The sequence below is a fragment of the Maniola hyperantus genome, chromosome 10, assembly GCF_902806685.2.
Source record: "Maniola hyperantus chromosome 10, iAphHyp1.2, whole genome shotgun sequence".
Classification (NCBI taxonomy): Eukaryota; Metazoa; Arthropoda; class Insecta; order Lepidoptera; family Nymphalidae; genus Maniola; species Maniola hyperantus.
This window is the reverse complement of record NC_048545.1, coordinates 3,084,397-3,156,485: the sequence shown is the minus strand read 5'-3', so window position 1 is coordinate 3,156,485 and position 72,089 is coordinate 3,084,397. Positions and strand designations below refer to the sequence as shown.

General features: G+C 36.0%; 4 protein-coding genes and 2 long non-coding RNA genes across 6 annotated transcripts; all 6 read left to right on the top strand.

Moving 5' to 3' along the window:
- Window positions 1-17,401: 17,401 nt before the first annotated feature.
- Window positions 17,402-20,072, top strand: LOC138402920 (uncharacterized). Its single transcript, XM_069501456.1, has 2 exons — window positions 17,402-19,036; window positions 20,058-20,072. Exons 1-2 carry the CDS (start codon window positions 17,402-17,404, stop codon window positions 20,070-20,072), a joined length of 1,650 nt encoding a protein of 549 aa, XP_069357557.1.
- A 1,305-nt stretch (window positions 20,073-21,377) lies between these two features.
- On the top strand, window positions 21,378-23,051 carry LOC138402841 (uncharacterized). Its single transcript, XR_011237184.1, has 2 exons — window positions 21,378-22,442; window positions 22,727-23,051. It is a non-coding gene; the product is annotated as an uncharacterized lncRNA (long non-coding RNA).
- Window positions 23,052-24,108: 1,057 nt separating this feature from the next.
- On the top strand, window positions 24,109-29,084 carry LOC138402919 (probable inactive protein kinase DDB_G0270444). Its single transcript, XM_069501455.1, has 4 exons — window positions 24,109-24,112; window positions 24,882-25,184; window positions 27,417-27,485; window positions 27,592-29,084. The coding sequence occupies exons 1-4, from the start codon at window positions 24,109-24,111 to the stop codon at window positions 28,200-28,202; spliced, it is 987 nt and encodes a 328-aa protein (XP_069357556.1). The 3' UTR covers window positions 28,203-29,084.
- On the top strand, window positions 28,930-30,767 carry LOC138402918 (glutamic acid-rich protein-like). Its single transcript, XM_069501454.1, has 3 exons — window positions 28,930-28,963; window positions 29,428-29,496; window positions 29,602-30,767. The coding sequence occupies exons 1-3, from the start codon at window positions 28,930-28,932 to the stop codon at window positions 30,213-30,215; spliced, it is 717 nt and encodes a 238-aa protein (XP_069357555.1). The 3' UTR covers window positions 30,216-30,767.
- Window positions 30,768-47,072: 16,305 nt separating this feature from the next.
- On the top strand, window positions 47,073-49,368 carry LOC138402885 (uncharacterized). Its single transcript, XM_069501427.1, has 2 exons — window positions 47,073-47,209; window positions 47,717-49,368. The coding sequence occupies exon 2, from the start codon at window positions 47,743-47,745 to the stop codon at window positions 48,679-48,681; it is 939 nt and encodes a 312-aa protein (XP_069357528.1). The 5' UTR covers window positions 47,073-47,209; window positions 47,717-47,742; the 3' UTR covers window positions 48,682-49,368.
- Window positions 49,369-61,855: 12,487 nt separating this feature from the next.
- Window positions 61,856-67,175, top strand: LOC138402876 (uncharacterized). Its single transcript, XR_011237208.1, has 2 exons — window positions 61,856-62,641; window positions 63,696-67,175. It is a non-coding gene; the product is annotated as an uncharacterized lncRNA (long non-coding RNA).
- Window positions 67,176-72,089: the final 4,914 nt, after the last annotated feature.

Here is a 72,089-nt window from a genome sequence, read left to right as displayed (position 1 = left end):
TCCAAAACTAGATGGAGTTGTTCAACCCATTCTAACAAGGGGTGTAATGCGATTGTTCATACCGTCGACGGAGAGATTGTTAAACTTAAAAATGATCATAACCATATTATGTCTGAAACATCTTATTTTTTATTATAACTTATTATGGTCGAATGAAATGGAAAATGTTGTCAATTGGTATCACTACCTATTATAATATTTTTGAGTATTGTATTTAAACTAAGGTGCTTTTAACAAAATGTTGCCCAAATAAGTGCTAAAAAGAAATGTTTATTAAAGTTGTTAATTTTATAACGTGCGTTTTTGTAAATATTTGACATTCTAAACTTTACAATATTTATTTTATATTTTACAAAAAATGGAAAATGTTATAATTACATAAAATCAAAAATTAGGGGACGCTTTGCAGGTTCTGATTACTACATATACCTTACGGTATTACCGATACCGTTTCATTTACAGGTTTTGTAGAATAAAGTAAATAAATTCTATGTATTTTTTTCTATTTTCAGTAAAATATGTGAGATCAATTCGCGGTAACATACTTTTGAGCATAGATGGTTTTACGTTTTACTCTAAAGTTGTATTGGGATCCAAAACTAGATGGAGTTGTTCAACCCATCATTACAAGGGGTGCAAGGCGCTTGCTCACACCATCGACGGAGAGATTGTTAAACTTAGAAATGATCATAACCATATGCCTGAACCGTAAAAAAATATTTCCCGCCATATGGTCAATTTATGGTCGAATAAAATAGAAAATATTATAAGTTGATATTGCTACCTATAGTAACATTTTTGAGTACTGTATTAAAACTAAGGTGGTTCAAATAAAATGTTGCCCATTTAAGTATTAAAAACAAATATAAGTTGTTAATTTTAGAACAATGTGTTTACATTCAGCTTTCTTAATTTTACAATATTTATTTTACATATAACAAATATATGAAGTGTAAAACTAATGGAATTAAGGAGGTGCTTACACTCAGTAAAATATGAGCGATCGCTTCGCAGTTTTAAAGATTTGCGTATCAGGGGCACGGCAGTGCCCCCGCCAAGACGTAGAATTTACGTTTTACGCTAGATTTATATCATAAAATAAATGAATTCTGAGTATTTTCTCAATATTATACATCACATTTTCCTTCTTACAATAAAATATGTAAGATCGCTTTGAAACTACATAGTTTTGAGTAAGTGTATATGGTTTTATGTTTACTTTTAAAGTTGTATTGGGATCCAAAACTAGCTGTAAATGTTTAACTTAACATGACATAGGGTGCAATGCATATATTTATAATATAATCTATGTAATCTACACTAATATTATAAAGAATTAAAAGTTTGGATGTAGGAGAAAATCTCTGAAACTACTTATCTGATTTTAAATAATCTTTCATATATAAATAGCTACATTATTACATGTACGTGTAGCGACACAGGCTACGTTAATATTGGCGCAGGGTTTACGTGCCTTTTGATATCTTCGAATATGCTTCAAATGATGGCAACTCGTTACCAGGGTTGCATTAGGTACTCTTTAAATTAACTTAATATTTTTTTTAACAGTGAAATATGTGACATCGGTTCGTGGCAAACGGCTGCTGTGCATACATGGTTTTACGTTTTATGCGAAAACGACTAAGGGAGATAAAATTCGATGGATTTGTTCAACACATAACTCGAAGGGGTGCAGAGCGCTTGTGCACACTGTCCTCGGTCAAATTGTCAAAATTAGAAATGAACATAACCATGGTTTCGAGTTGAAACTAATCTGAATAAAATGATTGAGATACTTCTCTAACATAAAATGCATTTTTATAGTTTGTAAATATATTAGAAAATTGTTAACTATAAAATTTATGTTTTTTTATTGTAAAAGAAAGTCATGTATATATTTTAAATAAAATATAATATTAATGACAGGTATGTGAAAGATACCGATCTCTTATTTTACTCGAATTAAGTAAAAAATAATTACCCTTATTGTAAATAAAAGTGTTTTTGTTCACTTTTTTTTTAAATGTCGCTTTTATTTTCAGTAAAATATGTGACATCGCGTCGCGGAAAGCAACTTTTGAGCATTAACGGCTATACATTCTGTGCTCAAAGCGTATCCGGGCTCAAAACCAGATGGATTTGTTCAACACATAACACCAAGGGTTGTCACGCACTTGCTCATACCTACGACGATGAAATTGTTAAACTTAGAAATGATCATAACCATAGACAGGACCGAGATAAGTTTTGATTTTTTTATGTTTGATAATATATGAATTTTTGAAATGATGATAGGTAATGATTTATGTGAAATTGTAACCATTTACATTACCTACGTAATAACAAATTGAAGTCGGTTTCTTGTTTTATTTTATTTAGATTGTCATATTAAGTATTTTACCTAGGTAATTAAATTGTTCTCTTTGAATCTGGTGTATTTTCATTTACGCAACACTCCTACGCAAGTTCTTAAGCCAGAAGATCCGTCTTAGTTCCATGTCCCTGTATCCTGCCTTGGAGAATAAAACTGAGGCAGAGAATTTAAATAAGGCAGTCCAACCGCCGACGATTATCGCCAACGAACACGAGATGTAATAACTTCGTTGTTCTGAGACAGAGCAGGTCAGGAGCGATATGAACTTTTCTTAACAATATTTTCTGTTTTCAATTTTTTTATTTCAAAACGGGTTTTCAATATAATGGTTGAAATGGATAGTATTCACTTAGCCATGGCTTTAAAACCACGAAGATTTGACCGTGTATATGTCCACACCAATATTATAAATGCGAATGTGTGTTTGACTGTCTGTCTGTTTACTAGCTTTTCACGACTGGTTAACCGATTTTGATGAAATTTAGTACAGAGTTAGCTTACATCCCAAAGAAGGACATAGGCTACTTTTTATCCCGGAAAATCAAAGAATTCCCAAGGGGTTTTTTTTAAAAACCTAAATCCACGCGGACGAAGTCCCGGTCATTATCTAGTGCAGTATAAAAATGCTCATAGTGAACAAAGCACATGCCTGGCCCGTCTGTAGTTTTAAAATATCTTCGATATAGTGTGATAAAAATTGGTAATTTTTGTTCCAGTGCAATATGTGACATCACAACGTGGGAAACAACTTCTGTACATAAACGGCTTTACATTCTGCGTGCGGGGCCACAGTGTGTCCGGGCTTAAGACTAGATGGATTTGTTCTACACATAACAACAGGGGTTGCCACGCGCTCGTGCATACCGTTAACGACACAGTTGTCAAAATAAGAAATGAACACAACCACTGACAGAAAGAAGTCAGGCTTTGAATTGAGTCCGTGAAAATATAGTCATTGTTCATATCATTAATCGGTTGGAAGCGTAATAATTCTTTATGTTGCGTGTGGAGCTATAGTGAGTCCGAGCTTAAAACTAGATGGATTTGTTCGACTCACAACCATAAGGGTTGCCATGCACTTGTGCATACCGTTGATGACACAGTTATCAAAATAAGAAATGAACACAACCACTGACAAAAAAATCAGGATTTATATTGAACTCTTAAAACTATAGTTCTCATTTGTATCTGAAATCGGTTCGAAGCGTAATAATTATTCATGTTGCGTGTGGGGCCACAGTGTGTCCGAGCTTAAAACTAGATAGATTTGTCGACACATAACAACAAGGGTTGCCACGCACTGGTGTATACCGGTAACCACACAGTTGTCCAAATAAGAAATGAACAAAAATTCAAATTGACAGAAAAAGAATGTTAGGCTTTGTATTAAGACGAGTTTATTCATAAGGCGCACCAAAAAGGCTCTCATTTGAATGTTAACCAGTCAAACTCAATGACATGTTGTATATACGCCCTAGGAGTAGGTAGGTTACGAGTTTCAATGTTACAAGGGCTCAAGGATTTACATGAAAATCTTCGAAGCCAAAACTAGATCATTTCACGAAAATCTGGCAATCAACAGACGCATATTAGTTTCTAGAACGCGTCAAAAAAGTTATCGAGTTTGAATGCTAAATATTCAAATTAGAACCAAGCCGCCCCTGAAAATTGCACACATTATTTTTTGTAAAATACCTAAATAAATAAAATAAACAACTGTATAATTTTATTGTTCAGCAAATCATTTAGAAATATTGAGTTATACGTATCGCTATCGTGAAAACATTTTGGAATAAAATTGATTTAGGTACCCACTTACTAAAAAAACAAAATTTAAATTGCTATCGTAAATTTTTAGTCTTACCTAATACTAAGATTACAACGATAGCGATTTTAATTTGTAAAATTTTGTTTCATTTTGCAAATTTTTTAAAAGATTTTTTTTTACAGTAAAGTATGTGACATCGCGTCGCGGCACACAACTTTTGAGCATAGATGGATTTACATTTTGTGTTAAAACAGTGACGGTCAACAACAAAATCATATGGAAGTGCTCAACACATAACTACAAGTCGTGTCGGGCTAACGTACATACTCACGAGGGAACCATACTGAAGATTAAAAATAACCATAACCACCCACCTGCAACCACAAAAATCTACATGGAAAGAATGAATACTTGAATAGGCATCTTCTAGGCAAGCGCGCTCCAGCCTAGACCTCATCATTGCTTTTTATTAAGCACTAGCTTATGCTCGCGACTTTTTCCGCGTAGACTACACAATTTTCAAACCCCGATTTCAAATATCAAAATTATTTCTTAGCGGTTGCTTACGTCATAATAGCATATAACTGCATACCAAATTTCAGCCCGATACGTCTAGTAGTTTGAGCTGGGTGTTGATAGATCAGTCAGTCCGTCAGTGAGTCACCTTTTCCTTTTATATATTACTAGCTTATGCTCGCGACTTCGTCCGCGTGGACTACACAAACTTCAAACCCCGATTTCACCCCCCTAGGGGTTGAATTTTCAAAAATCCTTTCTTAGCGGATGCTTACGTCATAATAACTATATGCATGCCAAATTTCAGCCCGATACGTCCAGTAGTTTGAGCTGTACGTTGATAGATCAGTCAGTCAGTCAGTCACCTTTTTCTTTTACATGTTTAGAAGATGATAGGCTAGTTGACACTTTTTTTAAGTTGGTCTTAAATGGTTAATATTTGTCCTATTAGATCAAAAAAATTAACACTATATTTTTTGCGCCCTAAAAACCGTAAAACTTTAATTTAAAAATATATTTTTCTTAGACAGGTGAAAACACTGTCGGCCATGTTTGGCCGATAGATTATCTGTGCTCTGACGTCATGCATTTGTAAACAACAGCATAACCTCCCAAAGTGTAATAAACATGACTTCTATACTAGTTTACATGAAAAATATAGTAATTATCGTTATTGTATCATCCGAGAATGTAAAAACGCATCGATAAAGACCACAGGAAAGTTGTGGATTAGAGTGCCCAGTGAAATAAATATACGTAACACGCGAAGACTTGCTTAAAGGGATCCTATATGACTAACGACTTCAACCCAAATTTATTTTTGCAAAGATCACTTTGTTGTAAGTCTTACTTTATAACTTATTCAATTTATAAAGAGAAAACGATATTTTTTTACGTTTACTATGAGTTTTTAGAAATATATAAAAACTAGCTTATGCTCGTGACTTCGCCCGCGTGGACTTCATAAATTTCAAACCCCCATTAACCCACTGAGGGGTGGAATTTCAAAAAATCCTTTCCTAGTGGATACCTTCTCTTTACCTACAAAGAACACACCCACCAAATTTCATGTATCTAGGACCAGCTGTTTAGATGTTTAGGCTGTGCGTTGATATATAAGTTAGTCAGGACTTTAAATTTTATATATATGGATACTACGTTAGTCCACGCGTGACATAGGGATGACATTTCTTTGTTTACATATTTAATGACGTCACATCATGGCTGACAGCGTTTTCTGCATTTCAAATAAAAATAAAAACTGTATTTTTAAAATTGGATTTATATATCCATCCTGCGTTTTTAATAATTGTTATTGATATATTTCGTTGTCTTAAGCAAAATACTATAATAAATAATCATTTATTGGACGAAATTAGATATGAGTCAAGTAGCCTATTGTCGCTAACCCTATCTTGCATTAAAAAAATTACCCCATTATCAATACATTTCAAACATCTCATTAAGTACCTTATGTCGATAGCACTAGTGTATCGTAAGACTTAAATTTTATGTTTTCACCAGACCCAATAAAACCTGTACGTAAATTGTTTTTTTTGTAATATAAAAAATAACTAAGAAGGTATCTCATTTTATTGTTCAGCAAATCAAAAAATATCGCTATCGTGAAACATTATCTAATATTGATATATATACTCATAAAAAATTACTATAGCGATTCTAATTTTACAATTTGTAAAATTTCGTTTCATCCTGCCAATTTTGTAAAAGTGTTATTTTTACAGTAAAATATGTGACATCGCGTCGCGGAAAGCAACTTTTAAGCATAGGCGGTTTTACATTTTGTGCTCAAAGTGTGTCGAGCCACAAAACCAGATGGACTTGCTCAACGCACAACCACAAGCAATGTCGGGCTGTGGTACACACTCATCAGGGATACATATTGAGGATTAATAATAACCACAACCATACACATCGAGGGATTTATGCGTCTTTTGGTAACTCAAGTTGAAGACTAAAGAAGAATTTAATATTATTATTTTATAATTAACATAATATTGTGTTTATACGTTATGTAATCTCACTGGCGTGAATTCCGATGTTGTTCCCTAAAATAAATTAAGAGTATCTGCATCTTTTTCTTTTTAATATTACTAAAAAACCGGCCAAGTGCGAGTCATCTCGCGCACCGAGTCCGTACTCGGGTTTTTTTTTACATTTTGCACGTTAAATCAAAAAGTATTATGCATAAAAATAAATAAAAATCTGTTTTACAGAAGAACATTTTTAAGCAAGTTTAAAGCTCGATGGATTTGCGCCACTCCCGTTTTGATTTCATTAACTGTTTGTTTTATTTTACAGTTGTGTGCGAGTTTGTCGAGTCGAAACGCACCGGGCGGGTAATGATTAGAGCTGATGGGTACCTCTTCAGCCGAAGGACATGTTTGAACAAGTTCAAAGCACGGTGGATTTGCGCCACACACGTTTTCAGGGGGTGCAAGGCCTGCATATACACGATTGATAACGAAATCGTTAATATAAATAATAATCATAATCACTAGTTTTTATTCATATTGAACTTTATACGTAATTAAAAAACACGACTGCCGGCCCTACCGAAAAAAACCGGGCAAGTGCGAGTCAGGCTCGCGCAATGAGGGTTCCGTACTACAGTCGTATTTTTTCGACATTTTGCACGATAATTCAAAAACTATGATGCATAAAAATAAATAAAAATCTGTTTTAGAATGTACAGGTGAAGACCTTTCATATGATACCCCACTTGATATAGTCACTCACTTCGAAAGTTGAAAATACTAATTATTAGTTCATGATCACAATTAAATTTTTTTTTGTGTGATCTAACCCTAATTTCACGGTTTTCAGATTTTTCCCCAAATGTCAGCTATAAGATCTACCTACCTGCCAAATTTCATGATTCTAGGTCAACGGGAAGTACCCTGTTGGTTTCTTGACAGACAGACAGACAGACAACAAAGTGATCCTATAAGGGTTCCGTTTTTCCTTTTGAGCTACGGAACCCTAAAAACAAAAAAAAAAAATGCAGCCGTTATATTGATTTTTTTTTCAAACAATTTATAGCCAATATTACTCGGTGATGTGAGGGTTCAAATCAGTTCAGCAATTTTGAAGTTATTATAGAATAGAAAATCACATAAGTACATGTACAATGTACATACATAAACTCCTTTTTTTTGGCAGTCGTATAGTACGCGTGAGAAAATAATGTACTTCGGCCTTTAGAATGTCATTTCGGCTTTGTAGAGCGTTGTCTTTGTTACTCATACCTATATGACGTTTTGACGGTTTCAACGACAGAGACAATGCTCTACAAATCCGATAGCTCCTTCTAAAGGTCGATGTACATTATTTTCTGCCATGTACTGTATATAGTATAGTCGTGTATTAAGATAGTTTTCTTGGATACCTGGTAAAGTACCTGAAAGAAACTGTTGTTATAAATGTTATGGTAATTATATGGTATATACATATTGTAATAATTATATAATTTTCATAGTACTTACCATAAGTTCTATAAAAAACTTTGTTATTATAGTTTTAAATTGATCTCAACTACGAATAAGTTTGCATGTTCTTTATAATTTTGTTAGTATTGTCACTGCGCCACAATCTATTTACCTATAAACAAAAAAAAATCTTTCAGAATTATATTTTACTATAAAGTTAGTAAGTTAAAATATATTGTAAAACATAAATTTTAAAATAAAATAAGAATCAAAGAAAAACAGTTTTATTCAGTTTCTTAATCGACATAGTTTACTTAATGAGGTACGAAATACACTTAAATAAACAAAAATGAATATATAGTAAGAAAATATAAAACCACAAAATGTATTTTCAGATTTTAAAAAAATCCGAAATATTGAAATATTTTGTCAGAAACCCGTATACATTAGGACTAGGTGTACCAAGTTATAATTTATGTATGTATAAATTTATTCAAATTAAAAGTTAATTAATTAATAATTTAAACTAAAACTAAAACCTTAAAAAATATAATATTATAACTAAAATATATTATTAAAAGGAGTCCCTTTAGGCAAGGTTCCGAAGATACTGGCAGCGTTCCCCCTTTGTATAGCTAGGCTAATTCTTTGCCCGAGGTAGCTGCCAGCTCTTCGGTCTCCTGTGATGTCGACTAACCTTTTTGCTATTTCCTTAAAAAGTCTTATAGCGCTAGGACCCCACGGACATAGGGTCTTGACACCGAATGGGACAAATTCATATTCGGAGCCTAGACCCCTGTATTTGCACGTATTTGTATGTATAATGTATGTGTTAATATAGATAATATTCATATAGGTACCTACCTAAACGTGATTTATGAACACATGATTATTTATACCTACATAATTTTTAAGAAAGATTATTAATAGGTTTATATTTTTCTTGGTTTTTCAGTCACTTTAATAAAGACGAAAAAAGGTAATATAAATATAAAAGTTGGGGAACACACTTTCTATCTAAAGCCTGGATACTACAGATCTGCCAAGAAAAGGTGGTGTTGTACTCAGAACAAGTACTGCAGAGCTTGCTTACACATTGTTGATAATAGAATAGTTGCTATTTTTAATGAACATAATCACGAGAAGAAATAATTCTAAAACAGTATTGATTGTACTTAATTAATTAATTATTTGGATTACAAAATACAACGGACACAGCGTATTTTCTTCTTCCTCTAACTCTACATGCAGAAAGAGAGAGCGTTCTTTAATACTTCACTACCTCACTTCACCACTTCACACTAACAGATATGCAGGCCCAGTGGTGAGCGCTATGGTCTTATTAGTGGGAGGTCCCGGGCTTGGTACCTGGCAGGGGAAATTTGGGACTTTATAATTTCCAAACTTTCTCTGGCAGGTCTGTTGGGAGGCTTCAGCCGTGGCTAGTTACCATCCTATCGGCAAAGCCATGCCTCCAAGCGATATAGCGTTCCGGTACGATGCCGTGTAGAAACCAAAGGGGTATGGGTTTAATAAAAACTGCCATACCCCTTCCAGGTTAGCCCGCTTCCATCTTAGACTGCATCATCACTTACCACCTGGTGATATTGCAGTCAAGGGCTTACTTGTATCTGAATAAAAAATTAAAGGTGTAGGAACCACCGTAGACTGCTCCAATCTAGCTGTCTCCTAAATCGGCCCTGCCGCAATGTCGTGAGTAGATTGTTTTATGATTTGAGTTTGTCTGTTATAGCAATACTCTTCACAAGCGAGCGAGGCAAAAAATACATATACTACGAAGGTTTCAAGTTCACCAAGAGATCGTATGTACCAAAAAAGAACACGATCCGATGGGAGTGCTCTAAATACTGCAACATACGATGCCAAGGCAAAGTGCATACTATAGAAGATAAAATTGTTCTATTGGACAATACACACACACACGGCCCTGTTATGACCAGAAGTGTGTGTGGCCAGCCCTTACAGATGATATTAGGACAGGATAATCAGGATGATGTACACACAATCTAAATGAGCCTCAATAGCTCAACAGGTAAAGGAGTGGACTGAAAACCGAAAGGTCGACGGTTCAAACCCCGCCCGTTGCACTATTGTCGTACCTACTCCTAGCACAAGCTTTACGCTTAGTTGGAGGGGAAAGGGGAATATTAGGCATTTAACATGGCTAATATTCTTTTAAAAAAAAAAATATATATATATAAAAGGAAAAAGTGACTGATTGACTGACCGACTCACTGACTAATCTATCAACGCTCAGCTCAAACTATTGGACAGATCAAGCTGAAATTTGGCATGCAGGTAGCTATTATGACGTAGGCATCCGCTAAGGGTTTTTGAAAATTCAACCCCTAAGGGGGTGAAATAGGGGTATGAAATTTGTATAGTCCACGCAGATGAAGTCGCGAGCATAAGCTAGTTGTCCATGTGGCTTGTCAGATTTCCACAGATATTCATTTGAAGATCGTGTCTACAAACTTTTTTGAGTTGCTTCATATTCAAATAGTAATTAAACTCCATTTTGAACTTTGAAGTTTAAATTATATACCGTACTGCTGTAGATTTGAGTATTGGGTGCCAAACGGGCACTGCGTTGCCGCTTCGGCAGAGAGTATGGCGTTGCACCGTACCACTCCTCCCCGCCTCTTCTCTCTGTTCTCAAGTCCGTTGCGCGTGCGGTGCGACGCCGCACGACATCGTAACGCATCGTGTGGCATGGTACAGCGATTTCTATGTAGCATGACGCAGCGGCACCGCTCAGGCGCCGTACCGCCAACGCAATGCTTCGTGTGATGGTGTGGCTCTCTTACGGCGGTTACGCACTCATCCGATCCGAGTCCGTGAAAATACGTTCCTTTTCGTTTTGTATGGGAGCTTATGACATGTCGTAGATAATCGCTAATATTCTCACTGATGACGGATAGAACTCGGATGACGGAAGTGCAGTTCGTAATCGCCGTTAGTAGTATTCTTTGTAAAAATAGATAAGGTAGCTAAATTTAATTGTGATTTCAGTGAAATTCCTCACGTCAAGAAGGGGTAACACTCTTTTAAGTATAGGTGGGTACAGATTTCGGCATATCAAGGATAGAAGACGACCTGGTGCCAAGATGAGATGGGGGTGTTGCAATCGTACATACAAGTGTAAAGCGAGGCTACAAACTATTGAAGATAAGATAATACTGTTCGAGAACAACCATAACCATCCCGCTGTAGATGACGATGCGACGGATAGTGTTGATTAAGGTCTGTACGCACCTGAGCTGCGCTGCGCTGCGCTTCACCGCGCATCGCTGCGCGTCGCGGCTTAAGAGAATATTGTGAAGCGCAGCGCATCGACGCGCAGTGCAGCAACGCTAGTGCGACATACCCAGCGACGCGGCACGTCGCTTCAGTATGCGTACGTCGTCGCTCGGATAAGATACACGCGCATCGTGTTAAGTATTTAATATACCGGCATAATAGACCTCAAAATAAATAACGTAGTTTTAGTTTTTGGCACGTAACGTGTTCCTTATGCTCTTGGAAGTATATCTTCAAAAGTCCCAACTCTTAGGATGTCGGCTTCCCACCTTCCCCTCTTCTCTGTCGCTCATCTTGCGACGTTGTTGCTCGTACGCGAACGAGTGGTACGCGCTAGCTCTGACAGCGAACACGCACTCATGCGAATCAGTGAAAATACGGATATAAAAAATATTTACGACGTATGTCATAAGCTACCATGCAAAACAAAAAGGAATGTATTTTCACCGAGTCGGATCGGATGAGTGCGTAACCGCCGCGCCGTAAGAGTAATAATAATTGTGATTTCAGTGAAATTCGTCACGTCAAGACGGGGTAACACTCTGATATGTATAGACGGGTACAATTTCCGGCATATCAAGGATAGAAGAAGACCTAGCGCCAAGCTGAGATGGTGTTGTTGCAACCGTGTAAAATACAAGTGTAAAGCCAGATTACAGACTCTGGAAGACCAGATAATACTTTTGGAGGACAACCATAACCATCCGGTTATAGATAACGCTGCAACGGACAGCGTCGATTAGGCACAATAGGTAAAAATGTGCCGCCAAGTGATTTAGGGCGTTTTTGCACTCATCCGTGATTTTACTGATCCGTGAAAAAAATACGAATCGAATGTACGTATTTGTATGATGGCCGCGAAGAATCACGGATACGAACCGAATACGGATGAGTGTACAAACGCCCTTACAGTGGATAGTCCGTACAAAATCACTTCTCACGCCCATTTTGAACTCTATGGGTCAACTGTCAAGTCAAAAGTACGGTTCACCTTTAAAATAAGAACTAAAAACGTACTTTTGACATGACAATTTGACACATAAAGTTTGTTATAATAGCGCATAATACAGAGTCCGAATCGCACTTTTTATTTTTGCACTATTGTAACATGTTTAGCACCGGCTTGTAGTGAATTAGTGAATTAAAGGTAGCCCACGGGTTTTAATGATTATTTGGCTTTTGAAAATGTATGATAAATAATATATCATAACTAATTATTATTGTTTATTTATTTATTTACTTGAGGCGCCTATGGAGCGGAGCATAAGAGCAAGAAATACGAAGAAATTCGGTCGTATTACGTCACTATCCCATTTATGATTCTGACGTAAACTACGAGGGCAAAAGCATAAGTCATTTTCAAGTTACATCTATTAAAATTGGTATTTGAGCTTTTGGGTAAAATTGTGGAAGTATAAAACCCGCAAATTGCTATTGCGCTGGAACCATGTCTTATTAACATCGAAATGACAGCATTTTGACGTCATTCAGCCAAAATTTTTTTTTTTTTTTTTTATTGATCACGTAAATTTCAAAAATACATTTTAAAATAAACAGTTCGCCATCCTCTAGAAACTGTTAAAGTTTATGTGAGGATGGCGAGTTCGCGTTATACAAATTTAATAAAATCTAGGTAACAAACTTATAAAAATTAAAAGCTGTAAATTAGTGCATATTTGTACATATAAAAAATCGTTACATGAAGCACTTCCTAGACCTAGACATCCAAAGAGGCACCTAGATCCAGGAAGTGCCTCTTACAATTTCTTATAAAAATCGCTCTTTTACTGTAGGTATTTTGCAAATATAAATATACCATCAGCTCGAAACTTCAGTCTAGTGCTAACGTCACTAAAATTGCGGCTGCGCGCATTAGCAATCTGCGGGACTGATAGGTAAGCGTTATAAGATTTTTGGAAATTCTACCCGATTTTCAAAAATCGTGCAAAGCGATCCAGCTAGAACTATTTATAGTACTTAATCTTTTCCAGCTATATTCGTCAGTTCGCAGAGAGGTAGAACAATGATCAGTTTAGGAGGCTACACGTTTTACAACAAGAAAACCCATCAAGGGATTGATATAAAGAAACGCTGGGTTTGCTCTACCCACTTCTGTAGGGGTTGCCGTGCAGTCATATACACCGTAGATGATACTATAGTTAGCGTAAAAAATGAGCATAGCCACCAACCTACATCTAGTCAATATAAAACGTATCAGATGTAAGGAAATGAGACAATAGCAACGTTAGATAAGGAAATAAGGATATTAAAACTTACAGTATTTGGCCTTTTGTGCACTCATCCGTAAAAATACGGATTCCATAAAACTACGAATCAAATGAGTACGTATTAAGGCGTTTGTGCACTCATCCGTGATTTTACGGATCCGTAAAAAAATACTAATCGAATGTACGTATTTGTATGACATAAAAAATCACGGATACGAACTGAATACTGATTGAGTGCACAAACGCCCTAAGGCAGGAAATATTTCACATTTCATTCAGAAGTTTAGAAAGAGAGCGTTGTCTTTATCGTTGAGACCAACGAAACGTCACATGAGTGACAAAGGCGACGCTCTGCGAAGCAGAAATCTCTTTCTGTTGTTTAAAATTTTTAAATTATATAATATATTTTAAACAGTATGGACTGTGTTGAGTTTGTGATTTTTATGACTTCATTATAAATCAATGTTTTTATGCTACAACAGTAAGTTAAATTTTTTCTAAACTTTTGACACATTAAATTGTGTTTTCATATAACAATACACGAAGCCAAATTAAAGATTTGTTTAAATGTATTTTCTTCCTTTTTTAGAGTACCGAAGTATTTTTAAATGAGTCTTGTTTATTTTAGACGTTTTTTTTTAAATAAACGCTATTGCGTATGAATTGCAATACCTAACGTTTATAAAATATCTCTCACCCGGCTATGCTCACGTGTTTAGTTGACGTTAGCCCGACTAGTTTCGAACCCATCCGGGGTCCATTCGAAAATAGTCGGACTAACGTCGACTAAACACGTGAGCATAGCCGGGTGAGAGATATTTTATATAATGGCAATCACTCACGATAGTTTAATTTAAATATAACGTTTATTTAAAAAATACCGGTTAAAGTCAAAGTCAAAGTCAAGTGATTTATTCAAAATAGGTAATAAATTACTCTTATTGATGGTCTGGTATGGCGTTAGATTTGTAAGATATAGTGGTGATAATTATAACGCAAACTTAAAACTAAAGCTACGAGGGTTCCAAACGCGCCCAGGTCTGAGAAGAGCCCACAACAAACTCATACTATTACACAAACAACAAACACACAACAAACATACAACAAACAACAAACATAACGTTATACTGTTACTAATCTTAATTTACTACGGTATCTTCTTTTATTTTCCAGCAACGTTCATAAGGTCTAGAAGAGGCAGGGCCTTGATCATGTTGGGAGGGTATACATTCTACCACAAGAAGGACACCGCCGGTAAGATAAAGAAAAGATGGCTCTGTTCAACGAACTTCCGGTGGGGATGCAAAGCGGTAGTGTACACAGTGGAGGATATCATTGTTTTTGTGAAGAATGAACACAACCACGAACCGAAGAGCTATCCTTTAATGTAATTGAGCACTTATTACACTGAAGAACGACACATACATGGTTATTATTCGTATTTGAAATTGTAACATCCGCCCTTATTCTACTACGAGAAGGACACCGCCGGTAAGATAAAGAAAAGATGGCTCTGTTCAACAAACTTCCGGTGGGGATGCAAAGCGTGTTTACGGAATACTTAAAAAAAAAAAAAAAAAGAGCACTCCTAAAATTAATGTCACATGTCACTTATGTAACCTATAAAACGTTTTGTTAAATAGATTGGTTTTAAAAATTCACTAGTTTTATTTGTGTGATAACTATCAAATTAGCCGTATTCATCACCAATCATTTGGTCCAATCGAACCTTGGATGAAGAACTATACATTTCATTCGTACGACCTCGTGGATATACAAGATGGAGCATGAATTGCAAGTACAGTGCGATATCTACAAACAGATACAGAAATTGGGAAGTAACTTTAAGAAAACCCCCAAAGACCGGCTTACGGTGAGTTATATCGAGACTAGGCTTGAAATGCTACAAAGCTATTGGCAAGATTACAGTACTACGCATAAAAACTTGCTGACAATTCCCGCCGATCAAAGAAAGACATTGTCTTATTTTAATAATGAAGATTACGACGCGTGTCTAAGTACCTACCTGGAAATTAAGACCAAAATGCGCGAATTGTTAAAACCAAAAGAAACAAACTCGGATTTACCGATTGTCAAATCAAAATTGCCCCCCATACAAATCCCTAGTTTCAATGGCAATTATGGAGATTGGTTGTCATTCCGTGATTTATTTAAATCACTCGTTCATGATAATCCAAACATTACCCAAGTAAACAAATGTCAGTACTTAAAATCTAGTCTCACCGGGGATGCTGAAAGCTTGGTTAAACAAATACAAGTATCTGAGGATAATTATGATATTATATGGGATATGCTTAATAGAAGATATAATAACAAACGTAGCATAGTTAACACATTTTTCTCAAAATTGCTTAATCAAAAAAAATTAACAACAGAATCTGCAAAAGGTATTAGAGAATTATTGGACGTCACAACAGAATGCCTAGCTACATTAAAAGGATTGAATTTACCATCAGACAGCTGGGGTGACTTAATTGTTTACATCATCATACAAAAGCTAGATCCTGAATCTCACAAGTTATTCGAACAACGAATTGATTCTAATGCTGTTTTACCTACATGGAAGGATTTGTCTGATTTTCTAGAATATCGATTCCGTACCTTAGAGACTATTAACACTAATATCAAATCTAAAGATACCTCCAGATCTACCAATCTTAAAACTTTTCAGTCTACTGTGACGCAGTCCCAATTCTGCTTATATTGCAACGGCACCCATTTTATTTATCACTGTAAGGAATTTTGCAAACTTGATTTAAGTAAACGGAAGGATTTTGTTTTAAAGAACAATATTTGCTTCAATTGCATGAAGAAAAACCATTCGTCAAAGCAGTGCTTACAGTCCACTACTTGTAGAAAGTGTTCAAGGAAACACCACACACTTCTTCATGGATATAGTCCTAATCCTTCTAGTGAAAATACATCAGCTCCAGATCAATCACCTTCACATTCAACGAATGATGAGAATCCACAAACATCAGTACATACAACACAAACAATTGCTCTTACCAATTGTGCAGAGAGTTCTGTTACAGAAGTTCCAGTTATACTAGCTACAGCATTGGTTGATGTGCCATGTCCAAATGGCAGCGTACACACTCTACGGGCCCTGGTTGATCAAGGGTCCCAGGCATGTCTTATCACGGAGTCAGCATGCCAAGCTCTGGGTATTAAACGAACAGGTATTCAAGCATCTATTACAGGGGTTGGGTCATCCACAGCACTTTCAACCTCCATGATACAGTTCAACATTGAGTCTAGAAACAACCCAGGGATATCAGTCAAAGTCACTGCATTCACACTTAGTTCTTTAACTTCATACATACCTCTACGGTCACATGCAATTGATTGGCCACTACTGAATAAGATTCCATTAGCTGACCCCACTTTTAACAGAGCAGGGAAGATAGATCTCATCCTTGGAGCAGATATCTATGCAGAGATTTTACAAGACGGAGTAATTACACACAAAACTGAGAGTTCTACTCTAGTCGCTCAGAGAACTACATTGGGATGGCTAATTTCGGGGAGACATACAGCCAACAATTTGTACAACCAAGTCACGGTACATCACGTCAAGATGGAATTGAACTCCATTCTTGAACGCTTTTGGGAAATAGAACAGTCAAATGACACTCGAATAATGACAAACGATGAGCTTAAATGTGAACGTTTTTATGAAGCCACACACCAAAGATTAGAGAATGGGCGATATCAAGTAAGAATGCCATTCACAACCCATCCTCCTGATCTTGGTGAATCACTTACACTAGCCACAAAAAGGTTAGCCTCCTTAGAGAAGAAATTTGACAAGGATTCAGTCCTACATGAGAAATACAATGAGTTTATGCTTGATTATTTACAGCAAGGTCATATGGAGCCTGTGCCTTTACCAGAGATACAAAAATCAAACCAATTATGTTATATACCACATCATCCTGTAATAAATGAACAACATCTGACCACAAAGCTCCGTGTCGTGTATGACAGTTCAGCCAAGACTAGCAATCATAAGTCACTTAATGACAATCTTATGGTCGGTCCAGCTTTACAAAATGACTTAAGAGATGTTACCTTGAGATGGAGACGACACCGCATAGCATTAGTTGGAGATATCCGTCAAATGTACAGGATGATAAGTAAAGATAAGAGAGATAGAAACTATCTACGAATACTATGGAGATTTAATGTGAATGATCCTATACAGCACTATCGCCTAACAACTGTCACCTATGGCACTTCTTGTGCACCCTATTTGGCAATAAAAACACTCAAACAGCTGGCAGAAGATGAAAGATCTAACTTCAATGATGAGGTGGCGGATAGAGTTCTTCAAGATTTCTATATTGATGACCTTCTGACAGGCGACAATACTCTAAATAAGGTCATAGACCTTAAAGAAGACATCACAAAGCTTTTGCAAAAGGGAGGTTTCACACTACACAAGTGGGCATCAAACAGTCCTGATATAGAAGAGGCTGAACAATCTACACGCAAAATACTAGGCATCATTTGGAATGGTCATACCGATAAATTTGAAGCAAAGATAGAGCTCCCTCCAATCAAGGAACCTGTCACAAAGAGAACCATTCTACGTGATATTGCTATGATTTACGATCCTTCCGGCTGGTTGGCACCTGTTGTTATAGTAGCAAAGACCATGTTACAGAAACTTTGGATGGAAAAAATAGATTGGGATGATTCCCTACCTCAGCCTCTGTTGCAAGAATGGACAAAGTTTAGACAGGAACTCACAGACATGCCACCCACTGAGATTGATAGATGGCTGGGTATCACTGAAGACATTCACAGTATACAACTGCATGGATTTTCGGATGCATCATCTATAGCATATTCTTCAGTAGTCTATTTGCGAGTAATCACAACCCATAGAGTGATAGTCACACTATTGGAGTCTAGAACAAGAGTTGCACCAGTTAAGCAAATATCACTACCCAGACTTGAGTTGTGCGGGTCTGTCATGTTGGCAAAGTTACTACATAGAGTTCAAAAGGCCTTAAGCATTTCCATACACTCTGTGTATGCATGGACAGATGCCACGATCGTCTTGGCTTGGTTACAGCGTCCATCAAGCAATTGGACTATATTTGTTGCAAATCGTGTCACTGAAATCACTAACATCATAGACAAGGAACGATGGCACCATGTTTCATCGCAAGATAATCCAGCAGATGTTGCCTCAAGAGGCATCTCACCTAAAGATCTACCAGGTCATGAGCTGTGGTGGCGAGGTCCTGCTTGGCTCACTGAGATGGGCGACCCACCATGTCACTGTCCTGATTCGTGTCTAACAACAGAACTAGAGAAAAAAGTGTCTGTGAAAGTGCAAAGTGGTGTTGTGAGTGATAAAGGCAATAATAGTGATGATACAAATCTTAAACAGTGCTTCGAACTTGACATTCTGGGTAAATATTCTAGTCTAAGCAAATTAATTCGTATTGTGTCTTATATGTTGAGATTTTATGCCTGTTGTAAGCATAAAACTAACACAAAACAAATCTTGACACAACCTAGCTATCTTACATCCAATGAATTACATTATGCATTAACAGTTTTAATAAAGTTGTCTCAAAATTACAATTTAAAGTCTGAACTTGATATTATAAAACAGAAAATGAATGGAAAAGATAAATTCAAAGCTTTAAAAAGATTAGAACATGGCATTAAGATAGCAAAGTTGGATCCATTTGTTGATGAAAATGGTTTGTTGCGTGTTGGTGGCAGAATTCATAATTCTGAGCTAAATACTAATATGAAACATCCTGTTATACTTACCAAAGATTGTAAACTCTCTCTTTTGATAGTTCAAGATGCTCATTACAAAACTTTACATGGGGGAGTTCAGTTGATGTTAAATGTAATCAGGTCTAAATATCATATCATTGGGGTTAGATATATTGTTAAAAAAGTCCATCGGGCATGCTCAAGCTGTTGCAGACAGGCACGAAGGTTAAATACTCAATTAATGGGAAATCTACCAAAAGATAGAGTTACTCCGCAGAGACCATTTTATATTAGTGGTGTAGATTTTGCTGGCCCAGTTGTTCTCAAACTTTTTAGTGGTCGTGGATCTAACAAAACTGTCAAGGCCTACATTGCTATATTTGTATGTACTGCAGTAAAGGCTATACATTTAGAATTAGTGACAAGCTTAACCGGCGAAGGGTTTCTGGCTGCATTCCGCCGTTTTACAAGTAGACGTGGCCATTGCCTTAAGCTCATAAGTGATTGTGGTTCGAACTTCATTCGAGCCTCTAAAGATCTCAAAGAAAGCTTTGCCGACTGCACCAGAGGTTTGCCTAAAGAAATTTCTGACTTGTTAGCCCGTGATGGAACTACATGGCATTTTAACCCTGCAGGGGCTGCCCACATGAACGGTTTAAGTGAATCTGCAGTGAAATCGACAAAGTTTCACTTGAATCGTGTGTTAAGCGATACAAAATTAACTTATGAGGAATATTCTACTCTTTTGTGTCAAATAGAGTCATGCTTGAACTCTCGTCCATTAGTGCCGTTAAATGAAGATAGTGAAGGGACATCTGCACTCACTCCTGGACATTTTTTAATCGGTGAAATTCCTATTGTTGTCCCAGACCGAGATTTAGAAACAGTCAAAGTACCTTATGTACAAAGATGGGTGTATTTACAGCAAAAATTACAATCTTTTTGGAGAAAATGGAGTCAAGAGTATTTAATAAATTTACAAAAACGTCACAAATGGACTAGTGTTCAAGATAATATTAAAATAGGAGATGTTGTCTTAATAAGGGATGAAAGATTGCCACCCTCGAAATGGCTCATGGGTTTAGTAATTTCTACCTATCCAGGAGCTGATGGTTTAGTCCGGGTGGTTAGTATCAAATGTAAGGATACTGTCATTAAAAGACCTATTCATAAACTTTGCTTATTGCCCACACAAGATAACTGATTAAAGTCATAAATAAGTTTCTTATAAACTAAGAAAGAAAACTCATAGTTTGTTGTTTAAACAATGTTTAATAATTAGTAATTCATGTTGTTTATATTTGATTATACCTACTTATATCTTTGTTAAATTACCACTTTATTAGTTATGTAACTTCAACTTGCCACTATTTTGATCTGTACATCAACAATACCTACATTGTTAAACAAAGGTTTTAGTCTTAAAGTACTATGTAACTTAAAGCTAACTAGTCTTAATAAATTCACTTTATTATGTATTCAGTACAAGAGCTAAGTTCACTTTCATAAGTTAAATTCCAGATGTTTTGCCACAAAATATTTGCTAATTTTACTATAGTAGTTCACATTTTGTTTGTTTACTTTCATAATGTAAGGTTAAGTACATCTTGACACAATAACAGTATGCATTTGATGTTGCCATATTATTGTTATTAAATACCTTACTGTCTTTGTGTCATGTAGGTACCATAGAGTAATTAGTGTTGGTGTTTTGTTTCGCCTATTCAGAATATTAGGATTTTTTTCTTTCACATAAAAGGACAGTCGTCCTTTGGGAGGCGAAATGTTTACGGAATACTTAAAAAAAAAAAAAAAAAGAGCACTCCTAAAATTAATGTCACATGTCACTTATGTAACCTATAAAACGTTTTGTTAAATAGATTGGTTTTAAAAATTCACTAGTTTTATTTGTGTGATAACTATCAAATTAGCCGTATTCATCACCAATCAAAGCGGTAGTGTACACAGTGGAGGATATCATTGTTTTTGTGAAGAATGAACACAACCACGAACCGAAGAGCTATCCTTTAATGTAATTGAGCACTTATTACACTGAAGAACGACACATACATGGTTATTATTCGTATTTGAAATTGTAACATCCGCCCTTATTCTACTACGAGAAGGACACCGCCGGTAAGATAAAGAAAAGATGGCTCTGTTCAACGAACTTCCGGTGGGGATGCAAAGCGGTAGTGTACACAGTGGAGGATATCATTGTTTTTGTGAAGAATGAACACAACCACGAACCGAAGAGCTATCCTTTAATGTAATTGAGCACTTATTACACTGAAGAACGACACATACATGGTTATTATTCGTATTTGAAATTGTAACATCCGCCCTTATTCTACTACGAGAAGGACACCGCCGGTAAGATAAAGAAAAGATGGCTCTGTTCAACGAACTTCCGGTGGGGATGCAAAGCGGTAGTGTACACAGTGGAGGATATCATTGTTTTTGTGAAGAATGAACACAACCACGAACCGAAGAGCTATCCTTTAATGTAATTGAGCACTTATTACACTGAAGAACGACACATACATGGTTATTATTCGTATTTGAAACTGTATCATCCGCCCTTATTCTACTACGAGAAGAATACTGCCAGTAAGATAAAGAAAAGATGGCTCTGTTCAACGAACTTCCGGTGGGGATGCAAAGCCGTGGTGTACACAGTGAAGGATATCATTGTTTTTGTGAAGAATGAACACAGCCATGAACCGAAGAGTCATTTTATGTAACTGAGCACTTATTACACTGAAGAACGACACATATTTTGTGTTTAATCTGACTCATGGTTATTATTCGTAATTTGAATTGTAAGTAACACCCGCCTAAATACTACCACGAGAAGGATACTGCCATTAAGATAAAAAAAGATGGCTCTGTTTAACAAACTTCCGGTGGGGATGCAAAGCCGTGGAGAAGAGCTATCATTTTATGTAACTGAGCACTTATTATACTGAGGAGCGTCACATTGGTATACAATCCACTTTCGTTTTTAATCTGCATCATAGGTATGAGTTTTATTTTTTAATATAAAATGTAAATAATACGCGCCTATATTTTATTATCATTATCATGATCATCATTATTATCCACATCCACTGCTAGGCATAGGTAGATAGGTGCTCTTGTAGGGATTTCCACACGCCGCTGTCTTGCGTCGCCGAATTCAGCGGCTCCCTGCGACTCATTTGATATCACCTACCCACCGTCAGTCATTTTTAAAGTGTTGTTAAGTAATATAGCATATATATTTAAGTAGATATATTTAGCATTTCTTATATGCTTGTTTCAGCCGTATTCGTAACATCTAATAGAGGCAACACAATGATCAGAATAGGTGGTTATACGTTTTCATACAAAAAGGACTCCAGGAGAAACGTAGAGGAAAAAAAGCGGTGGGTGTGTTCCTCCCACTTCTGCTTAGGGTGCAAAGCTGTTGTCTACACTGTGGAGGATACGATAGTTAGCGTCAAAAATATACACTCTCACGAACCTAAGCGGAGGCCTTATCCTGATTACAATTATTGAGTTATTATATAATAATATATAAAATATAATGCGAAACAGGTAAAAAGGAATATATTATAATGTAAAGAATAAAGTATATTTTTGGTTAACTATGTTTTTTTTTGCTACTTTCCTGCACCTGATCTCCTTCTTTAATTCGTTTTAATACAAAAGAGACTCCAGGAGAAATGTAGAGGAAAAAAGCGGTGGGTGTGTTCCTCCCACTTCTGCTTAGGGTGCAAAGCTGTTGTCTACACTGTGGAAGATACGATCGGCAACGTCAAAAATACACATTCTCACGAAGCTAAGCGGAGGCCTTATGCTGATTACAATTATTGAATTATTAGATAATAATATAGAAAATATAATGCATAACAGGTAAAAGAAATATATTATAATATAAAGAATAAAGTATACTTTTGGTTAACTATCTGTCCTGCATCTGGTGTCCTTCTTAAATTTGTTTTCATACAAAGGGGATTCCAGAAGAATGTAGAGGAAAAAAGCGGTGGGTGTGTTGATCCCACTTCTGCTTTGGTCGTCTTGGCCGAAATTCAGTCAGGAGAACATTATTTAAAAATAAACTTCCACTTTCAGAAAAATACCCATATATGATCGAGACTTCAGTTAGAGGGTATCCTATAATAACAATAGGAGGGTTTCGGTATTCCAAAAGATATGTATCAAGAGACAGTTCCCCACCAAGGGTTCGATGGCGATGTTCTACGCACCACAGCCTGAAATGCAAAGCCTCTATCATCACTGTCAATAGTATAATAATTGTCCTGGATGATGATCATAATCATAAACCGGTTGTATAAAATTGTGACTGAATGCCCAATGTACCTGTAATATTATATTATGATCTCTTTTCTAATCAACCTGAGAATAATCATTAAGTACTAGATGATGCCCGCGATTTTTTACAGCGTTACATATAATATTATTTTTACATTTAAGACTTAACAAGGCCAAATATGATTACAATTTTACAATTTTGCTTAATAGTTAATAATTTGATTACAATATTATAAAATATTATAAATACCTAGTAGATGATTCACAGCATGCGTGTGTGTGTGTTCATGTGTGTGTGTGTGTGTGTGTGTGTTTATGTGTGTGTGAGTCTGTAAGAGAGAGAGAGAGAGAGAGATTGCGTGTGAGTGTATGCGTGAGTGTGTGTTTATGCGTTATGATATACGTTTAATTTATGTACTACTATAGATATTAATATAATTATTATTAGTTACTTATTATTAATTTTCCGATGCAGTTTAATTATTTATATAATGTTATTTTGAAAAGGTAATAGTTTTTTGTTTCTAAAGTTAATCAAGTCTGTGTTTTGTCTCACCTTCTTCATTTCACATCCTCATCGGTTTAGAAAACTCTATAACATCCCACTACAAGTAATTTTATTCTTAACTATATACTTTACAATTTTCTAAATTATACGATGTCATTATTTTTGTTGTACATAATCTCTATAAAATTGTGAAAATGATATCACTATATTTAGATCTGTCAATTTAGTTTAGTTTTGAGATTGTGTACAACCGAATCAGGTATAAGCCATGACAATTCTGATTACACCTAAATTTTAGAGTATTCGCATCCTCTTCTTACTAATGTAATATAAAAAGGACTGGCACAGTTTGACAGTTTTAAATTTAATTTAGACCTGTTAAACCTTGTGACTTTAGCGAGAGTCTATTGTTTAAATTATTAGCGTGAACTAAACTGTCTTTAAATGTAAAATTCATGTTCTGTCTTTTTTAGCAATATTAAAAAGAAAAAGATGCAGATACTCTATATTTAGTTTAGAGAAAGACAACAGAATCGGCGCTAATGTAGCTAAAGTAGTATTAGTAATATAGATTATTATTGTCAAAAAAAACTGTATACAGATTCATTAATTTTAAAAATCCATGCGCTTTCAGAGAAAGTTGATAATCAAGAACCTTTGGAGCTACATAAAGATGTACCAATGGAAAATCAAGACAATGACACTACCAAAGAACTAACGGAGTCAGCTTCACATAAAGTGCAACTAGAAGGTCTAGAAGCTGTAAAGATGGAGAAAAGCAATAAACAAGAGGAAGCTAAGAAGCAAGTTAAATATATAATTTTAGGGGAGAAAACTTGTAAATATGTACCTTCAGCGGAGAAATCTGGTAAGCAAGTTCTTTTAGAAGTCGTCGCTAATAGAATAGTACAAACGAAAGAAGCTGGTATTCAAGCAGGTATTGAGGCAGATGTTGTAGTTAATGTAGATAATGTAGTTGCAGAGAGAGCTACCGGTAAAAATAAAACATGTTTCCACACTTTGAAAAAAGTTAACAAGCTTCAAAACTGCATAGATTGTTTGACTGAGCTTAGAAATTTCATGTCCCACAAGGCGGCACTAAAGAGAGTAAAAAAAACAAATACTTTCTGCGTTGAATGTGACAGATTGATGTGTACCTATTGTTTTAATACAACGCACCCAATCGAGAAAAACATTTAACGTCTAAAGCCTTATAAACATAAGGCGTTTTCATTTTAAGTTTCTTAACATGTTTTTATTTTCGTTAAGATTAAATTGTAGGAAGTATAAAGCAATTTTGCAAGTGCCAGATATGGACTAAGAGCCAGACGTTCATTATTTTCAAACAGCTGAAAGTTAAGTTTCTCTAATTATTGTCCCCAACACTAGAAGGAACGTTTGCTTGGATGTTTGTTTGGATAATGGTGGATTTAAGAGATAACAGGTAATAAAGGTGTTGGGAGGAGAGTTTGGAGTAGAGAGCCTCATAAGCACAATGCTGGAAGAGAAAAAGAAGTGGCAGATAGTTCAGAAATACATGGAAGGTATAATGAAAAGTAAGGAGAAAGACGAAAGAGGAGGAAGTTGAGTTAGTCCGCGGCAGTAATAGTAGGCCAACAAGGCGGGAACATTACTGCTTAGAAAAAGGAGGGATTTTTAGTCGGTAGGAGTCCGGCACTATGTCCATGAGGATTTTCCCCTCCTAAGCAAAATAAAAAGGTAATAAAGGTATAAAAAATCTTACGTCAAAGTATAAAGTCAATTTTTTTGAAAAGTATTAGAAATCACGTCATGCATGCATTGCCAGACACTTAGTGTCCTGGCGACCCCCTGCTAGACATCCTTAAACTTTTATCTTTAAGGGTGTCTGGCAGGGAATTGCACAAAGCCACCACGATCCAAAAATCATCCAAACAAACGTTCTTCCCAGAATTGGGGACAATACGCAGAGAAACTCTCAGCTTTTATAAAATAACGAAGGTCTGGCACGCACTGGCTCTCTCTCTAATACGCACGGACTTATTAAGTAGGTTCGTTGAAAAAAGGTGTGCATTTTTTTTGGAAATTACACAAAAACTATTTTTTTTTAAATATTATTGCCTAAAAATAGTAATAAGTAAGTATCTACCTCATATTTAAAAAAAATCGGATTCCTTTTGTCCCCACTTAGTTTTTGTCTTCTTGCTAGAAAGTTTTGCTATGTAATAAATATATTCTAAAACGTAGCCACCTCTAGGTAGATTAAGTTTTTGTTTTGTTTGAAGAGCTACCGCCGAGTTTCTTGCTGGTTCTTCTCGGCTGGAAAAGCGTTCCGAACCAATGGTAAAGCCAAGTTTTATTTCCTGTATTTTTCTTCGTTTTATACTACTAAGTAAAAATTTAATTGATTAACAGAATTAGAGATTAAGTTTAATTAGAAATATTATTATAAGTACATACATGTAATATTTTAATATAATAAAATATTAGATTAGGAAAGCGTTATTTCTTTTTCTCGCTATAATATAATAAGCTAGAAGCATACAGAATGCTACGAACCTATTATTACTTTGTTTGTAATGTTTTGCTTAAATTACCAAGCTTCATTCGTTTTTTTAAATACATGTCATGTCAAGAATGATTAACTCTCCATTCTTAAGATTTCCTTAAGGTATATTCAATAATATCTTCGCTTCTTTTTATAATATTAAAGAAAATACATTGATATTGTATAGTTTGTAGTCTTAATTTTCGTCGTATAAGAATGGTAGGTATACATAATTAAAAGAAGCATAAACAATTTATGTTTAAAAAGTAATTAAAGATTTTGGTTTGTGTTGCGTTCTTTATTTTACAACCTCATGTTTACAATTTAGTTATAAGTATAGTACGCTCCGCACACCCGCACAGCCCCCGCGTTAACCCAGTGCGGATGAGTGCGGATGACGTGTAGGTCTGCGTGGCGTCCCACCGCCGCATACCCCGATTGCCATCATTATGTCATCATTATGGTTGTAAAGGATTGAAAAAACAATTTATAGTCCGTGACATTTCGCGGACTATAAATTGTATTTTCAATCCTTTACAACATCCAAACGCTTACAATGTACTTATGTTAAGTAGGTATAGGTTAGTCTAGTTAGAAATACAAATTGTTAACATTTTCATTAACATTGGTATGTGCTTTCAGAGAAAGTTGAAATACAAGAACCTTCGAAGCCAGTTAAAGATGTTCCAATGAAAGATGTTAACCCAGAAGGTAACCATTAAAATATCTCAAGTATTACAATGCATATTTATTATTCAAAGCTTTTACAGAATTTCTTGACAGTTTTGTTAATTCAGATTATAATATTCTGTTGCAGAGAAAGTTAACAATCAAGAACCTTCGGAGCCAGCGAAAGATATTAATCAGGAAACTAAAACCGAAACTATTAAAGGACCATGCAAACCAGTTGCAGATGAATTACAAGTGCAAGGCAAAGATGCTGAAAATAAAAATAGTGAAGTCACAGATAAAGTACACGTGGAAGAGTTCAGCCAAGAAGCTGGTAAAAAGGACGAACGTAAAATTAAGGAGGAAGCTAAGAAGCAAGTTAAGTACATCGTTTTAGGCGAGAAAACTAGACAGCAAGTATCTTCAGGGAAAGGTGCTGGTAAACAACTTCTTTTAGAAGTTGTCGCTAATAAGATAGTTCAAACGAAGGAAGCTGGCATTCAAGCAGTTTTGGAGGCAGAGGATGTTGGCAAAGTACTCGGGGAGCGAGCTACTTTACAAAATAAAACACACTTCCACACTTTGAAAGTGGGTCCAAAATTTAAGAACTGCACTGAATGTTACAAGGAGCTCCGCAATTTAATGTCCAGTCGAGCCGCGGAGAAGAGAGTCAAAAGGACCCCGACTATCTGCGTTGATTGCAACAGAGTTATGTGCACTTATTGTTTTAATACAACGCATCCGATCGAGAAAAACTAAGATTATAAGGCGTTTTCATTCTAAGTTTTTAACATATTTTTTTTTGTTATGTTTCGTTAAGATTATATTGTAGGAAGAATAAAGTAATCTTGCATTTGCCAGATATAGACTAAGAGCCAGCGCGTGCCAGACCTTCCTTATTTTATAACAGCTAAAAGTTAAGTTTCTCTGCTTATAGTCCCCAACACTGGAAGGAACGTTTGTTTGGATAAAACAATTTTTTTTAAATATTATTGCCTAAAAATAGTAAAAGGTCTATACCTCATATTTAAAAAAAATCGGATTACTTTTGTCCCCACTTAGTTTTTGTCTTCTTGCTAGAAAGTTTTGCTATGTAATAAATATATTCTAAAACGTAGCCACCTCTAGGTAAATTAAGTTTTTGTTTTGTTTGAAGAGCTTCCGCCGAGTTTCTTGCTGGTTCTTCTCGGCTGGAAAAGCGTTCCGAACCAGTGGTAAAGCCAAGTTTTATTTCCTGTATTTTTCTTCGTTTTATACTTGATTAACAGAATTAGAGATTAAGTTTAATTAGAAATATTATTATAAGTAGATGTAATATTTTAATATAATAAAATATTAGGTAAGGAAAGCGTTATTTCCTTTTCTCGCTATAATATAATAAGCTCGAAGCATCCAGAATGCTACGAACCTATTATTATTTTGTTTGTAATGTTTTGCTTAAATTACCAAGCTTCATTCGTTTTTTTAAATACATGTCATGTCAAGAATGATTAACTCTCCATTCTTAAGATTTCCTTTAGGTATATTCAATAATATCTTCGCTTAATCGCTTATCGTCTTAATTTTCGTCGTATAAGAATGTTATACATAATTAAAAGAAGCATAAACAATTTATGTTTAAAAAGTAATTAAAGATTTTGGTCTGTGTTGCGTTCTTTATTTTACGACCTCATTGTTTACAATTTAGTTATAAGTATAGTACGCGACATGTCGAAATAGCAATCAGGAAGAGAACGCCCCGCACACCCGCACAGCCTCGGCGCATACCCGGTGCGGGCAAGCGCGGGTGACGTGCAGGTCTGCGGGGCGTCCCCCCGCCGCATACCTCGATTGCCATATCGACCTGTCGCGGACTATAAATTATATTTTCAATCCTTTACAACTTCCAAACGCTTACAATGTACTTATGTTAAGTAGGTATGGGTTATTCTAGTTAGAAATACAAATTGTTAACATTTTCATTAACATTGGTATGTGCTTTCAGAGAAAGTTGAAAATCAAGAACCTTCGGAGCTAGTTAAAGATGTTCCAATGAAAAACGTTAATCAAGAAGGTAACCATTAAAATATCTCAAGTATTACAATGCATATTTTTTTATTTAAAGCTTTTACAGAATTCCTTGACAATTTTGTTAATTCATGATTATATTCTGTTGCAGACAAAGTTAACAATCAAGAACCTTCGGAGTCAGCAAAAGATATTAATCAAGAAACCCTAACCGAAACTAATAAAGGACTATGCAAACCAGTTGCAGATGAATTACAAGTGCAAGGCAAAGATGCTGAAAATAAAAAGAATGAATTCACGGATAAAGTACATGTCGAAGAGTTCAGCCAAGAAGCTGGTAAAAAGGACGAAGGTAAAATTAAGGAGGAAGCTAAGAAGCAAGTTAAGTACATTGTTTTAGGTGAGAAAACTAGACAGCAAGTATCTTCAGGGAAAGATGCTGGTAAACATGTTCTTTTAGAAGTTGTCGCTAATAAGATAGTTCTTACGAAGGAAGCTGGCATTCAAGCAGTTTTGGAGGCAGAAGATGTTGGAAAAATACTCGGGGAGCGAGCTACTTTAGAAAATAAAACGTGGTTCCACACTTTGAAAGTGGCTCCAAAATGGAAGAACTGCACTGAATGTTACAAGGAGCTCCGCAATTTAATGTCAAGTCGAGCCGCGGATAAGAGAGTCAAAAGGACCCCGACTATCTGCGTTGATTGCAACAGAGTTATGTGCACTTATTGTTTTAATACAACGCATCCGATCGAGAAAAACATTTAAGATTATAAGGCTTTTCATTCTAAATTTCTTAACATGTTTTCTTTTTCGTTAAGGTCCGTTAAGATTATATTGTAGGAAGTAGCTTAGAGCCTCAATAGCTCAACCGGTGTAGGAGTGGACTGAAAACCGAAAGGTCGACGGTTCAAACCCCGCCCGTTGCACTATTGTCGTACCTACTCCTAGCACAAGCCTGACGCTTAATTTGAGAGGAAAGGGGAATATTAGTCATTTAATATGGCTAATATTCTTTAAAAAAAAAAAAGCCAGCGTGTGCCAGACCTTCCTTATTTTATAACACCTAAAAGTTAAGTTTCTACGAACCTATTATTACTTTTTTTGTAATGTTTTGCTTAAATTACCAAGCTAATAGCATACCGCTTCATTCGTTTTTTTAAAGACATGTCAAGAATTATTACCTACATTCTTAAGATTTATTTTAGGTAAATAATATCTTTGCTTCGTTTTATAATATTCATATTAAATAAAGTACATTGATATGTTATTGTTTGTAGTCTTAATTTTCGTTGTATAAGAATGTTATACATAATTAAAAGAAGCATTTAAACAATTTATGTTTAAAAAGTAATTAAAGATTTTGGTCTGTGTTGCGTTCTTTATTTTACGACCTCATTGTTTACAATTTAGTTATAAGTATAGTACGCGACAGGTCGAAATAGCAATCAGGGAGAGAACGCCCCGCACACCCGCACAGCCTCGGCGATAACCCGGTGCGGGCGAGCGCGGCTGACGTGCAGGTCTGTGGGGCGTCCCCCCGCCGCATACCCCGATTGCCATATCGAGTATCGACCTGTCGGGGACTATAAATTTTATGTTTTCAATATACAATGTACTTATGTTAAGTAGGTATAGGTTATTCTAGTTAGAAATACAAATTGTTAACATTTTCATTAACATTGGTATGTGCTTTCAGTGAAAGTTGACAATCAAAAACCTTCGGAGCGGTTCACCCAAGAAGCTGGTAAAAAGGACGAACGTAAAATTAAGGAGGAAGCTAAGAAGCAAGTTAAGTACATTGTTTTAGGCGAGAAAACTAGACAGCAAGTATCTTTAGGGAAAGGTGCTGGTAAACATGTTCTTTTAGAAGTTGTTGCTAATAAGATATTAGCTACGAAGGAAGTTGGCATTCAAGCAGTTTTAGAGGCAGAGGGTGTTGGCAAAGTACTCGGGGAGCGAGCTACTAAACAAAATAAAACATGGTTCCACACTTTGAAAGTGGGTCCAAAATGGAAGAACTGCTCTGAATGTTACAAGGAGCTCCGCAATTCAATGTCAAGTCGATCAGCGGTTAGGAGAGTCAAAAGGACCCCGACTCTCTGCGTTGAATGCAACAAAGTTATGTGCACTTATTGTTTTCAAATAACGCATCCTATTATTAAACCAACCCCTTAATTATTAATAATGTTATTATGTATAATAATTTCACTCCTCACGCCCCATTTTAAGTTTTTGTGTCAAATTTAATGTCAAAAGTATGATTTTAGTCCTAGTCCTTATTTTAAAGGTGTACAGCACTTTTGCCAAGACAGTTGACCTATAGAGTTAAAATGGCGGATGAGGAGTCATTTGTACGGACTATATATTAGGAATTTTTAAAACGCACTCGCCATAATATTTGCTCAATGTGTCAACTGTTATCTCAAAAGTACGTTTTATGCCAAATCTAAGGGTAAACCGTAATTTCACGTTGACAGTTGACACAGAGAAAATATGGCGAGTACGTTCTTAAAATGTATGTATTAAATATGGTCTTAGTTTATTTTTATTTTTTTGATGAGGGCCAGTAGAGCTAGCGCGCACCACGGTAAACCGTATGTTTTTCCCGCGCAAATCTGTGAACTATACATAGAAGTGTGCGCACTGCGGAATTATTTCCTCATCGGATTTTGATAGACTAAAATTAAAATTTGCGGATTTTAAAACGCACCGCAACTCATCGCACCGTAGTGCGCGCTAGCTCTAACTGTCTATGGCATTGAAATTGTTACTATGTGCTTTTGTGACAACTCTTGATACAATAATTATTAAATTATGTAATTAAATAAAAATAATACAATAATTGTTAAGTTTAACGTCACAAATTGCAGTTTTTGAGTTTTTGCAAGTAGGTACTAAAAACTAGTAGCTTTGTCAAAAACAGAGGAATTTTGAAAAATAGATTTTCTGACAAAAAGTATACTACGTTCGACTAGGTTTTTAGTTTGTTTGTACGTAAGGAGATATCTGCTCGCTAGAAAGTTTTGCTATATAATAAATATTATTATAAAAACATATTCTCCTCTAGGTAGATATTAAGTTTATTTGTCTCGTTTGAAGAGCTGCCGCCGAGTTTCTTGCTGGTTCTTCTCGGCTGGAAAAGCGTTCTGAACCAGTGGTAGAGTCAAGTTTTATTTCCTGTTTTATTCTTCGTGTATCTAGTTTATTGTTAGTATAGAAATATTTGTAATATTAATTTATCTGTTTTAAAATGGTAATTAAAGCTTAGTTCGTGGTCAATATCGCCTGTTTTCTAAACCTTTGCTCTAAGCCCATAATGGTAAGCGCTTACTGGGGTAATTTCTCGGTCCATTTTCCTGCAGAATTTTGTGGCATATGGAAACTGTATGAAGTCGCAAACACTTAAACATATTATTAAGTCACAAAATTCTGCAGGAAAATCGCACGGTGAAATTTTGCAGTGCGAAATTACTCTAAAGCTGTTCTCAAACTATCAAAAGAGCCGCAACAAATTTCCCACTTTTGAAAATTTGAATAATATGAATGGTCGTTCGCTTCGGAAGCGTTGAAGAAATGCAGATCATCATTCATCACCTTTATCAACCGTTGGATATCCACTGCTGGACATTTATGTCTCTTGTAGGGACTTCCTTGCGCCACACGCCAAATACGCATGATTATAATGAATCACTGGCTTATTCCCGCGACTTCGTCCGCGTGGATTACACAAAGTTCAATCCTCTATTTTACCTTCTTAGGGGTTGAATTTTCAAACATCCTTTCTTAGCGATATATAAGTCATATTAATAGGTATCTGCATGCCAAATTTCAGCCCGATCCGTTCAGTAGTTTGAGTTGTGCGTTGATAGATCAGTCAGTCATTCAGTCAGCTTTTCATTTTTTAGACTTTAATTTTGCACCACGGAGACACCGAGTTCGATTCTCTACAGGAGCCCTTTGGTAATAAATCACTAATCATACCATAACTACGAAAGTGTGTTTGTTTGTTAGTTTGTCCTTAAATCATATCGCAACGGAGCATCTGATTGACATGATTTTTTGCATGGGCGTAATTAAAGGCTACTTTTTATCCCACTATAAGAGTTCCCACGGGATTTTTAAAGACTTAAAAGACAGGTTTAGTCTGGTATTTATATTTTTTTTATAATTACAGATGCATTATTTTATCATTCAAAAACAGGCAGCCAAAGAATACGGATTGGCGCCTACGATTTCAGACCACAGCCTCCAAGAAGGGAGAACCAGATCAAGAAGCGGTGGTTGTGCGCTACACACAGCTGGGGCAGATGCAAAGCGTTGCTTATTACTATTGATGATGAAATAGTGGTGATGAGAAATGAACATAACCATTAAGAGGGTGTAGACTGCTCCAAACTAATATTAGGCTCTCATTTAAATACAGTGGACCCCCGGTAATCCAGCCCCTGTCTAATCCGGCACCCCTTATAATCCGACATGGAAATCTTCGCTAATGCATGATTGAACAAGTTATAACTTGTACGCACCATCACTATTGTGCTCGATGCGTAGAGTCTTGATTCTGATTGCTAAGTTTGAATTTGAAGTTTGAAGAATATAGCCGTGCGGTCTAGCGTGAGTTCATTGTTTTCTGTTTATTCATTATGTATTACGTATTCGTACCTAGTAATGTCATCACAAACTCAGAAGCGAAAGCACAAAACACTGATAATTAAAGCAAAATGTGATATTTTAGACCGCCAAAATCGTAATTTGTCGGATTACAAGATAGTCTTTTGTAAAAAAAAAACCGGACTATAGGGGGTCTTAGGCAGTACTCTATTGTCCGACATATTAGATAGTCCGACACTGCCCTGCAAAATATTTGTCGGATTACCGAGGGTCTACTGTACTTTGGATAGTACAGTAGACCCTCGGTCACCAGTCAAACTCAGTTCACAGTGACAAGGTCGTATAGGGCCGCGTATAATGCAACTTTTATGAATTTCAGCAAGAAGCTACTTGTTTACTTGTTACGTCAGTTAAGGAAAAATATATTATAATTTATAATATTTATTTCTATTTTAAAGAAATATTAATATTTATTCATAAGACATTGTTTTCACTGTTAAAATATGTTTAGTGTTATATTTTGGTTCTTGTAGGCTCAGTTTTTTGTTATTGACATATGTATTTGTTTTTTTCCACATTTGTTGAAAATGTGGCCCAGTATAGTCCGTACAAAGTGACTCCTCACGCGCCATTTTAACTCTGGTCAACTGTCATGTCAAAAGTAGGTACGGTTCACCTTTAAAACAAGGACTAAAAGCGTACCTTTGACATGAAATTTGACACAAATAGTCAAAATGGCGCGGGAGGAATAAAATTTTACGCGTTATGTTCATATTTTTGTAAAAATAGAGTCCAAATATTGTCTTTGCATTTTTTTATATAAGGTAATGGCACCTTCGTAGGTAATTTTATAGTAATTTTAATGTTCTAAATGTGTTTTTTTATGTTACAGGTATTAACTGACTGATTGCCGTATCAGTAAGTAAGAAATATAATGCGTATACCTACTTACAAAATGAGATCTCACTCACCATTTTTTTAACTCTATGTGTCAATTACTGTTACGTCATAATTATGGTTCACCTTTGAAATAAGGACTAAAATCGTACTTTTGACATGGCAGGTGACACAGAGTTAAAATGGCGAGTGAGTTCTCATTTTGTACGGACTATATTTTAAGTTTAGTTGTACTCTTTTTGCTTGAAGGGATAAAATGTTATTGGTTTATTTAATTTTTTTCTTATGTAATTGTCAGAAATTAAAGAAGGTGTTGATTGCATAAACGTGATAATAATATATTATAAAAAGTCTTTGTGTAATTCAATTATCCCCAGTATCTCTATTTGGACTTAAATTATTGATTTATAATAGTTATCAACTAATGCTACTAGGGGTTTTCTTGGGATAATAATAACCTAACCCAGGCTATTAACTGATCGATGGAAAGCAGCCGACGAGAAATACGAAACACGACTAACTTACCTATATTTCTTCAGCTAAACCCAAATTCATAATGTCAGACCACGATCCTGTTATCCAAATTAATAAAAAAATAACGATTTTTTTTCGAATATGTTAAAGACGCCATATTTTTTTCAGATCAACCTCAATTCATAACGTCGAACCGCGGTCACCCTTTGATCCTTCTATCCGGGTACAGATACAACGTGAAAGCCAGCATTATGGTAGGAGAGCATAGCAAGAGGAGGTGGCATTGCTCCACTCACAAAGACAGAGGATGCCGAGCTCTCATCACCACTATTGACGATGTTATCATTAAGATAAACCATGTGCATAACCATTTACCACCATAATTAATATAAATTCTCCCGGCTGTACTCACATAGTTAGTCGACCGACGTGAGCCCGACTAGTTTCGAACCCATCCGGGGTCCTTTTTCACAGGGACTCAGCTCGCAACGTGTCGTGGTTGAGACTACGTGCTGCTCGCGCCTTTACCACCACCTTGAAAAGAGCAACCGCCGAGTTTCTTGCTGGTCTTGCTGGCTTTTCTCGGTAGGAACGGCATTTCAAACTACATTTCGACGACTCAAAAGCACTTGTAAAAGTTTAGTTGAATAAAAATATATTCTATTCTATTCCCTGGAAGCTCCTCTTTAAACAAAATAAAAAATTCCTAAGGATATGATAGATTATTTTTCTATTAGATATCTGCTGCATATGTAACAACAAAAAATAATTTCAAAATTGCCGCCATGAAAATTAAAAAAATGTTATCTCTTGTAAGGAACCCTTCGTGTGTGAGTTCGACTCGCACTTGGCCAATTTTTTATAATCTGCTAAACCAGGTAAATCTGAATTTCATAACAGAAATGGTAGAGGTGCGTGCCCAGGATCGAAACCCCCCGACCTTCTGAATAGAAAGACAATGTCTTAAGGCGCAAGTGCCGAACTTGACTTTCATACATTTCTCTTTTCGATTATTCTTGAAATATATAATTTTTTTTAATTTAATTTGTTTTATCATTTGTTTAGGACTTTCTATAGTCTATCATTGTTTGGACTGTTATTAAATTACTTTATTTCTATTTTACAGGTGAACCTATCTTCATAACCTCACGACGCGGCAACCAGCTGATCTTACTTGAGGGTTACAAATACTCTGTCAAAACTGTCAGTCAACTCGGTTCGACTGTCAAAAAGCGGTGGCATTGTTCGACGCACAACGGACGCGCGTGTAGAGCGATCCTTACTACACTTGATGATGAAATCATTAAACTTAGCGGCACTCATAACCACGGTGTTGTTCTATTAAAGGACTAAAGGACTGTATTACATGATCAACCCATCGCCGGCTCACTACAGAGCACGGGTCTCCTCTCAGAGTGAGAAGGGTTTGGCTATAGTCTACCACGCAGGCCATGTGCGGGTTGGTAGACTTCACACACCTTTGAGAACTTTATGAAGAACTCTCAGGCATGCAGGTTTCGTCACGATGTTTACCTTCACCGTTAAAGCAATTGATATTTAATTAATTAAAACGCACATAACTCCGAAATAGAGGTGCGTGCCCGGGATTGATCGCCCCACCTCCGATTAGAAGGCGGACGACCAGACAGACAGACAGATAGACAGATAGATAGATATATAGGTAGATAGATAGATAGATAGATGGGTATATTAGATATAAATATAACATTGTATTATCACCAGTGGCGTGCACAGTGTTCGAAGCCAGGGTAGGCATTAGTTAGGTAGGAACCTGTTTACATGCAGGTCATATTGAAAAATATGCATTGAGCTATTACAACTGGGGTAAGCAGTGCATTTATGCCTCTATGACCTGCACGCCGCTGATTATCACTATTCTATACATGTATTGCGCTCCCGATCAGCCAGTGATATTACTACTACACTGACTGCCGCATCAAGCTGAACTATGATGCTCTGTCTGTTTGTATTTTTTTTTAATTTTTGGCTGAATAAAGGTTATTTATTTACACCACCGTGCATTAGTCCCCACTCGGTACACCGTGCCTCTATACTCATTCTATTTGCCGAGCGACTCAACGTCAATGTGAACTATGCGACCTAGTCGTTCAGCTGTAGGTCGATTCCGGAAAATCTGCATCAATCATTATTACAATCGCAATCGTTGTGATTGGCTGAATTTATGGTATTCTTGTTGCAACAAAACATTGTAGCCAATAGTGAGCGAGCGTCAACCAATCAGCAGTGATTGCGGTCGTGACATAGTAACTGTCATTTTACCGCAATCGAGCTCTTGAGTCAAAAATGTACAACACGTCGGAAATATCTGCGCATTTCGCTGGAATGCGCTTCCCCTCACGCTTCCATGCAGCTCGCTCGTTTTCGCCTATCCAGTACCGGTGCCAACGCAAGCGCGTTGCATGACGTCACTAAACCAGGTTCTCAGATATTTCCAACGGGTTGTACCTTACGTTAAATAGCGTTCAATGAAAGTAATGGACTAAATTATTTTTGATTTTGACTTTAGTTTCTGTTTACAGATACAACACTTAAACCAACTGAAACTCAAAAATCTCCAACCACGAAAAAGGAACTTCAACCACGCTACGAAACTTCAAAGCGAGGGTACAAACTGATGCATCTCGGTGGTTACAAATACTGTATCAAAACCGACTCGATAGACGGTGACATCGAGACTACCTGGTGGCATTGCTTCACTCACAGCAAGGAGGCTTGCGAGGCGACAGTAGTGACACAGGACGAGAAGATCATCGCTAAGAACACAGTCCACGATCACAAAGATAGACGTTCCCGAAGAGATAGAAAGTCTCGAAGAGATACAAATAGTCGAGCGGGGAAGAAACCGAAAAAGTACGAGTCGAACTCGCGTGGATTGCGTTCCGTACGATGAAGATATTATTATAAAGTACTAGCTGATACCCGCGACTTCGTCCGCGTAAGTTTCGGTTTTTAAAAATCCCGTAGAAACTCTTTGATTTTCCGGAATAAAAAGTAGCCCATGTCACTTTCCAGTTCTTTAACTATACCCGTGAAACAAAATCACGTTTATCCGTTGCTCTGTTGCAACATGATTAAAGAATAAACCAATAAACAAACAAACACACTTTCGCATTTATATTATGGGTCATAGTACTATATCAAAACCGAGTCGATAGACGGTGGAATTGAGACTGGTGGCACTGCTTCACTCACAGCAAAGAGGCTTGCGAGGCGACAGTAGTGACACAGGACGAAAAGATCATCGCTAAGAATACAGTCCACGATCTCAAGGATAGACGTTCCCGAAGAGATAGAAAGTCTCTAAGAGATACAAATAGTCGAGCGGGGAAGAAACCGAAAAAGTATGAGGCTTAGGCGCCGTCCTATTGTCATCGCTCACGCGATGATGCGATGCGATTTCATCGTGCGAATGAAATACAATATGAACGCATCGCATGATCGCGCGATCTTCAATAGGATATTCAGTAGAACACAGTTTGGTTTGAACGCACGGGACGCGCGAACATTTTCATGGGACGCACACAGCGTTCCGTACGATGAAGATATTATTATAAAGTCATTGAATATAACTTCGTAAGGACAGGGCCATTGAACAAGCAAAATGGCACCGATTCATTGGTCCTAAAATGTTTATTTAGCACCAATGCAACCTCGGTGACGTCTGGATTTCAAACGGGTCGTTCATTAGTATCTAAGAGGTGGCGCTGATTTATTTGGTTCCAAAACCGTGAAAATTTTTGTTCTCTTGACCATATCTTGTCATTTATATCGATGCTAAAAATAATTTATTTTTGACATAGGCATCATCCCCATTCTTTGTACGTTCGGTGGGACGCTTCGAATCGACACAAAAAAATACCTGTTATTTTGTATGGCGTCAGCACTAGACTGAAGTTTCGAGCTGATGGTATATTTTTATTTCAGCTGACGTCAAAATGACGTCATTTCGATGTTAATGAGACATGCTTCCAACGTAATAGCAATTTGCGGGACTTATAACCTATGTAATTATGAGTGCTTGTACACATTTAAAAAGCCTTTACCTATTACAGATTTTTACACTAAGCCGATTTTCATGGAGTCAAGACGTGGAAACCGACTTATACTATACCTAGGTTACCGATACCACCTGAAAGACTATAGGAAGCCAAATGATATATATTATGTAATGGATAATAAAAAGTTGCTTTGGAGGTGTTCAACTCACAACGGGCGTGGTTGTAGAGCTACTTTATATACCTATGGGAATGATATAATTAGTGTCAATTCTGCACATAATCATGGACCTGTAGTGACGTAATAACTACCTAATGCAATATCTGAATTCATCAGAAATCTCTGTATATAAAAATGATTCGCTAAATGTGTTGCTGATCGCAAATCTCGAGAACAGCTGAACCGATTTCGTTAATTCTTTTTTATAATATTCCTTGAAATACGAGGATGGTTCTTACGGAGAGAAAAATTTAAAATAATCCTGAAAAATAATCGACTGTTAGGCGGCACGAAGTTCGCCGGGGCAGCTAGTACCTACATATTACAATAAAACCTTAAGCTATCCTTATCTAATTACTATACAAATCATGCCCGCCTGGAATGGTGCCAAGAATACTGGCTGCAATTTTGCGCTGGACAGCCAGGCTGATCCATTACGCAAAAATGAGCCAGCCCTTCTGTCACCAGATGAGGCTATTAATCGCGGTGAAATGTCTCGTAAAACTTAATCAGAATTTAATTTTAATAAATGTTATGTAATACTCATGTGTATTAATAGAAAAATTGTTTATTGGATTGTCTCATACAGTTTTAGTACAATATAATACTTCAAAATTGTGTTAGTACAAATTAAAACTGAAAGATGGGTAACCTTTAAAAATTAATTGCAGGTACTACAGCACAATTTATAACTTCAATAAGAGGGAATGCTCTACTCGTCTGTGAGGGATACAAATATTCCTTGAGGACCTCGAAACTATGTCAATACACCCTGCAAAGGAGATGGGTGTGCGCCACCCATAGTAACCGTCGCCATCGATGCTACGCGTCTGTTGTCACGTTAGACGATACTATTGTTAGAATAAACAATACCCACTGCCATCCACCTCAGTTCCCTGCAGGCAGTAGTGCATTACTGTGCACGCCGGATGTAAAGCAATTTATACCCCAGTAATTTTGGAAGGACGAGGCGAAGGCGAGCACATCCAAATTTAAAAATTTTGCTAGCGCCTCGTCCTTTTAGACTAAACCCCCGACCAGACTGTTGTAACAAGTCCTCCACATCGGTCTCCATCGACAGTTTACTACAGTGTTTACAACGAATTTTTGTTGCAAACAAGGTGTTACACTGTTGTAAACCGCCGGTGGAGACCGATGTGGAGGGTTTGTTGACAACAGTCTGGCGGGGTTTAAACTGTTACGTATAATAATATAATTACGGCATAAGACGCCATCTATCATTGCGGATGGTAGTTTGAGATTTACCAGAGATCGACCGATCTCTGGTAGATCGAGATAATTCCGACCATGTTTAGTAGGTACCTACTTTTCTCTCATTTGCGAATAAACAACCTTTTTATTCATCTTGTCATTTTATTCAATAAATCACAGCGTCTTTTATGCATTTATGAATAGCATTATGATTAAATTCCCAATTAAAGTATATTTTCCTGAAATTCCATATTTAAGTCAGAAAAAGTATGTACCCTGCCCTGTACCACTACCCTTGACGTTTTTAGTTAAAGATGCGGGCAGTACACGCCTTTTTTAGGCTATTGATTATGTCTTAAAAAATAGGGCAATAAGGAACTAAGACGTTCACGGGGTTTTATTGCAGGAATCGTTCAATGGGTTATAAAAGAAGAAAATACCGCGGAGTTCTAAAACCCACACTTCAATAATTGTCTATGATAAAAATTATAAATAGAAATATTAGACGACCCTATTCACTTCCCCCTGGCAACGTTACTACCAGTGTAGATTTTTACTGGCTAGGGGAGATAACGTGGTGGGTGCAAAGTAATTCAGTTATAGCTAACTTCTATCAACATTCTTTTAAAAAACGTTATATATAAATGATTGCGGTAAAAGAAAATGAGTCTGGTAAAAATATAAAGGAGGTTCTCAGTTCATTCGTCATATGTTTTGTATGTGTGTTTGCGGATATTTTGTTTATTTATGATCCGCTTTTAATGTTTTTTTATTTAATAGGTTTAACATTATTAAAGATCATGGCACCACGCAGAAAGCTAACACGTGAAGAACGATTGGAGAAAAAGCGTCGAGCAGAGAAATTGCGCTACCAAAAGATTAAAAATGATTCACAAAAGTATGAATTGCAAAAGCAAAAAGAAAAGAAAAAATATTTTAAGAAGAAGGAGAAAGGAATTATAAAAACTGTTGACCAAATGACTCCCAAAGAGCAACGAGAGGCACGAAAAATATGGAAAAAGAAAGCAAGAAAGCGTAAGCAACGACTTGCCCTTCAACAGGTTACTAAAGTCCCGGTTACGCCACCTAATTCGGATGATGATACTCAAATGTCCCAAAAGAATTTTGATATAAGAACTATTAAAATTGAATGCGACTGAGCTAAAAGACAAACATATTTCAGTAATAAAGTAACAATAAATAATCTAAAAACTTAATTAACACGTTAATTAAAGAAAAACTTATATTTATTTCAACAGCAAATTAGAAGATTAATAATGAATTCTCCAAGTACCAGAGACACAATAAAGACAAGTTACTATTTGCAGAATTACTTAATCAACAATAATAATTGAAAGAAAATCAAGAAGAAAGAGAATTGAAGAGATCTATTCTTCCAAATGAAAAGGAAAAACAATTTTATTTATTAAAAAGTTACTTAATTTCATTCATTGTTTTATAACGTCAAACTCTATTCCCTGGTCAAAAAAGTATCTACCCTGATCTTGATGTTTCTATTCTTACCACTATCATAGAAAAATTGGATAGATTTATACTAATAGGTCATTCAGATTCAGATTAATTTTACCACCTCAAAAGTTGCTAATATAATAAACTAGCTTAATTAATTACATTTATTTACATAATTGCTAATTTATATAGTCAAAGAAAGGGAAAGAACGGCTTCATATTGTTGTGAGGGTACAACTCACTCATGATTCATTTAGATTCAGATTTATTATCCCACATCAGAAATTGCTTATTAAGCAGAATATAACAAATTGATCTGTATTACTTAACATAATAACAAATATTCATATAGTCAAAAAAAGAAAACCCCTTGATACTGTTTTCAGGGTACAAGTACTCTATGAAATTTTGGATATATTCAGATTCATTTTACCACATCAGAAATTGCTAACTAAGCAGAATATAGCTAATTAATCTATATTGCGTTACCAAATTGGCAATATGCATACACTCAAAGAAAGGAAACCCTTTAATACTGTTGTCAGGGTAAAAGTAATCTATGAAACTTTAGATAGATTCATACTCATAATTCATTTAAATTAAGATTCATTTTACCACATTAGAAATTGCTAATTAAGTAGAATATAACTAATATATCTGTATTGCTTTACAGAATTGCCAATATTCATACAGTCTAAGAAAGGAAACCCTTTGATATTTTTGTCAGGTTATAAGTACTCTATGAAAAGTGTCAAAAGAATCGGTACTTCACTACAGAAGAGGTGGCAATGCTCAACGCACACCAACAGAGGTTGTTGCGGCACTGTGATCACTTTTGACAATGTGATCATAAGGTTAAAGAATATCCACAATCATGCGCCTGTTCAAGGATTTAAATAATGATTTTGTTTTTAAAACGATCGATAATCTCTTTGATGTTTGGTTAGATAAGGTCAAGGCCAGTAAATTAAAATGGAGGCTTTAATGCCAAAAGTCCATTTTTAAATTTTTAGTAATGTTTTTGTAATTTAATTTTTGTAAATATTTTTTTTAAATGTAATTTGTAATACTTAAGTCGATATTGTAAATAAATAAAAGAAAAATAGTCATATTTAATAGTAATCCATAATAATAAATGCAAAAGTGTGTCTGTCTGTCTGTCTGTCTATCTGATACCTTTACACGGCTCAACCGACCCAATCTTGACAAAATTTTGCTCAGACGGATACGTATGCTCTAGAACGTAGATATAGGATACTTTATATCAAGGAAAATCTAGGAGTTCCCGCCGGATTTTTCAAATCCTGAAGTAATGGTACCGTTTTCCATACAAAAGTAGTTTGGTTCTCATTTGAATATAAACCAACCAAAGGCAATGTTTTGTCGATACGTTTTTGAAACAAATATCTATGTCTGTAGTTTTTCAGATTTCTGTAAAAATGTGTACGTTTAAAGTTACAGATTTACATCTAAAATCATTTTTTTTAATAGATATAGCGAGCAAACGAGCAGGCGGGTCACCTGATGTTAAGTGATTACCGCCGCCCATGAACATTTGCAGCACCAGAGGAGCCGCCGATGCGTTGCCGGCCTTTTAGGAATTTGTTGGTCCGCCCCTTGAATAACCCCATGTTATAATCTAGTGGGAACACCGCCGACACTTCTTCAAGCTTCAAACTTTTATGAATATGAATGATGTGTAATTGAGAGTAGATTTCGAATTAGCAAAAAAAATGCCACTCCGACGGTCGTTGTGGCGTTATTCATAGGATACGATGAAATGAGAACCTAACAACTTTTGTGAAGAAAGCGCTGGGGAGCTTGCAAGGGTTCTTCCTCTTCATAATAATTAATTCTTCTCAAAAATATTTTCAGATGCTATACCAGAATTCATATACTCTCAGAGAGGACACAAGTTGATATTGCTTTCAGGGTATAAATACTATGTGAAAAGTGCAAGTCTTTTGGAAACGTATCCAAAAAGAGATGGGCTTGTTCTACTCATGTCGCCCGCGGATGCAAAGCCTACATACATACGATTGATGATGAAATTGTATCACTAAATACCGTTCATAATCACGATCCAGCGTCAATGAAAAAGATTATCAATACTAATATGATTGTTAACTATTTATAAGGTTTTTATAGTTAGCTCAAAATAAATGTTTTTTTTAATCTTTTCGATTAGTCTGACAAGATATGGTTTATTGGTTTCCTTATAATTGAAATGAAATTAAATGAATATGTTTTATATTAAACATAACTTGGTTATTACTTTCATGCAGTCCTGGCTCCTAAGCTAGGTAAGCCTGTGTAAGTCCCGCAAATTGCTATTGCGCTCATCATTAACATCGAAATGACGTCATTTTGACGTCAGCCGAAATAAAAATATACCATCAGCTCGAAACTTCAGTATAGTGCTGACGTCACTAAAATGGTGGCGACGCACATTAGCAATTTGCGAATTTTGCAGGACTTATAAATATAATGCAAATACTTTACTTTTTTGTTATGCTGTCTGATCTTAGAATGAGTACGTGCTTTTGTGAATGTGTGTGTGTGTGCGTGTGTGTAAGTTGCCAAACTTCTCTTTCGATTTTGATATATGGTATAAAAATTGTGAATTTTCAGAAATTTTAAATTGTAACATGAAGTACATAAAGTCAAATCGTGGTAACCTACTACTTATGTGCGAAGGCTACACATATTCAAGAAAATACAAGAACCGTGAAGCAAGGAGGCAATTGTGGCGGTGTTCGTCCAACTCCAGTAGAGGGTGTCCTGCTGTATTAGTAACGTTGGATCGTTCTGTTGTTGGTTTAAAATATCGGCACAATCATACACGTAGATAAAATATATGATCGGGTCATAATAACACAAACGGCGTCAATGTGTTATTTATTTTGTAAGGTTAAACAATTGGTCGAATTAAGAATTATTGGTTTGTGCTTCAACCAAAGATTTTTTCTGTACCTTTCTTATACCTCAAGAAATTATTTGCTAATATATATGCAATAAACATTGGCTTAGTGGCTTTGTTCTCATTTAATTAAAATCTTCTTAGACATTTTATGTTTTTGACAGTAGCTTCAATGATCATACATAAGCATCGTGCCCATGGACGGTGTATATTTTTATAAATATTTTATTTATAAAATGTGTGGTGGTTTAGATGATATTTTCGATTTGTAATTTTTATGTTCTAGAATAAGTTTGGTATTTTTGTTTTTTGTATCTTCCTATTAAATAAATTTTATTTATTAGTTACCTAAATTGTTTTTTGAAAATATATTTCTGTAAAATTATTTTTATTTCTTACCAGCTGTTTTCATTCACGGGCGGAGAGGAAAGAAATTAATAAGTCTTGGAGGTTACAAATACACTTTACATATAGAAAAACAGATTGGAGGACTGACTAAATCAAGATGGCGGTGTTTGACACACTGTACAAAAGGATGTCGAGCCATAATTTATACTATAGATGATGTTCTTGCTTCGGTGAAGGATTGCCACAACCACTGATTACGGACTATGGAACACAATTTGTGTACCAGTGGGCCGGGCCTACTATCAATTTTGTAAACTTTTATACTTGGAATATCGACTGAGAACTGGCATCTGGTATCTTAATTTATAGGATGAAAAAACAACTTATATCCTTTAACTAAATAATGATTGTATATGCCTGCCAGTGTAGGCACCTACACTGGCAGGTGTATACAATATACAATGTACAATTAGAGTCCCCGCAGACCACAAACTTTTTATCACCCGATAGTTTGGTCGGTTTCTTAATCAGTATGAAGCTGTATGTAGGTAAGTGCGCAAATTATAACGATTACATCTTCATACTGATTAAGAAACCGACCAAACTATCGGCTGATAAAAAGTTTGTGGTCTGCGGGGATTCTAAAGCTTTGCTAGTGTATAATGTATTGTGATATTCAGATTTTTGTTTAAAACTAAAAATTATAGTGCATAAATTTTGAGATCGCACTCGATTTAGTCCTTAATCTTAGGGTAATGACGTAATAAATATGACGAGAGCGTTCTCATTTATTTGTACTATGTCAATACGGAGTACCAAATAGCAATCTAAAATTAGAGACAGGACATGTTGCCAGTTCACAGTCTATATATGCATTTATTACTTACAAATATTAGGTTTTTTCTTTCTTTCTTCTTTATTTCTTTCAAATATTAAATAGTTATCGTATAACTTGTTAACACACATTAAATATTTTAACCGGTGTGTGTTTTACAAACACATACTTTTAGGGTTTTCGAATAAACATAATATTTGCTAAAATTATGTTAATACAGTGTTAAAATTTATGAAAATTAATGTTTTCTTTTATTTTCATATTAATTGTTTACTGACTACTAAATATTGCCTTTGGCTGTAGCTTCGCTGACTCGAAATCGGTCTAGCTTTATCAGAGGCTAATGGACCGATTTTGACGTAGGTATTCTGAGTTAGGCGATCTGATATAAAAGTTGTGTTCCTTTGCTTCTCTTTGTGCATGTGCAGCTTAAACTTGATGCAAATGTCTTCTTCTTTTCTTGTTTGGTCGCTTTTTGAAGCAACTCAGTCAGCTTTGTCACTTTGTCAGAGTCTTTGACAAAGTAGTCTGTGACATTTGCTTCAAGAGAAGCAAACGAACACAGCTATTAATATAGTAGATACCTTTTTTCAGGTGAGACTGCACATTACATAGTGGGAAAACGCGGCAAACGCTTACTGAAATTGGGAGGATTCTTCTACTCGATACATCGCGCTCAAAGCATCGGGTCAAGTTTGAAAACTAGATGGCGCTGTAGTCTTCACAGCTACAAAGGTTGTAAAGCTTATGCGTACACGATTGATGACGTCACCATTTCTGCTTGCTCAGAACACAATCATGAATGTCCGAATCCCATGTAAAGACTGTTCGCTTAGATGCGGTCACCTTTGTTTGACGCATGCCACAAATTAACTATAGAACTCGAGGAGTAACATATGTATTATACAATATATATGTAGGCGAAACCGGCTTTACTCACGTATTGAGTCGACGTTAGCCTAGCCCTATGTAAATTTGTATATTGCATCGGCACATAAAACGTTGTTCTATGGATTTTTTTCTAAAGAGAGAAGGAGTTTTTGCATATAATATGAGTCTCCGTAGTTTATGTATATAAATGACTATGTTCTACGTTGGACTATATATTTAATATACGATTTTGTCTAACCAAAAAAATACAGTGTTTTGCTATAATGTGCCTTTTTAGTTAGGTCAGAATTAGGTTTTTAGTTTAATGATTATGAAGCATCACTGCACTGATTTTAATTGCTTATTTTACAGAAACTCTGGAGCAACACAATTACGAAATGGCGGAAGTATGGACCAATATTTTTGGAAATGATGAAATTGCCAACGAGGATGAGCATGATGATACTACCTGCTACCAAGCAGTCTCGCCCCCTTTTACTCTACAGAAAACCACGTCAGAAGAGCCTAGTGATACCTATAGTCCCAGCTCTGAGGTATTCTCGAAAAGAAAAAAAACAAAGAAACGTTTACAACACAAAAATGAGTGGTTAGACATGAAACGGAAATGCCTTACAAATCTTGGAAAAAGCTACGTATCAAAAAGAGGAAAACTAGTAGACAGCAAGGTGATGGGTAAACCCTGTAACTGTAAGAACAAATGTGGGACTAAAATGACAGAAGAGCAAAGGCTAGAATGTTTTGTTAAGTTTTGGAAACTTGGAAGCAAAGAAAAGCAGTGGCAATTTGTTATAGAATTTGTTAAAAAGACTGTAAAGAAGCGACGCTTAAACCGCAATGTTCCGAACAAAAGGCAATATACGTTCAAATATTTTTTGCCTCTTATATCGTCAAATGCTAATATTGAAGCTGATAATATTAAAATTTGTAAAACGATGTTCTTAAACACGCTTGCTGTAAGCGAGCGAATAATTAGGACAGCCTTCCATAAATACAATCGCAGTACAGGTATTGAGCAAGATAATCGAGGCAAACATTCAAATCATAGATCTGTGATAAATGATGAAATGATAAAAAGTGTATGTGATCATGTTACGTCGTTTGCCCCTGTAGAATCATACTTTATCAGAAAAGATTCCACTAAGTTGTACCTAGATGGCAGTCTCAGTATTAGCCGAATGTACAAACTGTATAATGAATGGTTTGATGCAGCTGATAAGGTTTATTCATCAAAAGTACAAACTGAGAGACAATATCGAGATATTGTTAATAAGAATTTTAATATTGGTTTTCACATACCGAAAAAAAGACCAATCTAATATATGTCATATATACCGAAACAATACGGAACCTGCCGAAGAAGAAAAAGTATAGCCACGAACTACACATACACGCAAAGAAAACTGCACGAAATTTAAAACTAACAGACAAATTATTAATAAATTGATATCTCTCTTAAAATATTTGCACACTATTAATTTAACATTTTTAATGGCCTCTGACTGACTTGTTTACTTCCATCTTTTTTGTACCAACGTTCTTGTAAAGAAATGATTAAGTATATGTACCTATGATATTTATTTACTGTACATTTCAAAAACTTGTTTCGAAAAGTTTCTTGTTTTTTGGTTATGAGCAAAATTTCAACTAAGTGCGATGTTATTTTAAGCTTTAAGATTTACTAATTCATTGTTTATTGTCAAAGCTATTATTGGTATAAACTCCCTAAAACTAAGTCGTATGTTGAGATAAAGCGTAGTTGATTCCAACTATTAAAGTTGTAGCTTATGGTATTATATCAATATTTTTTTGTTCCGTGTCATTTATCAGCAATCAGCCGGGGGACTTTATAAGCAGATTATTTGTGCTAAAGAGCAAAGGCAAAGTTCATACAAATTTTTATCTTGAATGGGTCTATGTAAGAAAAAATATGAATACCACAGGGGTTCCATTACTTAAACATAATCACCAAGATTTTTCATTTCAGGATTCATCCAAAAAAATTATATTAATATTTTTATATTTTGCAATTATGAAAGTAATGTACTGGTTACATACCTACTCTTTGGTTGGTTGTATATACAAGATTGATGCATTAATATTATCAAGTAAAAACACTTTACTTCGGTCTCAACGGCAGAGACAACGCTCTATGAAATAGCTATCTCTTTCTAAAGGTCGATGTACAATATTTTTTGCCGGCTACTGAACCCTAGTTGTATTTGGACTTTACGAAAGGATCTACGAGCTGTCTCAGTCCAGCGGTTCTGGTGGGAGGATTTGGCCGTGGCTAGTTACCACCCTACCCGCAAATCCGTGCCGCCAAGCGATTTAGCGTTCCGGTACGATGCCGCGTAGAAACTAAAGGAGTGTGGGTTTAATTAAAAACTGCCATACTGCTTCCAGGTTAGCCCGCTTCCATCTTAGACTTTTTGCAGTCAAGGGCAAACTTGTACCTATCTGTATTAAAAAAAAACCTATAATGACTAATTTACAAACTTTTATTCCCAGATCCAATATTTATCGTCGGCAAAAAAGGCAGGAAACTACTTAGAGTCCACGGTTACATATACACGTTGCACATCCAGAAAGACATAGGTGGACTGGCGAAGCTCAGATGGCGATGCTTGACCCACTACATGAAAGGCTGTAAAGCTGTCATACACACTATCAACAATCGTATAGTTTGCGCCAAACAGTTGCATAATCATTACTGACTTTGCTATTTTCGAATTAAATCTTCTTTAGACGCGACTCGATGGGACATCTATACCTACTATGTACATCGAGAGAAACTCAAATCTTTTTTAAATGGAAGTAACGCCGTATGGCCGCCAAACAGAACAGCGGTGTTTAGGCCTACAACTGTCAACAGTCGTATAGTGTGCGCCAAACAGTTGTATAATCATTACTGACTTTCCTATTTTCGAATTTAATCTTCTTTAGACGCGACTCAATGAGCCATCTATACATACTAACTACATCGAGAGAAACTCAAATCTTTTTTATATGAAAGTAACGCCGTATGGCAGCCAAACAGAACAGCTGTTTTTTAGGCCTACACACTGTCAACAATCGTATAGTGTGCGCCAAGCAGTTGCATAATCATCACTGACTTTGCTATTTTCGAATTTAAACTTCTTTAGACGCGACTCGATTAGCCATAATGTTCTCAAAGGTGTGTGAAGTCTACCAATCCGCACATGGCCAGCGTGGTAGACTATGGTCAAACCCTTCTCAGTCTGACCCGGCGATGGGTTGATCATGATGATGATGACGATAAGTTAATCTGTCTCATTTTAATTTAGCTTTCAGTCTGTGCAAATTTAAAGTAGGTGCGCTCTAAATGTCAAGCCTGTGTGTAAAAAATATTGATTCTTACATAAAAATAAGTGTTTTATTAACTCCAGAAAAATTCTTTCTTTGTCACGAGTCTTTACCGAACAATGCAGTTTTATTGTTAGTAATAATATAGTTATAGTTAGTTTATAATAGTTCAAAATATAAAAAGTCTAATAATAAAATAGCCAGTAGGCTTAGTATAAGATTTAACATCTCAGCAATGCAGATTTCGGGCGTTGAACAATTGAATATTAAAGTAAGATGGACCTTAATAGCCTTGTTTTAAAGTTCAACTTTTCCATACATCTACAACCAGTGGAAACGTAACGAAGAAAAAATCGGCGGTATTGAATTTTTGACTTTAAATCCTGTAAGCCTGTGAGTCCATTTTACTTTGACGTTATTTTGTTTCGACTTTGGAATTCTATCAACATTCAAAATCTTCTATTAAGCACACAGATGCGTACTAGTTATTGATTGATATACTTTTCTCAGGACGTAAGAATACCAAGAAGAAAGGTCGGGCTAAACCCAAGAAAATGACAAGGGAAGAAGTTCTTCTAAAACAACGAACTGCAATGAGAAATCTAAGAGAGAAGATAAGAAACGACCCGGTTCTGGCCCAACAAGCAAGAGATAAAGTACGAGAAAGATATCTTAGAGATAAATTGGAAAGGAAAATAGTTCCTATCAGTGAGTTGCCTGCAAAGAAGAGGAATAGATTACGGGAAAAGAATAGACTAAAAGGCAGAGCAAGTTATCAGAGAAAGAAAAAATTTAGAGAAGAATTGAGTAAAATTAATGTTTCAGGAGAAGTTATTGATATTATATAGTTTTATACTTAGGCCACGATTACACTTGCAAGTTTTACCCACTTACGTAAGAAAAATTTTCAACTTACGTAAGTTGTACAAGAGTGTTTACATTAGGTTTTGTCGATAGTTAATTACGTAAGCTAATAAGTAGTAAGTCTTCTTCTTCTTCCTTACCTTATCGCACGCTACGTGGGGTCGGCACAACATGTCTTCTTCCACTTCTGTCATAAATCAACGTATTATCCACCCCTTTTACACGCAATCCATTTACCTTTTCTTTGGTCATCCTGTCCTCTTTTTCCTTCCACATGCATATTTAACATTCTTCTGATGACATGGCTTTCTTCCCTCCGTATTATATGCCCATACCATTTAGCCTATTACCCCTCATCTTTTCTACCACTGACGCTACTTTCAAACTTCCTCTTATATGTATTTTCATTCCTTATCTTATCCATCCTTGTCACATCAAACATCCATCTCAACATTCGCATTTCGATCGCATGTGCTCGTCTTTCATCCGTCCCTTTTACCGCCCAACATTCTGAACCATGTTTTATAAATTTTTCCTTTAAGTTTAAAGGGTATTTGCGGGTCGCATATTACACCTGAGACCTGTCGCCATTTCATTCATCTCGCATTCATTCTATTGTTCACGTCTCGGTCAATATAACCGTCGTTTTGGAAGAGCGAAGCGAGGTACCGGAAATTGGAGCAAACAGGTATGGTTATGCCATCTAGAGCGATTTCAGAGAAACCGGAGGGGCCACCAACGTCACAGAACAGATGTTCTGCCTTAGTTCGGCTGATCCTTAGGCCAACACTCTTCAATTTCTCTTCCTAGCTACACAGTCTGCTCTGGACTCGAACGCATCATCTCCAACAAGCACAATGTCATAAGCAAACAGCATGCACCAGGGTGTCTCCTCCTGTATGTATGACGTCAGAGCTTCCATTACCAGGATGAACGCATAAGGAGCTACGTAAGCTACTTATGTGAGTAAAACTTACTGGTGTAATCGCGGCCTTACATTAGCATTCATTTTGATATCTTATTAGGTATTCATTTTTGCATGATTATTTTGATTATTTTTATTAACAAGTAGGTACATAATCAAGTTTAATATTTTGTCTACGTAATATGAATTAAGTATGAAGAGATTTGGAGATATTTTTTTTGTAATTATTGTTTTCATCATTTTTATGTTAAGTAATTAAATAAGTACACGCTTAGGTATACTCTCCTGGCGTAGTGATGATGTAGTCTCATGAATAGGAGGTCCTGGGTTCTATTTCCGGGCAGCGGCAATTTGGGAAATTATGATTTCTTAATTAATTACATCTAGTGTCGACTGGTGCGAGGCTTTGGCTGTGGCTCGTTACCGCCCTATGGGCCAAGATGTGACACCAAGCGATTAAACATTCTGGTACTATGCCGCGTAGAAACAGATTAGGTTAGGTATAGGTTTCATTTAAACTACCATACCACTTCCAAGTTAGCCAACTACCCTCTTAAACTACAGCATCACTTACAAAAAGGTGAGTTCGCAGTCAAGGGATAACTTGTGATTGTCATGAAAAAATAGTAAAAAAATGAATAGTTAATTTTTTTGTACTAGTTAAGTTTTTTTTTTAAATTTGTAAAGGCTTCAGCACACATTCGCCCAAAGCGGACAAGTGCCGACCAATATGTTAATGAAGCGCGTCAATATCCTGTTTACTAGGACAGCTTACTATCGTCGGCACTCGGCAAGCCAGTAACTTGGCACTGTAACTTTCGCCAAGGGCAATGAATGAAATGAAATGAAATGAAAATCTTTTTTTTATTCGTATAAACTTTTACGAGTGCTTACGAATCAATCAATCAATCATCAAGAGCCTTGGGTTAGTGTGTATAAGGCTCTTTATAGGATACTGAATATTGTCAAAGACTTCGTCCGCTTAGATTTAGGTTTTTTATAAATGAAATGGGATTATTTGTGTTAAAAAATTTAGGTAGTTCACGTCCGACTAAATTTCGTCAAAATTTTCTATACGGAGGTGCCTTGAAAACTAATAATAAGAAAGTGTATGTCTGTCTATTATCTTTCACGACCCATCCGTTTAACCCATTTCGACGTTTGGTAATGAAAAAGCTTGTTTCTCGAAGAAGGACATAGGCCATTTTTTATTTCGGATAATCAAAGACTTCCCACGGGATTTTTTAAAAAACTTCCGTTTAATCATAGATGGAATTTAGTAGGAAAGAAAGAGCTTGCATCCTAGAGGTGTATATAGTCTAGTTTTTTTTAATACCTACCTAAATCCACACGGACGAAGTCATGGAGTATCATCTACAATTTAATAAATTAAGTTTAATCTAATTTAGATGAATTATTGAATAGCTGGTTTTGGGTTTTTTGTGCAAATTGCATTTTTATTTAGATCAATTATATTATTTTTTAGAATAGTTACTAATATTTTTTTCCGGGTTTCAATAAATTAAGTTTATTCTAATTTAGATGAATTATTGTTTAGAATAGCTTTTTTGGGTTTTTTTTGTGCAAATTGCATTTTTATTTAGATCAATTATATTATTGTTTAGAATATTTACTAATATTTTTTCTGGATTTTTTGTGGAAATTGCATGTTTATATACATCAATTATTATTATTGTTTAGAATAGTTAGTTACATTTTTTCTGGATTTTTTGTGGACTTTGTTTTTATAATATACTCAAATAAATGAAATTAAATCTATAGTTCTTTTAACCAATTCGCTCCAATCTTCAGTACTTAAGTTATTTATTTTTGCGTGACGTGATGTCTAATAGGTACTATTCTGAAGAAAATATAAAAAGAATTAGACTTTATACTTTGACGTAAGATTACACCTATAATACATGTTATCTCCCAAAGCCACCATAATCCAAACACACATTCCTCCTAGTGTTGGGGAAGTACGATGATGGTTCTTACAGAGAGAAAAATTTAATTCACCTCCCCCTCAATTTTCTAAACTCCACCCGAGCGAAGCCGGGGCGGATCCGCTAGTTATTGTATATTTTTCTCACATTTCAGGTGTAACCTTTACAACCAATAGAAATGGCAGCACTGTGATCATGTGCGACGGGTGGATGTTCAGAATGAATAGGAGGCAAAATGCGAACGTCACTGGAAAAATAAGATGGCGATGTTCAAAATTCAGCTCTTGTAAAGCTGCTATACACACTGTCGGCGATATCGTTCTAAAAACGAATATGAATCATAACCATTGATTTTTTTATTTACTAACTTTTGCTTGCAACTTCATCCACGTGGACTACACAAATTTCAAACCACTATTTCACCCCCTTAGGGATTGAATTTTGAAAAATCCTTTCTTAGCGGATGCCTACGGCATAATGCATGCAAAATTTCAGCTCGATCCATCCAGTAGTTTGAGCTGTGCGTTGATAGATCAGTCGGTCAATTAGTCAGTCAGTCAGTCAGTCACCTTTTCACTATACCACGATAAAGGGATGTTTTGAGTGTTTTATCTGTATTTGTGGTCTATGGATGTATCTATTGCATTAAATACATGAAGTACAAACAATGAAATGCTTGTGTAAAAGTTATGAATAGTTAGAAAACAATAAAATCCCTTAAAATAGTATTTAAATATCTTCAAAAGCAGTTTAATTTTAAAGTTTGTAAGTCAAGTACTGTAACATACAGGGTCAATAAGCCATTATTTCTAATCCCATTCTTTATCCGCACGGGTAGGTATGCAATACATAGGTACTTACTTCTTTTTTCAGGAATATTTTTTGAAACAAACAAAAACGGTAGAACTGTGATCATGTGCGATGGATGGGCATTCCGGATGCAACGGAGGCGAGATATTGGTGTCGGTGTCAAAAAAAGATGGCGGTGTTCCAAATTCAAAAATTGTAAAGCGGCCATACAAACTATCAACGACATCATAATAAAAAAACAGTTGGACCACAATCATTGATATTTGTAACCTCCGTAGGGGGTTTGTTATTCTGCCTGTAGAGTTAAATTCTACTTTTTATCCCGAATAATCAAAGAGTTCCCACGGGATTTTTAAAAAGCCTAATTCCATTCGAACGAGGTCGCGGGCATCAGCTAGTCGTTAATAAATAACGACAATATTGCGTATAAACTACGTAGTAGTACATCCAAATTCTTTGATGACGCCATTTTAATTTTCGTCAGTGCTACCAACCTAAGAAGCGTGACAAGCTTCTTTTTTAGTGCCTTTGGCATCGTGCCAGTGCTGCGACTTTTGCAATTCAAAAATATGCGAATATACCACAACGACTAAGGAATGTTTTGTGTGTTTTTAACTGTAAGGTACCTATATGGATATGTATCTATCTGTAGCATTAAATATAAAGTACAAAAATGAAAAGCTTGTGTTAAAATCATGAATAGTTAGAAAATAAATTTTTATCTTCAAAATCAGTTTTATTATAAAAATCCTTTTTTTAGATACATATATAGGCATACGCTTTGCTGCGATCAGAACACCAAATACCTAGTAAGTGATGACTCTTCATTGTTCATTTTACATTATTCCAGTAATCTTAACAAGAACACGGCTTTATCACGTCGGTCGTAACGTTTAAAGGCACTTTTTTTTTTCTGGAATAACTTTCAAAACCAACAAAGCCGGTAGAATGGTGATCATGTGTGACGGATGGTCTTTCCGCATGCATCAAAAACGAGACATTGGTGTTGGTATCAAAAAAGATGGCGGTGTTCCAAATTCAAAAATTGTAAAGCGGCCATACAAACTGTCGACGACATTATAATAAAAAAACAGTTGAACCACAATCATTGATATTTGTAACCTCCGTAGGGGGTTTGTTATTCTAAACTTATTTGATTTTAATATTAAGAAATTCATAGTAAGTAATAGCACCCCAGAGGCTTGGAAATTGGCAATGTTACACCCTCGTGCCTTGGAGACCACATAAAGCTGTTAGTCTTGTGCGTAATCTCTCTCCAGTTATTTCGAATTGCCGTCCCATCAGAGAGTGAGGGAATAGAGAGTGAAACTGTATTTGCGAACATACTTATCTAGTCTTTGTTAAGATTTTTCTTCGCTATTTCACCGCAATACGAATAAACTCCTCTGAAATCTTAGTTTGTATGAAAATGGGTACTGGTATTATTGTGTGACCATCGTTAATGAATAACGACAATATTGCATATAAATAACGCCTTTATAAATTTTTAAATATGAAAATATTTTAATAAATAGTATGACATGCTTTAATGTTATTATTGTTTTCGTTAATGCAACGAAAACAATAAACTATAAACGTTGGAACTGTTTATGTTAACTAAATGTTTATGAATAAGTAATGTCTTATTTTGATAATAAAATGTAATATGTAGCAAGAAACAAACTAATCTAATCTTAATCAGCCTGCACTGTCCCACGTCTGGGCAAAAGCCTCCCTCCGATCCTCCCACCATTCCCTATTCCGTGCCTCTTCAGGCCACGTAACCATAAACTTATCTAGTTCATCACGCCAACGTTACCTCGGCTTACCACGCTGGCGTTGTTGATTCTGGGGAGTACAGAAAGAAGCAGATTTTGACCATAAGTTATCTGGCATACGGCAAACATGACCTGCCCAGTCCCATTTGAGTAAAGCGGCTGCAAGGCCAACGTCAGCTACTCGTGTTTTGGAACGTGTAGCAAAATTCCTTATGTGATCTGCAAAAAACATAGGTACTAATTTATTGGCGTATCAAAACTACTTGCACTTATATTAAGCTACTACATTATAACGTATATTATTGTACGTTACGTTATTTTTTCAATGTTAAATTTTTTTAACGTTGCAAAAATATCAGTTGTATGGTTCTTATTTCTATTTTTATTTTGTTTCAGAAGTAACCTTTTCATACAACAAAAATGGTAAACCTATTCTCGTGATTGGTGGATGGTCGTTCAGAATGCAAAACCGGAAGGATGTCCATGTTCCTGGTAGACAGAGGTGGCGGTGTTCTAGATACAAATATTGTAATGCGGCCATACATACTGTCGGCGATGTCATTATAAAAACTAACTTAAAGCACAACCATTAATTTCGCAAAAAATCAAGTTTAATTTTTAAAATGTGCTATTTAAAGACAGTTAAGTATTTAAGTGTTTTTTAATTCCAAATGAAACTCAAGAGTTGCTTTTTAAAAGTAGAAAAAATATTACTTAGTTTTAGTTAAGAAACTGAATCATTTGTATATTTCTTTAATAAGTACCATAGTACTTATTAAAGAAATATACAAAATTTTTGATTTTGAATGATTTTTGATAGGAACCTATGAGCTTCCTATCAAAAAAAATCGCGACAAATATGGAATTCAATTTTTAGTTAATTATGTATATATTTTAGGCACCTGTATAAAAATTAAAGTCTGTTATTAAAATGTAGTTTTTTTGAAGTAGGTACATGGTTAGAATTTAAAAAATAAATATTTACATGTCATTTGTTTATGAATTTGGATTTTAGTCGTATTAATAAAAATCTTTATGGCAAATAGCTTTGTTTTTCATTACTACAATTAACTTCTATTGTGTACTTAATATTCATATTGTTACGCCCAATACATACCTATTTATATTTCTTATCATCAAAATCAAAAAAATTGATATAAATGGAAAAGGAAAGCTGACTGACTTACTATCTACGGACAGATCAAACTACTTAACGAATTTCGATACTTAAGCCGAAATTTGACATGCAGATAACTATTATTACGTAGACATCTGCTAAGAAAGGAATTTTGAAAATTCAAACCCTGAGGTAGTAAAGTAGGAGCTGGAAATTTAGGTAGTCTATGCGGACGAAGTCACGGCCATTAAGCATATAAGTATGAATGTCTGACGGCCTGAACTCACGTGTTAATCAGAGTTCCACATGCCTGAACTAGGGTGCCAGCTACGAAGATCTGCAGGAATCGTTGGGAGACCTGGAGGCAACTTTTCCAACCTCAGCCCTCCTCACAGTGTACCTTGACAAAGTTGCGTGGAAGAAACCGGTTAAGATTTCATCTGCCCACAAGATGGTGTACGTTGTTGTATTGTTACATATTCTAGCCTCTACAGAGTTAGCCGGCTAGAATATGAATGTCTTCTAAACCGGTGGTAGAGTCAGTTATTCAGATTGGTTATTATTGTATACAATTTCTGATGGTCTATTGCTGAATTTGCAATACAATGATGTAGTGGTAGTTAAATTAATTACGTAAACTTAAAACTACGAGGGTTCCAAACGCGCCCAGGTCTGAGAAGAGCCCACAGCAAACTCAACCGTATTCTTTTTTATTATCATCACTTTACGAAATCACTTTATACTTATTAGAACTATCAAAGCTGTTTGGCAAGCTCTCTTATCATATGAATAACTATTAACATTTTAGTAGGTTTTTTTTCCTATATATAGGATCTATAATTAGGATTATAGGATTTAGATATATATACTTATTATAGGATTTTTTAGGAAGAGACGAGGAGAAGAGAGATTTAATATTGATTTTTGGATAGTTTAAATGTTAAAATATTCTTATAATTTCAGAAGTAACCTATGCTACTAACAAACAAGGTAAAAAAGTACTCATGTGTGGTGGGTGGTCGTTTAGCATTCATCAAATGCGAAATTTCGGTTTCGCCGTTAAACAAAGATGGCGGTGTTCGAGATTCAAAAATTGTAAAGCCGCTATACACACCGTCGACGATGTCATCGTGAAAACTTATTTGGAGCACAATCATTGATTTTCATTATTATTTTTTGTTAGGAATACATTTTTTACGTTTTTTATTTTGTTAGTGATTATAGTTCGTATTAGCCATAATAAAAATATGTGTATCGTTATAAATGATGTTTTTGTTTGTCATTTCGACAGCAATATTAGCTTGCTAGCAGCCTTTAGATAAATTATTACCACTTCTATGTATATATAAAGATAAATTATTCATCATTATCGTAATCGTCAAAAAATTCTGCCCTTTGATTGGCTGTAAAAAAATGTAAACAGCGAATCAACCAATCAAAGGGCAGAATTTCATTGACGATTACGATAACGATTAATACGTTTTTCTTACACAATCGGGGGGCTGGATGTTGACGTTACACTGCATTTTTCTATTTTCTATCTTGTTTTAGATCTTCAAGTATTTACAAGCAAGAAAGGCAGTACTATGCTCACGGTTGGCGGTTTCACTTTCTGTGTTCACACGCACAGTGACTACAATGGGGTTATCAAGAAAAGATGGCGGTGTTCCAGATTCAGGAATTGCAAGGCGACGCTGCATACTGTAAATGAAATTATCACGAAAGTTTGTTTGAACCACAACCATTGATGTTTTAAATATTGACAACTAGCTGATACCTGTGACTTGGTAAGCGTGGATTTAGGTTTTTAAAAATCGCCTAGGAACTTTTTGATTTTTCGGGATAAAAATTAGCCTGTCACTCTCCAGGTTTTAAACTATACCCATTCAAAAAATCACGTCATTCCGTTAAAACGTAAACTTAAAAACTTGGAAAACTCCTCACAAACGCTATCTTGATGTGCGTTGGTTCAATATACTTTCAATATATCTACTCATAAAAATATATATTATAACAATAAAACAAAAATTGCTTTATTTTCCTTGTACAAACAGTACTTATCCTAAATTAACCTTAACTGGTACTTGTTTTAATACTTAATTAATACAAAAAGTTCTTGAATAATCTAAGTGTTTGTAAAAGCATATCATGTAAAACTCGTCTTTATTAAAAAAAAAGTAAACCGTGCCACCGGTTTTGAAAGCAGGTTCTATTAGAAGAGCCGGCAAGATACTGACTTTGACAGCAGCTTTTTTTTTAAACCACACAAGTTACAATATGCAACACTACCCTACATTATCATGTAGGCAAACGGAAAGCTCAGCTGGTTGCTTCCACGCACCTTTGTCACTAAGGAATTCATCAGTTGTATTTTCTGAGGCAGACCCTTTATCTAATGCTACGAGTATTTTACTTCAAAATGTTGTCACTAACTTCATCATCATCAACCGATAGACGTCCACTGTTGGACGTTGCCTCTTGTAGGGACTTCCACACGCCACGGTCTTGCGCCGCCTGAATCCAGCGGCTCCCTACGTCTCGTCTGATGTCGTTCGTCCACCTAGTGGGGGCTCTAGCAACGCTGCGTCTTCCGGTGCGAGGTCGCCATTTCAGCACCTTGAGATCCACGTCGACGAATCAACGTCTATCGGTTTTACGAACTATGTGCCCTGCCCATTGCCACTTCAGCTTCGCAACCCGTTGAGCTATGTCCGTTACTTCATCCTCATTTCTGATTTGATCACATAGAGAAACTCCAATCATAGCTCTCTCCATCGCCCGCTGACTGAGTCTGAGCTTTCTTATGTCACTGACTCATCTAAAAATATTTTTTTTACAGATTACCAATTCATCATAAGCAGAGTAGGCACACGTCTCATAAAAATCGGGGATTACTCATTTTCCATGCACTTTTCCCGCCAAATCGGATCCTCTGCGAAGATAAGATGGCGATGTTCCCACCATAGCATGTACAACTGTAAAGCTGCAATTTATACTTATTACGATATCATAGTTGCATCGAAATTAGTACACAATCATTAAAGCTACGGTCACACCTGCGGGTCATGAACGCGGGATGCGAAACGCGATGTGGGGGCATCCACTACAAAAATCTAAAATGGCGTCGTTAAAATATATCGTGGTACTTGGGAGGCAACTGCCGCGTGGCTGACATTCGCGCTTCGCTTCGATTAGGCTGATGCCTACATAATGATGCCCTATGTATATGTTGGCCCGATGTTGGCTCGGCTAATGAATTCGGCTAACATAATAATAATAATTATTATTATTATTTGCGTTGGCAGTAGCATCTGCGTCTTTATATTAAAAGTAATATCTTTTATTTATCTCTAAATCAGTGAATGATATTATATTACTTAAGTAAGTAGGTATATGTTTTTTGTAATATTAGGCACATTATCGTAACTTAACATTAATTAAGTATTCATTATAGTAGGTATGTATTGTGACTAAGTACTACATAGTTAGAGAAATAAGTTAAATAAATAAACAAATTGTAATAATATTAATTTTGTGTTGTTTACTGCGAAATTGTTCAACAACTTAAAATTTGATAATATTTTTTACGGATTATTATGTAATACTATCTAAGTATTACACGCTGGTATTTTACTCGAGAAAAAACCTTAGGTTCGGCCCATGTACCTACACTCACAAATGGAGTAAGTTAATTTTGGCCGCCACTTGCCAAACACAGTGGGTCAGTATACACAAGAGACATTTCTTAATGAACATACATTTTTACAGGCCACGAATTTATACACAGTAAAAAAGGAACGCGTCTTTTAAAGATAGCCGGAAAACACGTATTTTCTGTACATTACTCGCGCCCATTCGGATCGTCGGTGAAAACCAGATGGCGCTGTTCGAAATACCACAAAAATTCTTTATGTAAAGCTGTTTGTTACACTTTAAATGAGACCGTCATCTCGATGAAATTAGACCATAATCATCCATACTAAATACTTATCATTGACCCATAGATCGAGATAGAAACGCACCGCTCACCCGTACAGTTCCCGCTCTAACCCGGCGTGGGCGAGCGTGGGTGACGTGCGGGTGTGCTGGGCATCCCCCCGCCTCATACCCCGATTGCTATCTCGACCTGTCGCGGACTATATACATAAATCAATGTGATACAATTTTTTAAATATTTGTTATATAATGTGGACGTACCTTTATGATACTTCATAGATATATGTATAGAGTTAATAATTAATTAAACAGTTGTTGACACTTAGCATTATTTTGTAATAAAAAACTAAAAGATTAGGCAAAATGTAGTTATTTCTTAATTTACTTTCCAATCTAAGTATGTGTACACAGCTATATAAATTTAAATTTCAGTGACTTTTGATTTCAAATTTATACGCGGCAAGAAAGGCAATCGCAAGATCAAGATGGCTGGCTATTCCTATTGTATTCACATTTCCCGGATGACTGAGGCTGGTGAGAAAACTAGATGGCGCTGTTCGACAAGGAACTCTAAAGGTTGTAAAGCGGCCTTTTATACGATTGCTGACGTTGTAGTATGTGGTAATACGTTACATAATCATGATCCTGACTACGATGAGTAAAATGTTTGTGATCTGTCTATATATACTAAAAAATTACAAATAATATTAGTGTGTGTAACCTTTATGCACGGTAGAAGTGAAACTTCCTTGATGTGGTAATAGATATTGCGATTAAATCTAAATATATACAAGGAAAAGGTGACTGACTGATCTATCAACGCACAGCTCAAACTGCAAACGCAGACAACTATTATGACATAGGCATCCGCTAAGAAAGGATTTTTGAAAATTCAACCCCTAAGGGGGTGAAATAGAGGTTTGTAATTTGTGTGGTCCACGCGGACGAAGTCGCGAGCATAAGCTAGTTAAAAATAAAGATGTTAGAACTTTTATTACTTAAAATGGGTAGGTAAGAATTAGAACTTTTATCTTTGACACTAACTACACTACCCCAAAGAAGTTTTACTTAGATAATAAATACAAAAAAGAGTGAAGAAGTTTCGCGCTACTGCTAATACCTAGTCAATATTAGCTTTATTCCACTTCTGATGTCGAAGATGGATCTCATACTAATTTATGTAAATTAGTTAAAATTGAAAGTTTAATGAAATATAATTTATAAGCTCTTTTTGAGGAAATTTCGAAAAGGGTTATCGAGTCAACCGGGGACCCGAGAGCTGGCAGCTACCTTGGTCAAAGAATTAGTTTGGCCATCCAAAGGAGTAATCCTGCCAGCATCTTTGCTGCGGTGGTCCTGATGAGGCTTTAGATTTAATTTAATTTATTTTAGTCTTAATTTAATGATTTTTTAAACTTTTAATTTAGACTTAAGTTTATTTTAATAGAATTGTCAATAACTTTTTAAATCCTAATCGGTAATAAAATGAAATGTATAAAAAATTTATAACTTAATGAAAATATAAATCATTATTTAAGTGCTATGTCAACATCAAAATTGCTATTTTCCTTCTAAGATTTAGATTCACATTTACAAAGCATATTTAACTATATAGTTTATTTCAATTCAGTTTCAGGGTCCTACAAAATAAAATGTATACCAAGCAAAAACGGCAATCGAAGAATTATGATGGAGGGGTATTTGTATTGTTTGCAAAATTACAGTAGTAGAGGCATGAAAATAAGATGGCGCTGTTTAACGAGGAACTCTACAGGGTGTAAAGCCTTCATTTATACGTTAGCAGATGTCGTAGTCAGTGCCTACACGCAGCATAACCATAAGCGCGAATATGAAAAGGATTAATCAATTTTTTGGTGCGGTGCGTCCAATTATTGATCTAAAATATACATATAAATATTAGACCGTAATAGGTATATTATTGTATTTTATTTTATCTTTATTTTATTTTTACTTTACAATCTAAATTTTAATTTTATGTTTGACCTCTGTAATAATATGGGTACTGATTGCCTGAAATAAAGAACATTATTATTTTATACTTTTTACTCTCACGCCCGTGTACAAAATAAATACACATAACAGCCGAAAAGAAATGTAATACACTTACATACATAAAAATAAATAAACTTACATAAAAGTTACATAAATACATATTTACATATACGTACCGGGCGTAGTATTACACTTAAACCGAAAAAAATTACCTCAATGAACTTTATGATTTAGCAAGCTGTAGTGGCAGTGGCAGATCATGCCTGTCGTAGAGGCGATGGCCGTTGGAGCCGGAAAGTCCTTGAGTGGAGACCGCGTTTAAGCAAGCGTAGTGTGGGACGCCCTCCAGCACGATGGACCGACGATATAAAGAGGCTGGCGGGAAGTGGTTGGATGAAGAAGGCTGAGGACCGGGTGTGGTGGCGCTCTTTAGGAAAGGCCTATGTCCAACAGTGGATGTCTACGGGCTGATGATGATGATGATGAACTTTATGAAGACTTCATCAACTCGATCAACTAAATGGCTTTTCATAATATTACAGATGTGGAATTCTATTATGGCAACCGCGGCAATCGGTACATGAAATTGAACGAGCACATCTTCACGGTACAGTTCACGAAGTCCATAGGCGGCACGGATATCAAAACCCGTTGGTACTGTAGAGGGCGTACGCGAGGGTGCAAGGCGGCGGCGTACACCATCAATGACGTCATCTGCTCCTATAACGACGAACACAACCATTGATCAGCACCAAATCCATCAGTCCATATCCATAGTAATCCAATCCTGTCGAAACCCATTAGTACTGCACAGACTAAAGTTGAGATATACTTGATTTAGCTCAGACTTGAGATATTGTTGAAACCGGACAGTGTTATATTGCTGGCATAAATCTATCTTGTTTTAGCTGAACCTTATGTCTGAGCAAAGTCAAAGTTTCTCTAATAATAGATTTCAGCGTAAGTCACTAAGTATAAAATCTACTTATATAGAGCGTACTTTGACTTTGCTCAGAGTGGACTTAGAGTTAAACCGAGACATATTTGTGTTGAAATATTAATTAGTTTTATTTTAATTTCGACGTAAGTGTGAGCAATGTCAAAATACGCTCTATAGATCTGAATCTATAGAGCGTATTTGTGCAAATATAGGTAATGCATCATGGTTTAGATGGATCAAGCACAGATTTAGCGTGTCAAAAGTATGAGCTCGTTTGAGCAACACACCACGCCTTAGAGTGCGCTTTTTAGGCTGAAATATTAAATAGAGCGTATTTTGATTTTGCTCAGACTTAAGTTATAGTTGAAACGAGACAGATTTATGTCAGCGATGTAATATAACGCTGTCTCGTTATAACAGTGTCTTAAGGTATGATTCCGAACCATGCTGCACGCAACATCGCTGGCGCAACAGTGCTGTCACCAGCTGTCACAGTCCTGTCGCGGCACTTCTGGTCCCCATACAATCTCTATAAGCTTATATGACATTACATTCTGAGATAGGCAGCAATGTTCCGCTACATTGCTGCCGCGACATTGCTGTGCACATCAAAGGTCGAAAGAAGTCAAAAAATTTACCGTTAAAATATTTATGGCGATTGAAAATTTAGTACTAAGAGTAAAAAAAAAAATTTTAGACTAAGGTGATAAAACTGAATCTTATAATGTAACATGACTACTAGGTACTTATAATACTTATAGGTACTTATAGTACTTATAATATATATAACTTATAATATATTTTTTAACGGCCTTTGAGTATTTTTAATATAATTAAACATATTGCAAAGTCACTTATTTTTTATTCCTGGTAAATTAGGTGAAAGAGGAACGGAGATAATCTGACATTGCTCAGATTAAAGATATAGTCAAAACTAGACAGCATTATATCGCTGACATTTTGACGGCCTCCCTGGCGTAGTGGTATGCGCTGTGATCTTGTTAGTGGGTAGGTCCCGGGTTAAATCCCCGGCAGGGGTTTGAAATTTTATAATTTCTAAATTTCTGGTCTGGTCTGGTGGGAGGCTTCGGCCGTGACTAGTTACCACCCTACCGACAAAGCCGTATCGCCTAGCGATTTAGCGTTTCGGCACGATGCCGTGTAGAATCCAAAGGGGTATGAGACCATACCCCTTCCAGGTTAGCCCGCATCCATCTTAGATTGCATCATCACTTACCACCAGGTGAGATTGCAATCAAGGGCTAACTTGTATCTGAATAAAAAAAAATAAAAAACAAAAAATCTCTCGGGTTATAATTACAACTTAAGTCTGAGAAAAGTCAAAGTATGCTCTAGATATAGATCTCAGAGTTACTCGTAAGCAAATATAATTTGAATCATAGACTAATATAAGTTTTAAACTTTACAGTTCCGGAATTCTTCGTTGGCTTCCGTGGCAACCGCTATATGAAACTGAATGGCCACTTCTTTAATGTGCACTCTGTGACCAAAATGAGTGAGAAAGCTACCAAAACCCGTTGGTATTGCAGAGGCAGAACTAAAGGGTGCCGGGCGGCCGTTTATACTGTGAATGACGTTATATTTTCCATAACTAAGGAACATAATAATCATGAAAGTGCATATAAATATTAGGCGCTTGATATAGCTAGCGGCAAAAGTATATAGCGAGTGGCAATGTGGGTAGGCACATGGGTTCGAAAAACCGATAGACGTTGGGGTCTCAAGGTGATAGAGAATGGCGACCTCGCCCCAAGGGATCCCCTTCTAGGTGGACCACGGTGGACAGACAACATCAAACGAGTCGCATAGGGGCGCTGGATTCAGGCCACGCAAGTCCTTACCTACAGTAGACCTATTTCCAACATCAACATCATTTTGATGATGACAGCAAGGGCCCGCAATAATTTATTTATTTACAGTCCGCTCGGAAAATAATGTATATCGGCCTTTAGAATGTCTCTGTCTCTCACGTGTGTGACGTTTTGCCGACAGACAATTGCTCTACAAAACTGTTTTCTCCTTATGTACATTATTTTCTGCTGCGTACTGTATATTATGTGCTTACCGATTGCTTTAAACGTATAAAACTACTCTGTATTATAACTTGGAAATAGAAGTCTGCACTATACAGCATCAGTTGGAAGTTTTATTGGAAGTATTTACCCCTTACGTAAGGCTGCGTATACACACGACGACTTCCTTATTATTTATATCCCGTAGAATAAAATAAGCGTAATCCTTCAAAACAGACAAATCTGCGATCATACAAGATTTGACTGTTTTGGTGGGGCATTGCGAATTAAGCTTGTGGTTCCTTGTATATCACGGACTTACACAAAGAACTGCTTTTATCCTACATTTTCTTTGTTTCCTAATTATTTTAGTATGTTTCTTGTATGTTACCTTACAGATTACGAATTCTTCATCGACGGCTGTGGTGTCAGCAAGTTGCAAGTGAAAGGATACACGTTCACTTTGCAATACGCGATAAGGGTTAGTGAACGTGTTATCGGACGGTACTGGAGGTGCTCGCGGCGTAGCAAGGGATGCAAAGCAACCGTTTATACTGTGAATGGGGCTCTTTGTACTCAAACGAATAAACATAATCATTAAAATATCACTGGATGTTACAGTGCCTTACTTGACTTAGCGTGTTTGTGCACTCATACATAATTTTACGCGTCCAGGAAAAAAATACAAATCGAATGTGCGTATTTGTATGATGGCCACTTTGAAAAATTACGGATACGAACCGAATACGGATGAGTGCACAATGGCCCTTACTCAAGATACTTGTTTACGTTTGTAGTTCCGCTTGCATACCACAGAATACTGCATAGTACCTTTCAGGTGCAGAAGATCACGCAGCAAAGAAATTTAAACAAATAGCGACTCTAGTACGACGGAATAAAGAACAATTCAGCTCACACAGCGCTGCGGATTAGAATTAATTAAAAACTTTTTTTTCTGTCATAAACTCTTATCTCTATCTCTCTAAATCAATGCCTACTAAAAAGAATTAGCAGGATGGTTTCGTAGTAACAATAGTCGTAGATTTAGTTATTTTCTTTGTTAGATGTTAAGCTTAATTCGCTATTATAAAGCTTATTTCACACCATTTTTAAAGCTAAAATATTAGCTCTAAAAATTGTGTGAAATAATAGTACGAATATTAGGAACACCAATATTGACTGGACTATAATATAATTTATTTCCCGTAGTGTGGAATAAGCTTAATCCTCTAAAATAGACAAATTGAGACCATAATAGATTTGCCTGTTTTGGTGGGTGGCTTGTATATCATGGACTTCTGCAAAGTAATGCCTGCTTCTATCCTACATTTCCTTTGTTTCCTAATTTTAGTAAGTTACTCATATGTTACCTTACAGATTTCGAATTCTTCATCGGCGGCTGTGGTGTCAGCAAGTTGCGAGTGAAAGGATACACGTTCACTATCCAATGCGTGGCAAGGATTAGTGAACGTGTTATCAGACGGCGTTGGTGGTGTTCGCGGCGGAAAAAGGGATGCAAAGCAATCGTTTACACTATGAACGAGGCTCTGTGTACTGAAATGAATGAACATAATCATTAAAATCTTATTGGATGTTCCAGTCGCATACCAAAGAATAGGTAATAGAGCTAGTTGAGAGTGAAAGGATAGGTACAATTTTACTATCCATAAAGTGATGAGAGTCAGGCTAAGTTATATAGAGCGTACTTTCACTTTGGTCTGATTTAAGTTTCAGTTAAAACGAGACAGATTTATGTCACAAATATAACGATGTCTTAATTCTGAGTAAATTCAAAGTACGCTCTATAAGTCTCAGTCTTACTAAATGAGTTAGTTCCGGTTGCATACCACAGAATACTTCATAGTAGCTTCCAGGTACAGAAAGATCACTCAACAAAGAAATTTAAGTAAATAGCGACTCTTGGCACGACGGCATAAAGAGCAATTCAGCTCACACAGTGCTGCGGCTTAAAATTTAATAAAAACCTTTTTTTGTATTGTAAACTCTTATTTTACTCTCTTTCTCATTCAACTTAGAATAAATCGATGCTTACCATAACGAATTAGCAGTATGGTTTCGTAGTAACAATAGTAGATGTTAAGCTTATTTCACACAATTTTTAGAGCTAAAATTGGTACGAATGTTAGTAACACCAATATTGACTGGACTATAATATAATTTATATCACGTAGTGTGAAATAAGCTGAATCCTCCAAAACAGGCAAATCTGAGGTCATACAAGATTTGACTGTTTTGGTGGAGCATCGCGAATTAAGCTTGTGATCTCTTGTATATCACGGACTTACGCAAAGAAATGCCTGCTTCTATCCTACATTTTCTTTATTTCCTATTTATTTTAGTATGTTACTCGTGTATTACCTTACAGATTACAAATTCTTCATCGGTGGCTGTGGTGTCAGCAAGTTGCGAGTGAAAGGATACACGTTCACTATCCAATACGTGACAAGGCTTAGTGAACATGTTATCAGACGGCGCTGGTGGTGTTCGCGACGGTAAAAGGGATGCAAAGCAATCGTTTATACTGTGAACGAGGCTTTTTGTAGTGAAAAGAATGAACATAATCATTAAAATCTCATAGGATGTCACCCTGCCTTACTTTATTTACTCAAGTAACTTAGTTTTTAGACGTAGATAGTAGATACTCATTTCAAGTTACTTTATTCATTTCAAGTGAAATTTATAGCTAGTGTCACTTAGGATGATGAGATTTTTTTATGCATCATTTTTTTTGAATTATCGTGCAAAATGTTGAAAAAATACGACTGTAGTACGGAACCTTCGTTGCGCGAGCCTGACTCGCACTTGGCTGATTTTTTTTTCTGGATGTAACCACAAATTCACGGTTTTCGTATTTATTCCTTCACTTGTGCTATAAAACCTACCTACCTACCATATTTCATGATTCTAGGTCAACGGGAAGTAACCTATAGGTTTTCTTGACAGACACGACGGACAGACAGACAACAAAGTGGTCCTGTAAGGGTTCCTTTTTCCTTTTGAGGTACGGAACCCTAGTAAGTGTTATTTCTTGTGCGATGGTACGGGACCCTTTGTGTGCGTGTCCGACTTACATTTGACTGTTTTTTTTTATTACAGACGCCATTTTCAGCGTATCTCAACGCGGCAATCAACAGATCACCCTTGACGGGTTCACCTTCTCGACGAGAATAACCAGCAGGACTCGACAAGATAACATGAAACGCTGGTTCTGTTCCACACATCACTCGAAGGGCTGCTCCGCCTCACTCACCACTATTGACAATGTGGTTGTCTCCGCGAGAAACAAACACAACCATGCTTGGGTTAAAAAGAAACGTATGGTTTAAAAACATCGATGCAGTGAAACTGACTTCCATGATAAAAATTAACGTTTGCTTTAGGGCGTTAGGTTTGTAATAAATGTGGTCATTAAATTATTTAGTATTGAAAACTATTTTCTTTCCACTAAGAACCAAATTGTGTAGTAAATGTACCAGAATAAAATCGATGGGTTTACCTTTTCGTTGCTGCTGCAGTCGCTTTTTGGCATGTGCCCGTGAAATGGGATGCTGCCAACGTGTCAACGCAGGTCGCATATAAATTACAAATTAAATCAATGAATTTTAGGTACAACTACAGGGATAGCTCAGTTCACGACATCAAAGCGCGGCAACTGCCAAATAAAGCTGAACGGATACACTTATTCAACACGAAAGTATATCAACATGAGCGACAGTAGTTGCGGTAAGAGGAAATGGTTCTGCTCCTCACACCACTCGAAGGGTTGCAAAGCTGCTTTATTTACATTGAACGATGTGGTTGTTAAAGCCAACACGGCACATTTCCACGAACCAACGACTATAGGTAAATACAGTGTAACCGACCATCAGATTTAACCAATTAAAAATATCATCAACTAGCATGACCCGCCCCCGCTTCGCTCGGGTGGAATTTTGAAAATCAGCGTGGGGGTAGAATTAAAAAAAATCCTGAAATAGGTACCTACGTATTTTAACTGAAAACTCATATATAAATTTTTCATGGAAATAACTGCAAAAATGACGGACTTTCATACAAACTTTCATCCCTTCTTTAATTAACCCTCTTGGTAGTAGAATTTTCAAAAATCGTTAAGTACGTATTTTTTAATTCTTAATCGAAAGGCTGTACCTATACCAATTTTCATCGATGTAACTTTTAAAATGATAGACTTTCATACAAACTTCAATCCCCCCATTTACGTCCAGTAGTTTGAGCTGTGCGTTGGTAGATCAGTCAGTAGGTCAATCAGTCAGTCAATGAGCTTTTCCTTTTATATATAGATGAGGGTTAAACTAGTCGTGATAATTTTATTTAATTTAAATCTTATGAAGACAGTGGATAGCCTATAATAATACTTTGAAGGTTGAAATTAAATTGAATAAAATTAATTGGAAGTTGTTTGATTGGTTTTATTCGCCCCTTACATCTTTATTTGTCCTACAATTTTTTAGGTAGCTATTTTCTTCTAGATATTCCATTCTAACTATTTCATATTATCAGTGAAAAGTGTGTGCCTATCCTTAGACACAGACTTGTTCATATTATGCCCTCCGTAGTAGGCTAAAGTCCGCAAAGGCGCAGTACCCGTAGTACAAGATTTTACGTCTCACCAAACGAAACCAAATTCGAGAGTCGAAATACTTCCGCGTTACAGTAAAATGGACCTAAACAGCCTTGAATTGAAGTCAAATATTCAATGCCACTGATTTTAATTTCGCAATGTTTCCGCTTGGAGCGGTGGCTGTAGAAGTGTAGACAAACTTGAGCTTTAAAACAAGGCATTTAAGATCCAGTTTACTGTAACGCGGAAGTATTTCGACTCTCGAATTTGGTTTGGTTTGGTGAGACGTAAAATCTTGTACTACGGGTACAGAACATTATGGAGAACTTTCAGGCATGCAGGTTTCCTCACGATGTTTTCCTTCACCGTTAAAGCAAGTGATATTTAATTAATTAAAACGCACATAACTCCGAAAAGTGAGAGGTGCGTGCCCGG

What these genes read in the sequence shown, in the direction of transcription:
- LOC138402885 (XM_069501427.1), top strand. Translation starts at nt 47,743, where the DNA reads ATGGCGGAAGTATGGACCAATATTTTTGGAAATGATGAAATTGCCAAC.
- LOC138402920 (XM_069501456.1), top strand. Translation starts at nt 17,402, where the DNA reads ATGCCATTCACAACCCATCCTCCTGATCTTGGTGAATCACTTACACTA.
- LOC138402919 (XM_069501455.1), top strand. An exon ending in AGAAGCTGGTATTCAAGCAG is followed by an intron (nt 25,185 to 27,416) that starts GTATTGAGGCAG and finishes ATGTGCTTTCAG; the next exon opens with AGAAAGTTGAAATACAAGAA. An exon ending in GAAAGATGTTAACCCAGAAG is followed by an intron (nt 27,486 to 27,591) that starts GTAACCATTAAA and finishes ATTCTGTTGCAG; the next exon opens with AGAAAGTTAACAATCAAGAA.
- LOC138402918 (XM_069501454.1), top strand. Translation starts at nt 28,930, where the DNA reads ATGATTAACTCTCCATTCTTAAGATTTCCTTTAG. An exon ending in ATTCTTAAGATTTCCTTTAG is followed by an intron (nt 28,964 to 29,427) that starts GTATATTCAATA and finishes ATGTGCTTTCAG; the next exon opens with AGAAAGTTGAAAATCAAGAA. An exon ending in GAAAAACGTTAATCAAGAAG is followed by an intron (nt 29,497 to 29,601) that starts GTAACCATTAAA and finishes ATTCTGTTGCAG; the next exon opens with ACAAAGTTAACAATCAAGAA.